Source organism: Ambystoma mexicanum, chromosome 13, assembly GCF_040938575.1.
Source record: "Ambystoma mexicanum isolate Mex_15411 chromosome 13, UKY_AmexF1_1, whole genome shotgun sequence".
NCBI lineage: Eukaryota > Metazoa > Chordata > Amphibia > Caudata > Ambystomatidae > Ambystoma > Ambystoma mexicanum.
The window spans coordinates 350,836,515-350,908,603 of NC_090938.1; the positions used below are offsets into that span (position 1 = coordinate 350,836,515).

At 47.9% G+C, this 72,089-nt stretch overlaps 1 gene segment (V, D, J or C); it reads right to left on the bottom strand.

Annotated features, from left to right (window-relative positions):
- Positions 1-1,751: 1,751 nt before the first annotated feature.
- On the bottom strand, positions 1,752-30,958 carry LOC138520347 (Ig mu chain C region-like). The segment is given in 5 exon segments: positions 1,752-2,291; positions 4,138-4,458; positions 7,406-7,762; positions 10,494-10,796; positions 30,805-30,958. Coding segments are annotated over 5 exon segments (1,527 nt in total).
- Positions 30,959-72,089: the final 41,131 nt, after the last annotated feature.

The window sequence follows — 72,089 nt, forward strand, 5'->3', positions numbered from 1 at the left end:
CTGACATCTAATAGACCTTCTCGTGGTCCAAGTGAATGGTGGGGCGGGGGGTTGCATAGGAAAGTGGTTGGCCGTGATGTCATCTGAAGCTGGAATAGCCCCAATCATAGACATTTAGACCAGGAGCAGGGATAACTGGTTAGGATTTTTAAGAAAGCTGCTTACAATCAATGGACAGATGTCTGACCCCCCCTGTTAAAGTCTTTATGATGGTTATAGTTGGGGTTTTCAGAGTAAAAAGACAAAAGTACTTTTATTTAAGCGATCAAATGTAGAAGAATTGTATCTAGGAAGTTCTGGGACGAACACCAAGCCGCATGTGTAGACTTGATTGCATGTTTTTATCCCGAGAAGAGAATTTATCAGGACCAGGGGTGGGCATTTGTATTTATGGACATTTGGAGGGTAATGTTCAGCCCTATAGGCTATGATCCTGGGAACGTATGGACTCCTTTTGTAACACAGATTTTGTTGTACACTGTGCATGGCACTGGCCCACTGTGATCACTGCACCTCGCATTGCAGGTAATGAAGCCGCTGCAAAGATACTTTGAAGCATGGGACTCGGAGGCCAGATAGTAGGCTGAGTACCAGTGACTTGGGTGGTTATAATACCCATTAAAACATGCTATTGTGCGCAGTGTGAAATATCAGTGCTATTGCCAGGCAGGCACTTGTTCTAGGCTGGCATAGAGTGTGTGTGTGTGTCTTGACTCCCCTTTATTTTTTGAACCTGCAGTCTTTGTCTGCCATTGTGGACAGGTTTCTGCCGATAGACTGCCTGGTAACGCAGGGCTTCCTCGCACTTCAGGAACTTGGGAGCAGAGCAAGGAGGTGCGTTTGATGCACGGCTGCATCAGGGAAGTGTGAGAAAGGGGGAGAACTGAGAGTGGTATTTAAAAGCCCTTAGAGTTGTATCAGGAGCTCCAGAGGACATTGCTATATAAACAGGCAAACATTACTCGCGGGTGAATACGTTGGAGCAGTGCTCCCCACACCCATGCCAATGGCACTGATCCATACCGACTGCTCCTCGCGACACAGGGACTTTAAGAAACTCTTTTACCATAAAAGAGAATGCTACAGTATGAGAGAAAACCAGGGATTTGTCACACAAACGCGGATCTATGACGTTTGCTTGAATTTTTGTTGGCTGAATTATATTTTGATTATTTTCTTTTGCCAGTTTCACTGTTTTTACAGCAACATGTGGGTGGAAATCAGGGGTCAAGTCCTAAAAAATGAAAGTGGGGGACTGTTTAATATTCAATTGGATGTGGCGTCATCATAAATTAGCATATCAAGGTGCTGCAGAAAGAAGTGTGGGGACTCTGTCCACCCGCGTGTACCCTCGACGTGAGCCCCGGTGGAAATCCCCCCTTAACCCAGTTCACTTACCCTCTCACCCCCTCTTTCTATACACTCAACCAACACCACCATCTATCCGTTTTGCGGTTTTGAAAAAGCGCTAAACCTTCAGCAAAATGTCATTCAGCTAAATTGTAATTCGGCCAAACTGGGTAATAGCACAAACTTAACTATCAGTACTCGCTTCCAAGTGAAACAAACCCTTTATGCCAAAAGATGTGGTTCTATAGGAAGAAAAACCTTAAAGAAACAATACGTGAGAGGAAGAGTAACGGACAGGCACCGGGGAAGAAACAGGGGGAAGAGGCAATGAGGTAAGGAGGCTTTCAACAAGACACAGGAAGACCTGTGAAGAAGTGCCACAGGCAGCCCAAGGCTCAATATATGAATCAATGGGTTTTTATTGCTTCAATTGGTTTCAGAAAGCAAATGCATTCATAAACTGGGACCATGTTCTGTCCTGCTCAGGCTCACACAGGCAGAAAACAGTCTCTATACAACAGGAGCCATGGCGCCGCCCGCATGCCGCCATCAGTAGCAGGAGCTGGCGCTCTCGGACATGACAAGAGACACATTGATATTGGAGGGTTTACCAGAGGACTTGTCAATGCTCTTCTGGGCGAGGTTCATTGGCAGGGCCTCGTGGCCCACCACGCAGGTGAAGGCGTCCCCCTTGGTCCACTCAGCCGCCGGCACCTGCAAACTGCTGTAGCGATAATAGCTGCCACCTGTAAGGGACGGCAGGGGGCTTGTGGTGGCGTAGCTGCCAGAGTCCACCTCCTTGCCCTTGGCAAGCCACTTGACCAACGTGTCTGGGGGATTGAAACCTTTGATGTAGCAGAAGAGAGTGACCATCTCCTGGAGGGCAAGCTCCTCGGGGCTCGGGGGCAGCAGGTAGACTTGGGGGGCACGTGCCGAGCCATCTATTGGAGGAAACATAGACAGAAGTCTGCATCAGCAAGAGGAAATGGGGAGCTTGCAGTGACTTTACATAATCCTGGTAATGAGGGTGGAAGAAAAGTGACCAAACCCCACCTCCCCTCCCCAACCCCGGGCCCGGTTGAGTCTTCAAAATAAGACAACTTGCACTAAGGTTATGCTTCACACCCTTAAGAAGTGATTGCAAAGCAATGCTTGAAAGCAACATGGTAAGTGCACACAGATCTAGAGTTGTAAATACACTAATCAACTATTAGTATACTGCAGATGATGGCCTGAGGGAGCAAATTCTTACACGAGGAGTATCAACGTGCGCCAAGACGCCACTACATGTCTAAATACCCCGTCGCCACGAGCACATAACAGAACACGGATCCTTTTCCTGTACTGTTGACGGGAAGAAAAAACACTCTCCACTTTATTCATGCGGCATTAGTATGCCGTTGCTCCCAGTGTCCCCTCACTGTAGTGCCATTTGCCATTGTGTCACCCATCCAGAAATTAAATTACTTAATGGGCATTAAAATGAAACAACAAACGCTATGAGGTGTTCTTTGTAACTTGGTGGCTGTCTTCTTTGAGGCGCCAATGCACCTTGCATACAAGTTGGTGAGTTACAAAACACCAACAATAAATGTTTTTAAAGTTTCTATCATAGAACGGGAGTGTTCCAAGATGTTTAATCTCTACGTTTCTCTTCCTATTTTAAATATCTTGTGTGTTTCAAATACATGAATGCAACAGGAAGTGACATCGTTAGGGGTCGTAATGATTTCACGTCCTGCTTTTCTTATATAAAGTACACACACCTACAGCGCCCTAATGCTGCAGCCAGATTCGTAAGTGGCACTAGAGGACTGGACGGGAGCATTGATGCAAGGCCAAGGTTCGAGGCGCCTGGCTTACCTTTCAGAACTATCTGCTTCACTCTCCGCACTATGTGGCTCAAAGGTTGCCCTACTCTGGTGTGGAGAAATTGACTCGAGGGAGCACTACCCTGGCAGCCGAAACCCCAGATTTCAAGAAGAGGAAACAATTGAAACAATGTTTGCTCCAATTTGTAGACACGTCCTGCAATTCTTTGCGTACTTTTGGGGCTTCATTCTGGGCCTTAATAAGTCAAATTCATACTTTTCTTCGATTACACTTACTGAAACTATTTGATTGTGACTTTCCTCTTCAGAGAACTCTACACATTTCTAAAAACACTGACAAAGATTGGAGCATCTTTCTCTTAGTGCAACGTCACTTCCTCTTTTCCTTTGCATTTCATGGCCCCCGATGCACGTGGAGGCGCGAGGGTCTGACTGAACCTGCTACATCACCTAGTTTCGGGTAAAGGGAAGGCGTGGCCACAGGACCGACTCCTTGCTTTTCATGCTCATGTCCATCCAGTTTCCTTGGAAACCCTAGTGCCCCATGATACATGGCATGCCCTTCGCGATTGCCCCATAATTGCAGCCACTTTCTATTTGCATAAACCAATCACACACAAAGCCAACCTTCTAACTCCGCTTGATGTAGTATCATTTCTTGATTTTGCTTTGAAGACACGACTTCCGCTCAGAAACCAAATGCAAGCAAGCTTCTCGCTTTCACTGTTACACTGCATTCAGCTTCCTTTGCATGAGTTGCGTGCGCGCAGACACAAGCACCCTGTTTCTCTGCAGTGAATTCCCTCCTAGAAATGAACACATGGTACCCATAACAAGGATCTCACACACACTGCCACAATGCTCTCTCTATCTTGCGTTTAGTCTGCTTGCGTAGTGGTTTTATCGGGTTGTGTGTTCTACACAATAAGATTTGGTTTGATTGCGTTGTACGTACCCTTCCGCTTCATGATGTCCACCTTGACTGGTGAGGGCAGATCCTGGTGCTTGACGGTGCATGTGAACTTCTCCCCGCTTATCCACTCCTCAGCGCAAACAGCCAACCTGCTGGTGACGCTGTAGGTCCCGTTATCATTCAGTTGAGGGTCATCTGTCACCACGTTTAAAGGACCCGCTGTGTCCCTTGTCCAGACAATCTCGAAGCTCTGCGTCGTTTTGATGTTGGTGGCCAGGCAAGTGAGGTGGCCGCTGTGCGTTAGGTACAGCTCTTCAAAGGGCGGTGGCAGCAGGGAGACTGCAATGCTTAATGAGCATGGCTCTGGGACAGAAAAGCAAAAAATAAACCTCAAGAATGGGATGCGATATTCAGGCGTTCGGCTGTTTTTAACAAACATTGGCAATGTCAAGAGTTTTCTTTAGGCTTGGGAAAGGCACTTGCCAGGCACTGCCATAGTGGTATTAACTGGCTAATGATGGTAGCAGGTGCAAAATGGTGCGAGTACCTGGGCATCGAATATCAGTGCCTGGCAAATGCCTAATACTTACACACGCCAAAGCGGTTGGCTTTGCCAATGCTGGTTTTTAGCAGAACTTCAGTAAAGGACATGCATAGTGCTTATAAATAAAGTGGCTGAAGGCGTACCTGGTTAAGACATTTTTATTACTCCAGTAGCGTGTTTACAGCTCCAATTAGGTCATTAACTCTCAGAGGACTGCTTTGAAAAAAACATTGCCAGGCACTGCAAGTGCAAAGCTTGATGGTAAGGCTTGAGTAAATCGAGATTAAAGAGTTCCCATGAGGAGGTGATTTGGTTGGGCAGGGGAGCAACTGGGTGGGAATGGCCGTAGGAATTAGCATGGCCATTGCAGTCAATGGGTTGATAAATAACCAAACAACACCTATAAGCTTTGTGTTATGTTATGTGTTATTTTAGGTTATCTGTCATTTCTCCCTATCTGTACTCTAATGCAATAATATTGTCTTATAGGTGGCGTTAAAGCACCACCTAATAACCCAAACTAAAAATAGCGCTGTGTGCATATAAGGACTCGTTTGATAGTGGATGCTGTGGATATAGAGGTAAACCTGTGCTGGGAGAAGGTACATTTTGAGATTTTCCAATAGCCCAGTGGTTCAGCAAAGTTTGGCATGGTGGGTGAAATTTAATTTAGGACTTCGAAAATTACATTCAAGTCGTAATAAACATTTATTTAAATGATGCTCGCGTGAATAGAACAGAAACATGTGATTTTTATGAAAAGTACACAAATTAAAAATGCATTTTTTATCAGGTCTAGGATCACTTGACTCACACTACTGGTAGCACCAAAGCCAGCAGGTGGGTTTGGGCTGAGATGTGTGCATCAGGTTCAGTACTAGCCCGTTACTCCGTGTGGCATTGTCAGGGTGCGTTGTACCTCCATCTCTGTGTGTGGACCTCTCAGTCTGCTCGTCTGTACCCATTGCTTACCTCTGTGTCGGCCTTGCTGTATTTGTTTGTGTGTCGACGTGTGCGTCTGCATCTGACTGTGTGCTTATCAGAGCCTGTGCATAGGTCCTGCCAACGCGTCCATTAGGAGAGCCCCTGCCAGCTAGCCTGTGAGACATATGAGGCCATCACTGGGGCCCTTCAGACTGCGCTTGGCATATGATTCAAGCACTTCCACAGCTAAACCTTATATGTGGTGGCACTAACAGGTGCCAAAGAGCATCACTGGGGGTGGGGAGGGGGAGGGGGGGGTTGAAGTTACACTTGCCCAGAGATGGAAGTACCTGCCTAGGTTGGCATATACTGCACATACTGTGACCATATGCCCCGGAACTCACACGTGTCAGGGTTTGCCTAATTGGCCCGTTTACACCATTTGGAGCAGCGAGGTGCTGTAGCCCGCCGCGTCGCTCCGAGAGATCTCGAATGCTTCGAACATGATGATGCTGCCTGTCCAATGCTGAACCTCCTCGCTTTGCCAATGGTCGGGGTGTTAGCTCGTCAAAACGCGTGTATCAAAAAGGTAGGTGCATACGTCAAGAAGAAGAGCCACACTGGTTGTCCTGAAAGCAGGTCTGGTACACGGAGGCAGTTTCCTCCTGTCGGGCTGGGGGTGCTCCCCTCAAACTCCCCTATTAGATTGCCCTTAGACTGCCCCTCTTCCACCCTTTGCACATTGCCTTTTCTGGGGGGCACTTAGGAGGGTATCTGTAACTTTGACTCTCTAGATGTTTTGGACTACAGCTCCCATGACACCTTGACAGCATTGCCAAAGGTGAAGGATCATGGGAGTCAAAGTCCAAAACATATTCCAAATTCCAGAATAAAGTGCCTTTACCCTGCTCCGTGAGGTAACGTAGCCATCTTTCTCGTACCTGGTTTTAGACCCTTAAAGACTCTGCAGAGTGAGTAAAGCATGTTTGCGGTGTAACATGGGGTCCTTTGCTTATTGAGGTATGCAGGTAATTACATCTAGCTGTGTTACTTTGAATTGAACGTTGTGTGTTGGATTTGTGTTCAGTCTTGCCCAGTATCCCAAAAAGGACCCAAGAAATGTCCCTGCAGATACCAGTGTATAATCAAGTGCTACTGCAAAAGAAAGCGACAGTGGGGTTTACGTCAGAGGGCGACGTCTGGTGTTGAGGTGGAGAGTGAACTGTCAAGGGGTATTGAAGCACAACATTGGCTTGTCGGGATAACCAGTGACAAGGGATGGGAGATTATAGGGTACAGTGGGAGCGCTTACAAACCCAAGCACTAGATCCATGCACTTTCTATCTGTAGTTATTTTGATTTTCTTATTTAAAATGAAAAGTGCTACGCCAAAAAGCACAGTACAAAAGGGCCTAGTCTAGTGATGACTGGAGAAACCCCACTGCTGTGCGCTTTACACACATTCACAAAGTCATGATGCAGCAGTAACATCAAACCAGCTGTGGGCGGTGGGGGGGGGGCTGGAAAAGGTCAATGGGGACAGCACAAGGCAGACTGGCTTCAGATGCATCTTCAGTATTGCAACATGTTTACAAATCTGCATGCAGCGGGGGCATTCTGTGCATGCCCATGTGCCACACACTTAATAATGCTGGGTGAGACGTGTAGGCACTTACAATTACTTGTAAACATATTTGCAACAACAGGCCTCGTGCTTATGAGCACAAAGGACATTGGGACAGGTAGGACAATATGGGTGAACACAAGGAAACGACCTCTGACCTCGAGAATGGCCAGAGTCCCCTGTGCTGCCGTGGTGTCCTTATGAGCGACTTGCCTTACCTGCACATTTGCTGATGTTTGCCATGATGGAAGCATTGGTGGCAGTGTGGGTGACATCGCAGGAGTAGAGGGTGCCCTGGTTCCATTCACCCTGGAGCACGCTCAATCGGCTCGTGGCACTGAACAGGCCATTCTCTCCTTTCGAAGGCGATGGGACAGAGGCTGACAGAGACGACGGCTTCCCATTGGCCAACCACTGCACCTGTAGGTGGCTGGGATAGTAGTCTGATATCAGGCAAATGAGGTCCACAGCGGAGATGCGGGAATTCTTGGGGGCGCTGCGGTTTCTGCGCAGTTGGGGCGCATCACATGAGGAACTGAGGACAGCCTTCACCGACGGTGGGGTACAGGGTGTCACTGAGAAAAGGAAACCACAAAAGACTGATGTTAGGGGCAACTTCATAATACCGTCCTAATCGATCCATGGTCTTACTGGCCTCTAGGTGGAGTAACATAATAGCCCTACTTCCATTGGTCACATTCACACCCCTCTTGGAACAGGCAGCCAATCGGTTCAAAGCATACTTTCATTCACCTGGGAAACTATGGGGTTTGACGAATTAGCTCTCAGGTTGGAACTATAAAGTAGAGTTTTTGTTCCACGTCCAGGATGCCCTGATATCCCTAACACTAGCTTGCCCCAATATCCACCTCCACCTACTTTGGTCGTTGTGTGCCCACAAACATGGCTAACTCACTAGCACAGGGGCAAGAATCCCCTCATACCCCCCAAAAGAGCTGCCTAAAATCCTGTCTTGCTGTACCTCACTGTACCTCTGGCCAGGGCTAAGGCACTACCTTGGCAACAGCAGCGGGCAAACGTACTACCTGCAGAGCAAACTCCAAAACATGTACCTCCTTCAGGGACGTCATTTCACCAAAATGCCAGGGGTAGTGGAAGTGACATCACATGACCCTTGGCCTCTGGGTGACATCACAGGAAGTGATGTCATTTGACCCCGCCCTAAATGACGTCCCTGACCTCCTATTTCGCACCTGCCATTTTTTGCTGTAATAATGAGACTCTGCGTGCCAAGCTGCCACTGGGATAACCGGAATCTCTGCGTATGCCTCCTGTGCTCATGCACATTTTTTGAGATTGTGCTGGGTTTAATGGGGTGGGGCGTGTGGGGCTTTTTTGCAGGCATCCAGCCCCCCCAAAACAAATATACCAGCCGATGGCGGATTTCCTGTTAGTTCTGCCATCTACTTCGTTAGGTGCATATATATGTACATTTGTTGTTATTGTGCAATGGATTTTTATGAATATCTGTCATTTTAGTTTTTGCATCTAAATGCATTTGAAAAATGTATATTTAAATGCATTACGCTTTTATTGAGTGAACCTCCAAATAAAGTTGAATAATGATGGATGATAATGATATATAGACCAACATTTATTGCTGAATTGCTGTTTTAGTGTGGGCGCCTCTGGGTAGAATGCACACACAAGCACAGAGCCAAACCTATGCCCTGGATGCTTGCCTTGTACCCATCCTGGGACGGTGCCAGTCTCCGGCTTGCGAGGGGCTTAGACCCTACCACTTTGAGGAGGTTGCAAGGAGAAGGCAGCACTCTGCCATGATGCTCAGTCCGGGACTCAGATGGGAAAGGGGTGCTGCTGCAGGAGCCTGTGAAATCTCGCACCTGGGAGAGCAGATCATTTACCTTTAAACAATCATTCACGTGGCAGCAGCAAACATCCAGGGTTAGCGGACACGATCCTGCCCAGGTGACGTCACTGCACCCCCTATGATGAAGCCAAAGGCTTACCTGCTGGGCTCTGCTTTTAGATGGCCCACGTCGCCAATAATTAGCATCTCTTTGTGCAACTAAACCTCCTCTGAATTGGGGTGAAAGATGCATTTAATTGGGCCAAAGGCGGGTAGCATATCTATTCAGCCTCCTAAACTCGAGGAAGGTGGGAGCGTGGGGAAGTGGGGACCAATAGCACCATTCACGACCATCTTTCAAAACTGTCATCCAACACCCCCCCACCCCCCTTTCAAAAAATGTCGAGGCTGGCTCTGCCCCATATCACATCCTATACCAGCAGAGAAATATGTTGCGCGCCAACATACAGGTAAATACCCCCCCCACCCCCCGTTGTATTCATGGCGCGTTTACAAGGGGCCTCAGAGGTGCATACGCGTGGAAAGCTCTGTGCTGACATGCATCCAGGGTATGTTAATTTGTTTGCCATTCTTTATTCACAGAATTGCTGTACCTTGCTGGCTCAAGTGGGCACTCACACAATAGGTTCAACAGACACATGTTTGAATGCAGAGGTGTGTGTTTCACCAAAGAGGTCTGACCTGGGAGGGGCATGTCTTGTTGTACAGCCGGAAGCCTACACACGTTATAGGCCCCGGTGCTGGAAGAACAGCGTGGGCAGGTGGCTAGGACAAGGGTGCATTGATACAGCCAGGCGTAGGCCCCAGTACTGAGACAGGTCAGAACTGAGGCCCATCGGCAGCACGGAGGGCTTAAATGCAGGGGTGAGAAGGGGTTGTATTTCAGGAGCAAGGTGCATCAGTACTAGTATAGCTGGCGTTGGGTCCAATGCAAGCATTTTCAGGGGTCGGGCTAAGATGCTCTCTTGGAGCTATGCGAGGGTCCCAGTGGTGGGAAAGCAGAGGGTACTGTGGAATACGATTGCAGCCATTGGAAAAGGGTGTGTGGATCTCAATACTGAAATTAGAGGTACTGTAGATCTTTACTATTAAGGCTATTGCAAAATATGTCTGTTTGTCCAGATTCGGGATGACAAAAGCCAGGAGTGAGGTGCACTAAAAGAGCGGTGAGAAATGTCTAGTACTGAAATTGCAGGGCGTGTTGAGAGTCGGGATTGAGGTGCAGTAGCAGAGTTGAGGGGAGTGTTCAGGAATAGCAGAGGTAGATGCACACCAGGCTTGGGTGTATTTGCAGATCTGTGTGTTGGCAAGAGTGCTGTCATGCTTGGTGCATATTGGCTAGACCACCAGCTGTCAGCACTGGATCAGCTGTGGGGACAGTTGTCTGAGCTGATGGTGCATTGCTAGAGCTGTGCGCGAGTACCATTACTGGAACAGCAGGGAACATTACTTACCAGCCACCGTCTTCTCCTGCTTTAACCCGGTGTACTCGTGCTCCACGCTGCAGGTGTACTTGCCGGTGATCCAGCTGCCAGCGGGGACCGTGATTTGGCTACTGCGCATGTGCAGGCCACTGGCCGCGTTGTACGCCGATGATGGCGTCCGCACGCTGGATACGGTTGACCCGGAAGTCCATGTAACGTTCACGGGCTCTGGCAGGTAACCGGACATCAAGCAGCCCAGAGTCAACGGACTCGTAGACCCCCGGTCCACGCAGCAGGGGATCAGCGGGAACACCGTGGGGGCCGTTACGGGCTCTGCAAAGACAATGTATCACATATAACACCAGTATTAATGCTGCTGTTGCTAACTACTGGAGACATAATGGTACAGAACACAACTAAGAATAATGACAGTATGATTTTAGGCGGCATAATCTTCATCAAACACCCAGTCACATCATTTATTTGGCTTTTATTAGTTCACATTTGCTGTTTTTTTGCCACAATTGTAAATGATGGATTTGACCTCATTAACATTATTGACGTGCTAAAACGTGCAAAGTCTCCAATAGGTAGTAGAAACTCGAAAGCAATATATTTACATTTCATTTCTAATAATACAGTGATTCATGCCCGGCACCTCCAGCTTCTAAGTGCTGTGATAACAGGTGTTAAGGTGCGGAAGAAGCCTCCTAAATTCCTAGAGATATTTTAAAGTCACAGTCTTTGGCATTATAGTGTAGCTGTCACCAGACCCCCTCAAGGGCATTACATGTATGAAAAAGTACCCCCAATTGCATGTTATATGCGTGATAAAGTACCTGCTGCACCTGTTATATACTGCATAAAGTGACCTAACTGTATACGGACACCGCAAATTAGCAATGAGGTATGCAGCCATATAGAGGTGCATGTCCATAATCTAAATTTGAGGTGACTTGCAATACCCTTTTAGACACAGTTGGGTGTATTTTATTCCTTACAGCACAGGGGTATGGACATGGTTTCACTCTATTTCCCACTCCTTTTACATGTTCACCCCTTTATTCCTTTTCCCTCTTCCCCCTCTTTTTTCAAGCACTCGCGCCCTTTTGACAGTTTTCACCGCCTTCTGCCCTTTCCACATCTTTTATCTTTTTCCTCTTTCGTATTCTGCCATGCCCCTTCATCTCCCCATGTATAGACTCAGTTCAGTATGGCTGGATGGATTCTCTGGTTGAAATACCACCGGCAGTCATTGCCACCAATCTGCCCAAGTTCAGAAAAACCACCAGCCCGGGTTTCAGTTAGTGCTGTTTTTTAATCTATCCAGTTCTGCCTTCACTGCCCTCTTTCACACACTCTTCTGATGTCGCCATGATTAATGTTTTTTCCTGTATTGAAGGGACGTCCTTACGCTTCCATTGCGTACAGTAAAATAAGTGAAAGAAATTCTGGTGACATTTTACAATTTTTTTTTCACTTATGGTGCAGAGGTAACATTGGCAGATTTTCAGGGTGTAAATCCACCATGTAATCCAGAGATACTTCCTGTGGTGATATCGCCGCAGCTGTTTATACAACTTCAAAACTGTAATGGGTTGGCAGGTAAAACCGAGGGTGTTTCTTTAATTACTGGTTTTACCACTACTGTCCAGACTGTAATGACCCTGTTAACATTCCTCAGGTTCACCCCTTCCTGTTCTTCTTGCTTTGTCTGCCTTTTACTGCATGTCTCTTTTTTGCATATCCTTACCTTCACTTTGTCGTTTTCTTCATCTACCCTTTGTCATTATTTCTTGTGTCCCTTTATCTGCTCCTTCTCTTTTCGAGTTTTGATTGTGTGACCGTAACCTTCTTTAATTTTACCGATTTTGTTTTTCCTTTCTACCCTGTTTTCTTTCAAACAAAGCTTGTGTGCCCTACCTGATAATCTCCCCTCCCTGCTAACAAACCGCTTTCTCAGCCTAGATTGGTCTTGCACAATCATGGCTGGTGGGGAGTCTGGAGGCGTGGCATTTGAGCAGTGGCGCCACCATACATTTTTCATAGGGTGGCCTGGTGACTGGGGTGGCACACCAAAACAAACACATGACCGTCAGGTGGGCTGGTGGGAGGGACAGCGTTTTTATAAGGGTGGCCGTGGAGCCCCTTGGCCACCCCTTGGTGGTGCCTCTGCATTTGAGTGATAGGACTTCACTAGGTTCTGTAATAAGTTATTATAGGCACACAAGTGGGATAAAAGGCTGAGTCTAGATTGAAACAATTAACCTTCAGAGCTCTGAAGCAGGTGTATAAACTCACTGGGCTATTACTCGATTCATAGTGGCACCTATGGAGACATCCCTCCCCCCTTTATGGTGTGAAGGAATGTAGAATTTTGAATAATCCATACCAAAGGTTGGCTGAATTTTCAGGTCCAAAAGTAAGTTATAGTCCGGTAAAGAATTACCAGGAACACAGCTGCACTCTTAAAACACCAAAGGGATTTATTTATATATACATAGTTAAAAGGGTACAGTAACAGTAGTGCATGTAAAGTGAGGAAAAGGTTTAAAAGAAAACATACACACCCTGAAAGTACAACTCGTGCCTACATTAATATTTTGTAAACTTTAGTGCTGTTTTGATCTCTTTAAAAAGGTGATGTGAAACCTCAGTTGAAGTTCATTACTTTGATTTAAAAAAAAAAGACTGTGTCAGGTGGCCTGAACTCCAAAGGCACAGGGTTTCTTGCTATGAACGTCTTAATGTCACTGGGAGCTTTGAGAGAAGCCCCTTGAACTACCATGTAAAGTCTATTAGATTGAATTGTCTTGCCGGATAGGGTGGTATGCACATGATCGCCGCTGGAGGGCGACAACACTCCGTCTCTCTTTTTAGGTGCGGCCGATTTAGAAATGCTGCAAATATTAGCAGCTGTGCCCAAATCGCCCTTGTTCCCCATGAGCGGCGCCGAGTTGCTTTTCGTGCCACTGTGTCACTCCCAGTAGAAGCCACGCAATTCTAGTTATCAGGCTAACGAGCAGCTCTGCCAACACAATTACTCAAATACCCCCACCCCTTGCAAAAGCAACTCCCGGGTCACATAAGGAGCTCTGCCAATGTATCGCCAACCTGATCTATTGCAGGCCTCTTGTTCCACCAAGGGTGTTCCACAAAGAGCTCAGCTAACACATTTCTAATTTGCTCCTAGGAGCTACCATTGTAAAACTGGCATCTATTACACACTGCTCTGCTAGGTACGTATGTCAATAATGGACCGCAGTACACTGCGGTACTGCAGGGTATAGGTATTTATTTTTATTTATTTGTTTTTTTATAACGCGCATAACACTGTGGTTGCTACACCTGGATCCATAAAGACCCCTAGCACTGCTGCTGTTTCATCATCATGGGGACCCACGCGCAGCTCTGCTAATGTATTCCTATCATACTCTGGGGCAGCCTTACTCTTCCAGCACTGGGGCAAGAGCCGGCCCTAGGAATTGCAGAGCCATGGGGGGCAAAAGATGTGTGGGCCCCCTTAATTTGCATAAATAGTGACATTCGTGATATCATAGAATGAGTCTCTAATACACAAAGGGATCATGGCAAGTTAAATTAGAAACATGTTGCCATGCGTAAGGTAGTAGACGAATACACTGTGACATCCAGTATATGAATTGTCAATATTATTATGTACTTATGTGGCAATATCAGGAGTGAGGCATTTCTTTTGAAGTAGCAGAAAGCAGAATACTTTGCTTAGACTTCTAAAATTAGCAGATAAGGTGATAGTGTGATAAAAGTTGCAGGAGCACTACCTTTGTTTAATTGGCGAAGGCCGTAATTTGAGAGCAGTCTGCAATTCAGGAACTTGAACACATCTCTTTCCAGATGTAATTGATAGAAATACTGTTTGGAAAAGGTATTTTAAAACTTTGTTTTAAAAACACTATCTGCGGTAGCATTTCCGAAATATGGTTATTGTGTTCTGCTAACTGAAATAACGTCTGTTTTTGTAGAAGTTTCACAATTGTTTTTATTTTTATTGTGTGTATTGGGCATATTGTTCAAATTAGCAATATGCTTTTTTTTCAAAAGCTAAAGATAAGGATTATATTGATTGTCAAAAAAAATAATAGCAATAACTACGTGTATCAGGTGCTGCTCACTATAAAATGAGATGGGAGCCTCATTAATGCACCTCCTGAGCCTTGATTGGAGGGGGAGAGAGGGCCAAAACAGATTGCCGGGTGTAGAATAGCAGGGGATCCTATAGAAGAAAGTTGCAAAGGCAACCGAGCGGGTTGGGAGACTATTGCTGAGATGTTATACGTGTCCTGTAAATCATATGTCCTCTTTCCTATTCCTGTGGCAACAGCGCCTAGATGCTAATGGGTTTGTGCGCTTTCTACAAATGTAGAAATAAATAAACATGCTGTAAAATGTGGTGTTGTGACATGGGGATGAATACGCTCCTGCGCTTCACTCAGTGTGGGAAACTTTGCACCCATAGCGAAAATCAAAAGCTGGCACCCAAGGATATACGCACAGTAAGTGAACAGATCTTGAAGTGATAGATGTTAATTTAGTTCATTTGACCACTCCCCTTAGAAGAAAGTGCACCAAACAAAAGAGCGTTTGCCTTTCAACAATAGTAGCCAACAACAGACAAATAACCTGAGAGAGGACATCTGTCATTAAGTACGCTGGCCAAGTATAAAAGGTGCTCACCTTTTTATCCCAGGAATATATTGTGACATATTCCCATGAAAACAAAATCCCAATACGAGGGGCATGTGCTTTGATGATCATTTTATGTGTCTTGGGGTGTCTGCCCTGAAAACATGACAACCTGGGGGAAATCCTGTTAGCCAAATGCTTGAGCAAGCATGCCAACGTCAAAAACACCTTAGGGGGTTGCATCCACCCTCTGAAAAAAGTTACGCTGTCCACCCACATGTATCCTTTAATTGTACCCTGAAAAGCAGCACATGGTCACAATCAGGGAAACATAACTTCACCAGACTCGAGGATTGCAACCTCTCTTGCCACATCCTGGGCAAATTTTCAGGACTCGCTTGGCCACTCTTCATTCTCCCTCCTCAACCCAATGTCTGGCTTTCAACAATACTTTGCTTTATAAAGATGATTTGAAAAGTACACAAACCATAGTAAAGTACCCACTCAAATATATAAATCATTACAGAAATATGTTATGCAAAAAGTGTACAATTGTGGCATTATCCCCCCCCCCATCCTGACTGGGAGACTACAAATACCAGAATGCAATTCAACAAAGTTAAAAAAAAATGACCTTTGGGTTTTGAAAATGTATTTTCAAGTCATATGTCAACATGTAATGTGTGAAAATGTTGCCTCATTGTGTTTCAGTGTTTGACACATGAAGGGTTCACATATGATGTGATTAAAATATCGCAATCTACCCAAAAAAACAACTATTTTTTGTGCATTAAATATGAACATCTGAAAATAATGTAGCTAATTTAAAACTGTTTTGTGTGACATATTGTAATTGACATGGAGGAGAGTGTAGATGTAGGCAGCTAACTGGAGCTTCGTGCGTGCTTTCAGAATAAAAATCCCTATTTGCATTTCTTAACACAGAAACCTTACAAACATCTTTTCCAAAACAATGGTCTCTTAAAATGGCCATCATTTGTAAACCGCCCCCACTTTAATGCGCTGCTTGAAGAAAGAAAGTGATAACAGTCATTAAATCATCATCTGATGGGCCGCTGGGAACGGGTATCTCTCTAGAGAGCCACAGGATGATGGGAGGCGACAATGTAGCCTCAACACATACAGCAGTTGAGACAGACACTGGTGCCTTGTGGGGCCCCTCTGACAGCGGGCCCTGGGCCACTGCACAGATTGCCCATGCCTGGGCCGGCTCTGACTGTGCTTGACTGATACTCACACCAAGCTTTATCACAATGCTTTATCAGAGCATCACAATGAAGCACTGGGTCAACCATTAGCTGGAACAGACACACAGCTCTGCTACTGCGCCCCAATTCATTCTTGGGCCACCCCTTCTGCTCCAGTTATGGGCTCGCGCACGGCTCTGCCAATGCCCCTGGTCCGTACTCTTCCAGCACTTCGAACCACACACAGCTCTCCCACTGCACTGCACCCACATCCTACACTGGAGATACCCTGGTGTTTCAGAACTCGAGCCCTGCACACAGTGCTGCGCGTCCAGTGCACCCCAGTCCTGCCCTGGAGCACCAACTACCTGCTGGCACTGGGATCCACATGCAGCCTTGCTCTGCCAGCAGTGACCTCGTGAAAAGGAACACCCCTGCTATGCCGACATTAGGACATAGCTCTCCCAGGCACCACGTTGCTGCCCTGGAGCAGCCCTGCTGTGCCAGCCATTGGACGCACACACATCTCTGGCAGTGCAACCCAAACCACTCCTGTATCAACCCCACACCTATGGCACTGTGACCTACCTACACACGGGCCCTCTATCGCATCCCATTCGGCCCCTAAAGCAGGCCACACTTTCAAAACTGGGACACAGTTTCAGCTCGGCCACTGCTCGGCACTCCAGCCCTGGAGCACATCTTCGCTCCTATAACTCGGCTCCACACAGTGCTCCTAGAAACCCACCCGCTGTTCTAGCGCCGGCAATCAAACATACCTCTACCGGTGCATCCATCGTACTTCCTGGGGTACCGTTGCTGTTCCAGTACCGGGACATACAATGAGCTCTACTTGTGTGCCAAAGTGCAGCCAGGAAGCACCACCAAATGCTGCCAGTCACCCGATAATGTCTCAGCAGCACCCTTGCTGTTCAAGCACTATGACCACCGAACAGCTATGCCAATCCACCACGCACATGACCAGACGTGCTATTCCAGCACCTCACGCAACACAGCTCTACCCGTGCATCCAGTTCTGCCCTGCATCGCGCGTTCTATTCCAGCACTGGCACCCGCAGCCAGCTCTGCCAGTGCATCCCAACTCTACTCTCCAGCACCCTTACTATTCCAGCACTAGAACCCACATAGAGCTCTGCCAGTGTCCCCAACTCTACTCTCCAGCACCCACACTGTTCCAGCATTCGCACCCACAGCCAACTCTGCCAATGCATCCCTATTCTACCCAGCAGCACCCCTACACTTCAAGCACTGGAGCCACAACTAGTTCTGCCAGTGCATTCCAATTCTGCCCTGTATTACCCCTCCCAGTTCAGCACTGGAATTCACAGCCAGCTCTGCCAGTGCATCCCAACACTACCCTGCAGCACCCCTACTGTTCCAGCACTGGAACCTACAGCCAGCTCTGCCAGTGTCCCCAACTCTATCCTCCAGCACCCACACTGGTACAGTACTGGGCCCACAGCCAGCTCTGCCAGTGCATTCCAATTCTGCCCTGTATTACCCCTCCCAGTTCAGCACTGGAATTCACAGCCAGCTCTGCCAGTGCATCCCAACACTACCCTGCAGCACCCCTACTGTTCCAGCACTGGAACCTACAGCCAGCTCTGCCAGTGTCCCCAACTCTAACCTCCAGCACCCACACTGGTACAGTACTGGGCCCACAGCCAGCTCTGCCAGTGCATCCCATTTCTACACCCCAGCACCCTTACTGTTCCAGCACTGGAACCCACATAGAGCTCTGCCAGTGTCCCCAACTCTAACCTCCAGCACCCACACTGTTACAGTACTGGGCCCACAGCCAGCTCTGCCAGTGCATCCCAATTCTACACCCCAGCACCCTTACTGTTCCAGCACTGGAACCCACATAGAGCTCTGCCAGTGTCCCCAACTCTAACCTCCAGCACTCATACTGTTCCAGCACTCGCACCCGCAGCCAGCTCTGCCAGTGCATCCCAACTCTACTCTCCAGCACCCTTACTATTCCAGCACTAGAACCCACATAGAGCTCTGCCAGTGTCCCCAACTCTACTCTCCAGCACCCACACTGTTCCAGCATTCGCACCCACAGCCAACTCTGCCAATGCATCCCTATTCTACCCAGCAGCACCCCTACACTTCAAGCACTGGAGCCACAACTAGTTCTGCCAGTGCATTCCAATTCTGCCCTGTATTACCCCTCCCAGTTCAGCACTGGAATTCACAGCCAGCTCTGCCTGTGCACCCAAACACTACCCTGCCGCACCCCCGCTGTTCCAGCACTGGAACCTACAGCCAGCTCTGCCAATGCAACCTAACTCTACACCCCAGCACCCTTACATTTCCAGCACTGGGCCCACAGCCAGCTCTGCCAAGGCAACCTAACTCTAACCTCCAGCACCCATACTGTTCCAGCATTCGCACCCACAGCCAACTCTGCCAATGCATCCCTATTCTACCCAGCAGCACCCCTACACTTCAAGCACTGGGACCACAGCCAACTCTGCCAGTGCATCCCAACTCTAACCTCCAGCACCCATACTGTTCCAGCATTCGCACCCACAGCCAACTCTGCCAATGCATCCCTATTCTACCCAGCAGCACCCCTACACTTCAAGCACTGGAGCCACAACTAGTTCTGCCAGTGCATTCCAATTCTGCCCTGTATTACCCCTTCCAGTTCAGCACTGGAATTCACAGCCAGCTCTGCCAGTGCATCCCAACACTACCCTGTAGCACCCCTACTGTTCCAGCACTGGAACCTACAGCCAGCTCTGCCAGTGTCCCCAACTCTTTCCTCCAGCACCCACACTGGTACAGTACTGGGCACACAGCCAGCTCTGCCAGTGCATCCCAATTCTACACCCCAGCACTCTTACTGTTCCAGCACTGGAACCCACATAGAGCTCTGCCAGTGTCCCCAACTCTAACCTCCAGCACTCATACTGTTCCAGCACTCGCACCCATTGCCAGCAGTGCCAGTGCATTCCAATTCTACCCTGTATTACCCCTCCCAGTTCAGCACTGGAATTCACAGCCAGCTCTGCCAGTGCACCCCAACTCTACCCTGCAGCACCCCCGCTGTTCCAGCACTGGAACCCACAGCCAGCTCTGCCAATGCAACCCAACTCTACCCTGCAGCACCCTTACATTTCCAGCACTGGGCCCACAGCCAACTCTGCCAATGCAACCTAACTCTACACCCCAGCACCCTTACTATTCCAGCACTGGAATCCACATAGAGCTCTGCCAGTGTCCCCAACTCTAACCTCCAGCACCCATACTGTTCCAGCACTCGCACCCATTACCAGCAGTGCCAGGGCATTCCAATTCTACCCTGTATTACCCCTCCCAGTTCAGCACTGAAATTCACAGCCAGCTCTGCCAGTGCACCCCAACACTACCCTGCAGCACCCCCGCTGTTCCAGCACTGGAACCCACAGCCAGCTCTGCCAATGCAACCTAAATCTACCTTCCAGCACCCTTACATTTCCAGCACTGGGGCCCACAGCCAGTTCTGCTGATGCATCCCAATTCTACTCTCCAGGACCCTTAATATTCCAGCACTGGAACCCACAGAGAGGTCTGCAAGTGTCACCAACTCCACCCTCCAGCACCAAAACTGTTACAGTACTGGAATCCACAGCCAACTCTGCCAATGCATCCCTATTCTACTCAGCAGCACCCCTACACTTCCAGCACTGGATCCACAACTAGTTTTGCCAGTGCATTCCAATTCTGCCCTGTATTACCCCTCCCAGTTCAGCACTGGAATTTACAGCCAGCTCTGTCAGTGCACCCCAACACTACCCTGCAGCACCTCTACTGTTCCAGCACTGGAACCAACAGCCAGCTCTGCCAATGCAACCCAACACTAACCTGCAGCACCCTTACATTTCCAGCACTGGGCCCACAGCCAGTTCTGCCGGTGCATCCCAATTCTACTCTCCAGCACCCTTACTATTCCAGCACTGGAACCCACAGAGAGCTCTGCAAGTGTCACCAACTCTACCCTCCAGCACCCACACTGGTACAGTACTGGAACCCACAGCCAACTCTGCCAATGCATCCCTATTCTACTCAGCACCACCCCTACACTTCCAGCACGGGATCCACAACTAGTTTTGCCAGTGCATTCCAATTCTACCCTGTATTACCCTTCCCTGTTCAGTACCGGAATTCACAGCCAGCTCTGTAATCGCACCCCAAAACTACTCTGCAGCACCCCTACTGTTCTAGCACTGGAACCTACAGCCAGCTCTGCCAATGCAACCCAACTGTACCCTTTAGCACCCTTACATTTCCAGCACTGGGCCCACAGCCAGCTCTGCATGTGCATCCTAATTCTACTCTCCAGCACCCTTACTATTCCAGCACTGGAACCCACAGAGAGCTCTGCCAGTGTCAGCAACTCCACCCTCCAGCACCCACACTGTTACAGTACTGGAATCCACAGCCAACTCTGCCAATGCATCCCTATTCTACCCAGCAGCACCCCTACACTTCCAGCACTGGAGCCACAACTAGTTATGCCAGTGCATTCCAATTCTTCCCTGTATTACCCCTACCAGTTCAGCACTGGAATTCACAGCCAGCACTGCCAGTGCATCCCAACACCACCCTGCAGCACCCCTACTGTTCCAGCACTGGAACCTACAGCCAGCTCCGCCAATGCAACCCAACTCTACCCTCCAGCACCCTTACATATCCAGCACTGGTGCCCACAGCCAGCTCTGCCAGTGCATCCCAACTCTACTCTCCAGAACCCTTACTATTCCAGCACTGGAAACGACAGCCCGCTCTCTCACTGCATTTCAAGTCTGCCCTGCACCCCCGACCCTATTCCAGGTCACGAACCCACAGCCGGCTCTGATAGTGCATCCTAATTCTACCCTGCAGTGCCCCTACGGTTCCAGCACCGGGACCCGGACTCAAGCCTGCCAGTGCATCCCAATTCTGCCCTGTAGAACCCGCACTGTTCCTGAATTGGGATCCACAACCAGCTCTGCCAATGCAAATCAATTCAATCATGAGGCACCCCTGGCAGTTCATGCACTGGAACCCACAGCCAGCCCTGCCAGTGCATCCCAATTTTTCCCTGCAGCATCCCTATTATTCCAGCACTGGAACCCACAGCCAGCTCTGCCAGTGCACCCCAGTTCTTCCCTGCAGCATCCCTACTATTCCAGCACTGGAACCGACAGCCAGCTCTGCCAGTGCATCTCTATTGTGTCCAGCATCACCCCTTTTTGTTTCAGCACTGGAACCTACCACCAGCTCCCTCACAGCATCTCATGTCTGCCCTGCAGCCCCACCCCCCCACCCTATTCCAGGACAGGAACCCACAGCCGGCTCTGATAGTGCATCCCAATTCTACTGTGCAGTGCCCCTACTGTTCCAGCACCAGGACCCGCACACAGGCCTTCCACTGCATCCCAATTCTACTGTGCAGCACCCTTACTGTTCCAGCACTGAAACCCACAGCCAGCTCTGCCCATGCATCCCAATTCTGCCCTGCAGCACCCTTACTGTTCCAGCACTGGAACCCACAGCCAGCTCTGCCAGTGCATCCCAATTCTGCCCTGCAGCACCCTTACTTTTCCAGCACTGGAACCCACAGCCAGCTCTCTAACTGCATCTCAAGTCTGCCCTGCACCCCCGACCCTGCTCCAGGTCACGAACCCACAGCCAATTCTGATAGTGCATCCCAATTCTACCGTGCAGTGCCCCTACTGTTCCAGCATCAGGAACCGCACACAGGCCTGCCACTGCATCCCAATTCTGCCCTGCAGCACCCTTACTGTTCCAGCACTGGAATCCACAACCAGCTCTGCCAATGCAACTCAATTCAATCCTGCAGCACCCTGCAGTTCCTGCACTGGAACCCACAGCTAGCTCTGCCAGTGCATCCCAAGTCGCCCTGCAGAATCCCTACTATTCCAGCACTGCAACCCACTGCCAGCTCTGCCAGTGCATCCCAATTCTGCCCTGCTGCACCCTTACTGTTCCAGCACTGGAACCCACAGCCAGCTCTGCCAGTACATCCCAATTCAATCCTGCAGCACCCTTACTGTACCAGCACTGGAACCCACAGCCAGCTCTGCCAGTGCATCTCAAAGGTACCCTGCAGCACCCCTACTCTGCCAGCACTGGCACCCATAGCCAGCTCTGCCAGTACATCCCAATTCAATCCTGCAGCACCCTTACTGTCCCAGCACTGGAACCCACAGCCAGCTCTGCCCGTGCATCCCAATTCTGCTCTGCAGCACCCTTACTGTTCCAGCACTGGAACCCACAGCCAGCTCTGCCCATGCATCCCAATGCTGCCCTGCAGCACCCTCACTGTTCCAGCACTGGAATCCACAACCAGCTCTGCCAATGCAACTCAATTCAATCCTGCAGCACCCTTACTGTTCCAGGAATGGAACCCACAGCCAGCTCTGCCCGTGCACCCCAATGGTGCCCTGCAGCACCCTTACTGTTCCAGCACTGGAACCCACAGCCAGCTCTGCCCGTGCATCCCAATTCTGCCCTGCAGCACCCTCACTGTTCCAGCACTGGAATCCACAACCAGCTATGCAACTCAATTCAATCCTGAAGCACCCTGCAGTTCCTGCACTGGAACCCACAGCCAGCTCTGCCAGTGCATCCCAATTCGTCCCTGCAGAATCCCTACTATTCCAGCACTGCAACCCACTGCCAGCTCTGCCAGTGCATCCCAATTCTGCCCTGCTGCACACTTACTATTCCAGCACTGGAACCCACAGCCAGCTCTGGCAGTGCATCACAAAGGTACCCTGCAGCACCCCTACTCTGCCAGCACTGGCACCCATAGCCAGCACTGCCAATGCAACCCAACTCTACCGTACAGCATCTTTACTCGTCCAGCACTGGGAGACACACACAAGTCTGCCCGTACATACCAATTCTGCCCTGCAGCACTCTTGCTGTTCCAGCACTGAAACCCACAGCCAGCTCTGCCCGTGCATCCCAATTCTGCCCTGCAGAACCCTTACTGTTCCAGCAATTGAATCCGCAGCCGGCTCTGCCCGTACATCCGAATTCTGCACCCTTACTGTTCCAGCACTGGAACCCACAGCCAGCTCTGCCCGTGCATCCCAATTCTGCCCTGCAGCACCCTTACTGTTCCAGCACTGGAACCCACAGCCAGCTCTGCCAGTACATCCCAATTCAATCCTGCAGCACCCTTACTGTTCCAGCACTGGAACCCACAGCCAGCTCTGCCAGTGCATCTCAAAGGTACCCTGCAGCACCCCTACTCTGCCAGCACTGGCACCCATAGCCAGCTCTGCAGTATATCCCGATTCAATCCTGCAGTACCCTTACTGTTCCAGCACTGGAACCCACAGCCAGCTCTGCCCATGTATCCCAATTTTGCCCTGCAGCACCCTTACTGTTCCAGCACTGGAACCCACAGCCAGCTCTGCGAGTGCATCTCAAAGGTACCCTGCAGCACCCCTACTCTGCCAGCACTGGCACCCATAGCCAGCTCTGCCAGTACATCCCGATTCAATCCTGCAGCACCCTTACTGTTCCAGCACTGGAACCCACAGCCAGCTCTGCCCGTGCATCCCTATTCTGCTCTGCAGCACCCTTACTGTTCCAGGACTGGAACCCACAGCCAGCTCTGCCAGTGCATCTCAAAGGTACCCTGCAGCACCCCTACTTTGCCAGCACTCGCACCCATAGCCAGCTCTGCCAGTACATCCCGATTCAATCCTGCAGCACGCTTACTGTTCCAGCACTGGAACCCACAGCCAGCTCTGCCCGTGCATCCCAATTCTGCCCTGCAGCACCCTTACTGTTCCAGCACTGGAACCCACAGCCAGCTCTGCCAGTACATCCCAATTCAATCCTGCAGCACCCTTACTGTTCCAGCACTGGAACCCACAGCCAGCTCTGCCCATGCATCCCAATTCTGCTCTGCAGCACCCTTACTGTTCCAGGACTGGAACCCACAGCCAGCTCTGCCAGTGCATCGCAAAGGTACCCTGCAGCACCCCTACTCTGCCAGCACTGGCACCCATAGCCAGCTCTGCCAGTAAATCCCAATTCAATCCTGCAGCACCCTTACTGTCCCAGCACTGGAACCCACAGCCAGCTCTGCCCGTGCATCCCAATTTTGCCCTGCAGCACCCTTACTGTTCCAGCACTGGAACCCACAGCCAGCTCTGCCAGTACATCCCAATTCAATCCTGCAGCACCCTTACTGTACCAGCACTGGAACCCACAGCCAGCTCTGCCAGTGCATCTCAAAGGTACCCTGCAGCACCCCTACTCTGCCAGCACTGGCACCCATAGCCAGCTCTGCCAGTACATCCCAATTCAATCCTGCAGCACCCTTACTGTCCCAGCACTGGAACCCACAGCCAGCTCTGCCCGTGCATCCCAATTCTGCTCTGCAGCACCCTTACTGTTCCAGCACTGGAACCCACAGCCAGCTCTGCCTGTGCATCCCAATGCTGCCCTGCAGCACCCTCACTGTTCCAGCACTGGAATCCACAACCAGCTCTGCCCGTGCATCCCAATTCTGCCCTGCAGCACCCTTACTGTTCCAGCACTGGAACCCACAGCCAGCTCTGCCAGTACCTCCCAATTCAATCCTGCAGCACCCTTACTGTTCCAGCACTGGAACCCACAACCAGCTCTGCCCGTGCATCTCAAAGGTACCCTGCAGCGCCCCTACTCTGCCAGCACTGGCACCCATAGCCAGCTCTGCCAGTACATCCCAATTCAATCCTGCAGCACCCTTACTGTCCCAGCACTGGAACCCACAGCCAGCTCTGCCAGGGCATCTCAAAGGTACCCTGCAGCATCCCTACTCTGCCAGCACTGGCACCCATAGCCAGTTCTGCCAGTACATCCCAATTCAATACTGCAGCACCCTTACTGTTCCAGCACTGGAACCCACAGCCAGCTCTGCCCGTGCATCCCAATTCTGCTCTGCAGCACCCTTACTGTTCCAGCACTGGAACCCACAGCCAGCTCTGCCCGTGCATCCCAATGCTGCCCTGCAGCACCCTCACTGTTCCAGCACTGGAATCCACAACCAGCTCTGCCCGTGCATCCCAATTCGTCCCTGCAGAATCCCTACTATTCCAGCACTGCAACCCACTGCCAGCTCTGCCCGTGCATCCCAATTCTGCCCTGCAGCACCCTTACTGTTCCAGCACTGGAACCCACAGCCAGCTCCAGTACCTCCCAATTCAATCCTGCAGCACCCTTACTGTTCCAGCACTGGAACCCACAGCCAGCTCTGCCCGTGCATCTCAAAGGTACCCTGCAGCGCCCCTACTCTGCCAGCACTGGCACCCATAGCCAGCTCTGCCAGTACATCCCAATTCAATCCTGCAGCACCCTTACTGTCCCAGCACTGGAACCCACAGCCAGCTCTGCCAGTGCATCTCAAAGGAACCCTGCAGCACCCCTACTCTGCCAGCACTGGCACCCATAGCCAGCTCTGCCAGTACATCTCAATTCAATCCTGCAGCACCCTTACTGTCCCAGCACTGGAACCCACAGCCAGCTCTGGCCGTGCATCCCAATTCTGCTCTGCAGCACCCTTACTGTTCCAGCACTGGAACCCACAGCCAGCTCTGCCCGTGCATCCCAATGCTGCCCTGCAGCACCCTCACTGTTCCAGCACTGGAATCCACAACCAGCTCTGCCCGTGCATCCCAATTCGTCCCTGCAGAATCCCTACTATTCCAGCACTGCAACCCACTGCCAGCTCGGCCAGTGCATCCCAATTCTGCCCTGCTGCACACTTACTATTCCAGCACTGGAACCCACAGCCAGCTCTGCCAGTGCATCACAAAGGTACCCTGCAGCACCCCTACTCTGCCAGCACTGGCACCCTTAGCCAGCACTGCCAATGCAACCCAACTCTACCGTACAGCATCTTTACTCTTCCAGCACTGGGAGACACACACAAGTCTGCCCGTACATCCCAATTCTGCCCTGCAGCACCCTTACTGTTCCAGCAATAGAATCCGCAGCCAGCTCTGCCCTACATCCGAATTCTGCACCCTTACTGTTCCAGCACTGGAACCCACAGCCAGCTTTGCCCGTGCATCCCAATTCTGCCCTGCAGCACCCTTACTGTCCCAGCACTGGGACCCGCACACGGGCAACCTCCATCTCCAGCATGGTGACCCGCATACTGCTTTTCTCTGACAGCGCACCCCGACCCTACTCTGGAGCACCAGTCCCCTTCTAGCACTTGGATTCACACACCTTTGCTCTTCCATTGCACCCCAATCGGTCCCCAGTACTGGGCTAGCAGGGGTGCTCCCTGATAGAATGTTTTCACAATCTGTGTTGGTCCCACTACCGGAGCACTGGTGCCAGTACAGAGATCTGCTCACGTACCATCATTATGGAGGGATAAACCCCTGCAAGTGCAGTGCTGGACCATACACACAGCTGTGCCAGTGCACCCCAATACTGACCCGCAGCACCCCCCTGTTCTGGTACAGTGCCCGGCAGGCAGCTCTATAGGTGCCCCTAAATGAAGGCCTCCCGCGTAATTCTGGCACTGCAATTGACACGGATCCCTGGCAGTGCACCCCAATCCATCCCCGTATCGCCCTCGCAATGACATCATTAGGGTCAAATCTGCAACCCAGCCAAACCCCAAAGCGTCCTGCAATTACAAAAATGGGACACACACACATAGCTCTGCCAGTGCACCGAAATCCTGGCACGGAGCACCAATGCACTTCTAGTGATGCGCCCACAACGCACCCATCGGCCAGTGCACCCAATGCTGACACTAGTGCAGCCCTGTTCTTCCACCCGAAACCTGCACGGTAACAACCAGGGTGTTCCAGCACTGGGATCAGCCCCACACCTCTGCAGATCACCCCAACCCTACTCTGTAGTGCCCTGCGGCTCTAGCAGTGGAACCCTCACACATCATGCCAGTGTACCCCAACCCTACCCTTCAGCACCCCTACCGTTCTAGCAGTGGGACCCACACACACCATGCCAGTGTAACCCGATCCTACCTGCAGCGCCCTATTGTTCTACCAGTGGAACCTGCACACATCCATGGCACTGTACCTACCTGCAGTGCCCTATTGTTCTAGCAGTGGAACCTGCACACATCCATGGCAGTGTACCCCGTTCCTACCTGCAGTGCCTATTGTTCTAGCAGTGGAACCTGCACACATCCATGGCAGTGTACCCCGATCCTACCTGCAGTGCCCTATTGTTCTAGCAGTGGAACCTGCACACATCCATGGCAGTGTACCCCGATCCTACCTGCAGTGCCCTATTGTTCTAGCAGTGGAAACTGCACACATCCATGGCAGTGTACCACGTTCCTACCTGCAGCGCTATAAAAATAAATAAAATAAAAGAACTAAATAAAAATAAATAAATAACGTGCCTATTGTTCTAGCAGTGGAACCTGCACACATCCATGGCACTGTACCCCGATCCTACCTGCAGTGCCCTATTGTTCTAGCAATGGAACCTGCACACATCTATGGCAGTGTACCCCGATCCTACCTGCAGTGCCCTATTGTTCTAGCAGTGGAACCCACACATATCCATGCCAGTGAACCCCGATCCGACCTGCAGTGCCCTATTGTTCTAGCAGTGGAACCTGCACACATCCATGGCAGTGTACCACGATCCTACCTGCAGTGCCCTATTGTTCTAGCAGTGAAACCTGCACACATCCATGGCAGTGTACCCCGTTCCTACCTGCAGTGCCTATTGTTCTAGCAATGGAACCTGCGCACCTCCATGGCAGTGTACCCCGTTCCTACCTGCAGTGCCTATTGTTCTAGCAGTGGAACCTGCACGCATCCATGGCATGGCACTGTACCCCGATCCTACCTGCAGAGCCCTATTGTTCTAGCAGTGGAACCTGCACACATCCATGGCACTGTACCCCGTTCTTACCTGCAGTGCCCTATTGTTCTAGCAGTGGAACCCACACATATCCATGCCAGTGTACCCCGATCCTACCTGCAGTGCCCTATTGTTCTAGCAGTGGAACCTGCACACATCCATGGCACTGTACCCCGTTCCTACCTGCAGTGCCTATTGTTCTAGCAATGGAACCTGCACACCTCCATGGCAGTGTACCCCGTTCCTACCTGCAGTGCCTATTGTTCTAGCAGTGGAACCTGCACACATCCATGGCACTGTACCCCGATCCTACCTGCAGCGCCCTATTGTTCTAGCAGTGGAACCTGCACACATCCATGGCACTATACCCCGATCCTACCTGCAGCGCCCTATTGTTCTCGCAGTGGAACCTGCACACATCCATGGCACTGTACCCCGATCCTACCTGCAACGCCCTATTGTTCTTGCAGTGGAACCTGCACACATCCATGGCACTTTACCCCGTTCCTACCTGCAGTGCCCTATTGTTCTAGCAGTGGAACCCACACATATCCATGCCAGTGTACCCCGATCCTACCTGCAGTGCCCTATTGTTCTAGCAGTGGAACCTGCACACATCCATGGCACTGTACCCGGTTCCTACCTGCAGTGCCATATTGTTCTAGCAGTGGAACCCACACATATCCATGCCAGTGTACCCCGATCCTACCTGCAGTGCCCTATGGTTCTAGCAGTGGAACGTGCACACATCCATGGCACTGTACCCCGTTCCTACCTGCAGTGCCCTATTGTTCTAGCAGTGGAACCCACACATATCCATGCCTGTGTACCCCGATTCTACCTGCAGTGCCCTATTGTTCTAGCAGTGGAACCCGCACACATCCATGCCAGTGTACCCCGATCCTACCTGCAGTGCCCTATTGTTCTAGCAGTAGAACCCGCACACATCCATGGCACTGTACCCCGATCCTACCTGCAGCGCCCTATTGTTCTAGCAGTGGAACCCGCACACATCCATGGCACTGTACCCCGATCCTACCTGCAGCGCCCTATTGTTCTAGCAGTGGAACCCGCACACATCCATGGCACTGTACCCCGATCCTACCTGCAGCGCCCTATTGTTCTCGGAGTGGAACCCGCACACATCCATGGCACTGTACCCCGATCCTACCTGCAGCGCCCTATTGTTCTCGCAGTGGAACCTGCACACATCCATGGCAGTGTAACCCGATCCTGCCTGCAGTGCCCTATTGTTCTAGCAATGGAACCTGCACACCTCCATGGCAGTGTACTCCGTTCCTACCTGCAGTACCTATTGTTCTAGCAGTGGAACACGCACACATCCATGCCAGTGTACCCCGATCCTACTTGCAGTGCCCTATTGTTCTAGCAGTGGAACCCTCACACATCCATGGCAGTGTACCACGATCCTACCTGCAGCGCCCTATTGTTCTAGCAGTGGAACCTGCACACATCCATGGCACTGTACCCCGATCCTACCTGCAGCGCCCTATTGTTCTCGCAGTGGAACCTGCACACATCCATGGCAGTGTAACCCGATCCTGCCTGCAGCGCCCTATTGTTCTAGCAGTGGAACCTGCACACCTCCATGGCAGTGTACCCCGTTCCTACCTGCAGTGCCTATTGTTCTAGCAGTGGAACCTGCACGCATCCATGGCACTGTACCCCGATACTACCTGCAGTGCCCTATTGTTCTAGCAGTGGAACCCACACACATCCATGGCACTATACCCCGTTCCTACCTGCAGTGCCCTATTGTTCTAGCAGTGGAACCCACACATATCCATGCCAGTGTACCCCGATCCTACCTGCAGTGCCCTATTGTTCTAGCAGTGGGACCCACACATATCCATGCCAGTGCACCCCAACCCTACCCATAACACCCCTACAGTTCTAGCAGGGGGCTCCCACGTACATCCCTGCCAGTGCACCACCGTCCTACCCCGCAGCACCCTTACTGTTCTAGCAGTGGGACCTACACAGATCCCTTCCAGTGCACCCCAATCCTACTCCGCAGCACCCCTACATTTGCAGCATTATGACCCACACAGATCCCTGCCAGTGCACCCCAAACCCACCCGCAGCACCCCCACTCTTCTAGCAGTGGGACCCACACACATCATTGCACTGCAATGCTTCCTTGGATAGGCCCCGCCGTTCCAGCACTGGATCCCACTCACAGCTGTGCAGTTAGACCCCAAATCCTGCCCTGGTGCACCAATGCACGTCTAGTACTGCAATGCTTTCCTGGCTAGACCCTGAAGTTGCAGCACCGGGACTCACTCACAGCTGTGCTGTGTCAGGTGACCCCAGTCTTCCCAGTCTTACCCTGGAGCTCCCCTGCACTTGCAGCACTGGGAGACACGCACTCAGCCATGCCAGCCCAGCCCACCCCAGTCCACACTTATAGCACCTCTGCTGTTCTGTCTCTGCCACTCACACAGAGCTCTTCTAGTGCACCCCAATTCTGCCCTACTGTACTCCTCACTTCTATTCTGTCCCTGCACCCCAGCCCCGCCCTGGAAACCCCTCCACTTCCATAACTGGAACCCACACACATTTCTCACCATTTTGGGTTGAACCTCCCTTGCAATCCCTTGTGATATTCGAGTGTTTAATTCGTGCTCCGAGCGGTGCTTTCTGCAAGGTCCCAGGCAGGCGATGTGCCGCCGCCGAGGTGCACTTTCCCTCTTGCGCGGATTTGCATACAGTGCAAGTCATCCGGCACGAAAGTTCACGAAAGTGCACTTTCGATAGCTAATGTGTGAACCGATTGCTTCCTCTGTGATGTTTTGTTTTGTGGTGAGAGGACCGTGAGAGGCTAAAACCAATGGCCCCTGGCCTGTAACATAGCTCTGTGGGTTAATGCTCTGCCGTGACAAAACGCTCTACTGTCTGGATTACAGCCTGCACCGCTGTGTTGGGTACCAGTGTCAGAATATTGAGCCACGAGCGGGTTAACCAAGGGAGAATTTTCCCAGGACACATTCAACCGTAGCTGCAGATCAAAGCCACCCTAGATCGAACAAAAAATAATTGTTTTTTTGACACTCGGATAAAACCTGCGTTTGGTTTAAAGATTTTAACACAGAATCAATTATCTGCTAGAATTATCATTTCAAAACAATGCCGACAAGCTAAAACTGTCAAGAAAAAAACGCAATCATAAAACATGCTTTTTTCAGAAAAGCTTAACGTGATCTTCACATAGCAAGCGACACACGCCTTTGGCCTAAAGAGATTATGTTGTAGTGAAATATAAAAATGTATTAAAGCAAAATAAAAAAGCTGACAGACGGGCTGACTCCTTTTCTCAGTAAATCAAGGTATGATGGTTAAAGCTGCACACAATTTAAATTCCACTGCCGTTATTGGCCGAAATGCACACATTTTCGCTACATGACATTGCAAAATTATGGGCGGTTTTTCGGTCAAATTACACAAATGGTAAAATGGAGGGGGGGGGGGGGGGGAAATCCCCAAAACGAATTTGCTGATTTTTATTATCAGCACTCTTAGTAGAAACCTCTACCTAAAAATCTTTACTTAGCTTGCTTTAGTGGAAACCTCTTCAAACGAATCTTCACGTAATTTGCTTTAGTGGAAACATACGAAGCTTTATTTAATTTGCTTTAGTGGAAACCTAAGACTCTTCATTTAATTTGCTTTAGTGGAAACCTCTACAAAATAATCTTCATTTAATGTGCTTTATTGGAACCCTAAGAATCTTCATTTAATTTGCTTTAGTGGAAACCTCTACAAAATATTCTTCATTTAATGTGCTTTATTGGAACCCTAAGAATCTTCATTTAATTTGCTTTAGTGGAAACCTCTACAAAATAATCTTCATTTAATGTGCTTTAGTGGAACCCTAAGAATCTTCATTTACTTTGCTATAGTGGAAACCTCTACCTAAGAATCTTCACTTAATGTGCTTTAGTGGAAACCTAAGAATCGTCATTTAAACCTCTATCTAAGAATCTTAACTTAATGTGCTTTACTGGAAACCTCTATCTAGGAATCTTAACTTAATTTGCTTTACTGGAAACCTCTATCTAGGAATCTTAACTTAACTTCCTTAAGTGGAAACCTCTACAAAACAATAGTCACTGAATGTGCTAAAAAAATCTGGAGCAAATATATAAGTTCATGTTTTTTCAGAAACGTTAATGCAAAACACTAGTAAATAGTTTTAAACTATTTATTTATTGTTCTGAACCTACTTTGCAACAAAAAAACTGCCGATAAACCTTTGTGGCAGTTTTCCAACAACAGTCCTTTTGCTGACTTTTTATAAAGCAATTTTGCAGATAAACAAAAAGCCCACTTTTGGACTCCTTTTGCCGTGAATGTACTGATCACACCTGTTTTTTTAATTTTGAAAAATTTCCATAATTTTAAGAAGATGGTGGACTTTACGGTGAAATGCCTGCATTTCCCAATGTCCTATTGATGACTCCATTGGTTCTAGTTCCTTGCCAAACCACAGCTAGCCTCTAATTGGACCGAAGAAGGCCCCCATGGAGCTTTTCATATTCAGTTATTCCCTTGTCATGAAAGTGTTAAAAGCAGGGAATGCAAGTGGGCAGATCTGCTCAAATGGTACATGATGGTGAATTTCCCGATGTGGGTGGTGTGGGTCTTGGTTCAAGCTTTGAGGGCAATAATTGAAGCTAAAAACCAAGCCTTCATTGTGGCATCAAGGCATTATTTTGCCAATTTATGGATTGGTTCAAGAAGTTCGGCTGAAGAGAAAAACATTGTTCCTGACAATTAGGCAGGATTCCACCCTGTTTCTTCTACAGTTGTGCATTCCTTAGCTTTCATCACTCTAGTTGAAGAACAAGTTTGCCCATCTGTATGCCCCTTTCGTAGACATTAAAAACCAAGCTATATGATGTTATGGGAAAAGATTTGCAAATCAGAATCCCAGGTGGCTTGATTCCAGGTGGTCTGGTCTTCAAGGTGCCTAAGGTAATTAACAGTAGCTGTATTGTTGGATGGGTCGCCCAATCATGCAGTGAAAACGGAGGTGAGCTGCATGGGCTTTCTCTGGAGGATTACATTTATTTTGGCACAACGGATATCAAATCTAGACAAATAACTGAAAAGATTAGAAACACAAATCAAGAATAATCATGTATATGTCCTTAGCCAAATAAAGAAATGGGGCCTAACTGGTCTTTAGGGCTCATCATCAGGCAAGAGGTCGGGTGCCTAGGGTGATTGGGAAAGGATGACAAGCCTACACGTTCTCTACCCCAGTCTTGGTTAGATGGCTCAACATGCCTCTCCATGTCGCAGAAGCTGAAGAGTCAGTCTGGGTGCCTTTTATGTGGTGAGCATTCTCAAAAAGGCTTGATCGGTGGGGACAACATTGACTGGCTCTTCAGGCATGTTCAAAAAGCGTAGCAGGGTTTTGGGTGCAGAAGAAGGTCAGCTGCATGCATCATTATGAAATTCTGAGCAACTGCACTGCCTGAGGTAATGTGACAAAATGGCATCTGCTCCACAATAGTATATGGATAAGTAGTGGCTAAACTGCTTACTTGGCCCCAAATCGTCTACAAACCAACAATGATCCCAATCTTTTTAAAAAAAAAACTTTCTTTATTAAAGCACTTGACATTACACAATACAATACAGTGGGATATCATGTACAGCTTCAGCGCCGATGAAAGGGCACGAGGGTACAGAAACAAGTGTTAATTAACTCCGCGGGGGAAACGGGTACACGCCAAGAGCGTGTTCCAACATATTCCCCATGTGTTCAGGGCATGGCCTCCAGGGGTTAACTTAAACAAACCACAGTGACTGAGTCACATCCCCATTTGTTCCAGAGTGCGAAAGGTACAGTCTGAGGGGGCTCCATATATCATTTGCCCTTGACTCAGGAGGCTGCATATGTGCCCAATGCGCCTCCACGTCACTCGCCCATGTCACATCCCTCAACCAATGATCTTTATTAGGAGCATGAGCACCACTCCAATGCAGGAGAAGGCAGCGCTTGGCCCAAAGAAGACAGAGCTGTAGAAGTTTGCTTGCTTCATGACCATCAGTCTGGCTTTAGAGCATCCAGAGGCATGGAAACTGCTCTTCCGAAACACCTGTGAAGACCTGCTCTCAAACTTTGACACTAACACTCCCTCTGTCCTCATTCCCCTTGAACTCTCCTCCGCCTTTGACACGGTTCGCCACAATCATCCTGATTGCACGTCATTGTAACACCCTGGTAATCACAGGTCAGGCGTGGTTAACCTCTTTTCTCTCCGACCGCCATCCCAGGTGGAACTTGGAGCCTTTCTCTCGACTATCACTTTCTTAATCTGCGGCGTTCCCCAGCGAGCAAACCTATCCCCCTGGTTCTTCAGCATCTATATGGCTACCTTGGCACGTCTGATCGCCACTTTCACCTCTAAATTCCAGTCTTATGTGGAGGACACACAACTATCTTTCAGGCTACCCTCAGCCGTTTCCTCCTCCTCACTCATATCTGACTGTCTGTTTGCTATCCAGTCATGGTGTGCCGCAAACAACCTCGGCCTTAACGCCAGTAAAACTGAGATTGTTCGCATTGGGAGCTCTGCTCCCACTTTCTCTTTTTCACTCTCGGCGGCCTACCTTGGAACCACCCCCACCTGTGAGGCTAAAAATCTTGGGGTCATCTTCGACTCCACTTTCTCCTTCTCCTCTCCCATTTCTGACATCTCCAAAAAATCTAACTATCAACTACAGCTCCTCAGAGGCACTCTACCTTTTCTCACTGCCCCCCAGCGCCTCACTGTCTCCAGAGCCCTTGTTCTCTCTAGGCTGGACTACTGCAACAGCCTCTTCCTCAACCTTTACAACTGATCCAGAACAAAACCTCAAGATTTATCCTTGGCCTCAAGCCCAGGGACCACATCTCTCTGGCACTGAAATCCCTTCACTGGCTCCCCGTGGCTGCAAGGATCAAATTCAAGATCCTCTGCATTGTCCACAAGGCTTTCTGGGGCCTGGGACCTATTTACTGCAACATTTCCTACCTAAATACTGTCTCTCTCGAGCCCTCAGCTAATCTACCTCCAACCTTCTGCAAGTGAGCCGGTTCTCCAAGCAGAGATTTGGAGGGAGATACTTATCCTCAGCAGGCGCCTCCCTCTGGAATAGCCTCCCTACCACCCTCCATCTTGAGCCTGATCTTCTTAAATTCCAGAAACTCCTCAAGACCTTCCTCTTCTCCTCCTCCTTCTCTCTCCCCCTACCCTGATAACCTTTCTCTCTGATCTCTCCATCTCTCCCTCGTCCTCCATACAGCTTTGCTGACTGGCTGCCTGGTGCACCTCAGAGTCTCACAGGTCCCTGGCATCCCTTCCAGTCCTCTTTACACTTGCCTCAGGGCCCTGCACCCCATCCCCCTCACTGCACTTCTGAATAAACTCATGAGAGCTTCTGTCTCTACATTTATCCCAGCCTCTAGCAACTGGGTGTACTTGGACCCCACCCCCTCCCTTTACCGTCTTGTACTTGCACAATCTGAATGCATCTCTGTCTGAAGGTCATTAGTCTGTTCTCCCCTCTCTTCACCCCTTAATGTGCACTTGATGAACTGCAGAATCCCTGTCAGGCCTATTTGCTGTATCTCAACTGTTAAATGTATCTTCTTTCACTTACTCTGCCTGTGCAGACCGTTATCGTTTCAGAATTTCAAGGGCTCTGAGCGACTGTTTTTTTCCCCCGTGTTCCCACCCTCCTTGAGTGCTTTGAAACACTGCCTGTTTATAGGCACATTATAAATAAACAATACCAATACCAACAGCACCAGAAGGCGAGTTTGGGATGTGGAATAGACAGAGCAATGGGGTCAAGGGGACATCTGTATTAGTCATTTCGGACAGCGCCATGCACACATCGGCCCAAAAGGCAGCAACATGCGGGCAGTCCCAAAACATATGAAAATATCCAGCATGCGCAAGATTACAGAGTGGGCAAGCCCCAGCTCCTTCATTTGAAAACAAGCGTATTCTATCTGGAGTGCCGTGGTACCGATGCAACACTTTGAGCTGTATCAGTTGAAAGCGGGAGGTGAATGACACACTCTGGGTCTGTGCGCACATATCAGCCCAGAGGTCATTGGTTAGATCCAGCTGGAGATCCCTCGCCCATTTAATACGTGTATTATGATGTGTCACACTCGGTCATGTTTGAATTGAGCGGTACAGGGACGACACCCGGTTGCGACTGTCGGCAACCATCAGAGCAAACCCCAGTAGTGTGCAGTTCTCAGGTTTAGTTGGGAAGCAACTCCACAGTTTCTTACATGCTTTGAGTAAGCCAGCATTCTGTAGCCACCGGAAGATGTGCCCTGTGTCAGCCCCGGGATGTCAGAGGCTTGAATGAAGTTATCTTCTGGGTATAGCGACCCCAGTGTGCAAAACCCCAGCCGTGTCCATGTCGTCCGCACACCAGGGTCAGCATGAGGCAGGGACAGGACACAATCCCATAAAGGAAAATCTTCGTGAAGTGGGGCATGTACATCAATCACCCTCCAAATATTGCGCCAGGCCAGCGCTGTGACACTAACAGGGTCGAAGCAACAATCGTAAGCAAATACCTCGGGGAAAACCAGTGAGTGCAGGTCTCTGCCTCCAACCAAATGTTCAAATCTCTCTAGCAGTACATGGGGGGTGACATCACTGAACCAAAGGGCTGCATATTGCGCCTGTGCTGCCATCCAGTATAACTAGAAGTCGGGAGCAGCAAACCCACCCATGTTAAATGGTTGTGTTAGTGTGCCCCATTTTAGTCGTACCGCCCCTGAATGCCATACAAATTTACTGATCTCACTCTCCAATTCCTGAAAAAAGGGTCGGCCAGGCCACAGAGGTATATTAAGAAAAAATATAGTAGTTTAGGAAGGACCGTCATTTTCAGAAGCGCAATTTTACCCACTATTGTGATGGGGAGGTAGGCCCAGCCTGAGTTTAGTTTGCAATTAGGTCATATATAGGTGTTGTAGTTGCGGTCATGTAACAAGGGGCCATGCATGGCTACCATCACGTCCAGGTACCGTATCGCCACGGGAGCCCTTTGGAATCCCTGTAAATCTGTGGGAGGGAGGAGTGCTATCTGTCAGTGGAAAGAGCTCAGATTTACTACAGTTCACTCGGAGACCCGACACCTCTCTCAACCTCAGGACATTCTGCATAATGGGCCTTAAGTGTTCTTGTGTATTCTGTATGTATATTAACGCATCATATTCATACAGGGAGATGATTTGCAGTTCGGCGGTCAGCTGGATCCCTCAATGTTTTTGTTTGAGTCTTATTAAGTCCGCCAGGGGCTCAATTATAATAGCAAATACTGGAGTCGATAAGGGGCAGCCCTGGCGGGTGCCAGGTCCTATCACGAATGGTGCGGAGAGTAGTCCATTCATATTAACCCTGGCTACTGGGTCAGCATAGAGGAGGCGTAGAGCCCCAAGGAACCACAGACCGAACCCACACTTCGACAGCTCTGTGTACATGAACTGCCAGGAGACCGAGTCGACCAAGTCGACCGACTTTTGAATATCTAAAGCAGCTGCCACCGCGTGAGCTTTGGGATCGATCTGAGCAAGTATATTAAAGAGGCGTTGAAGGTTGAATGCCGTGGATTTGCCGGGGATGAATCCCGATTGATCAGGATGGATAATATACAGCATAACTGGCATCAACCGAGTGGCCAATATCTTCACAAATATTTTGACGTCAGTATTAATTAAGGACAAAGGGCGGTTTGAGCAGCACTGATCTGTAGGTATACCCTGCTTCAGCAGGGCCGTAATGACTGCCTATCGCACAGTACCAGGAGGTAATTGGGACTTGAGAGATTCCAGCCAGACCTGAAGGAGATATGGGGCGAGGGTCTCCTTGTAAAGTTTATAAAATTCAGCAGTTCGGTCATCCGTAGCCAGTGCATTCCCAGAAGGGAGTTGTTCAATTGGCAGAGCAATATCAGCTATGGAAATTGGGAGATCGAGAAGGGCCCCGGCCTCCCGTGAAATCTGAATAAGTGGGAAGGCATTAAGAAACACCTAAAAAAAAGTGTACGTGGTCATCCATAGTGGATGCAAATGCAACATCTTGCCGGGCTGATGACTTAAAGAGCCAGTTGCTGCGAGGTCTGGAGAGTGTAGGCAGGGTCAGGGAGATACCGAACGCAGAGTGGTCAGAGTAGATGCGGGGGAGCATGGAGACATCAACAACCCCACCAAGTAGTATATGAGACATTACCTACGTGTCAATACGGGAAAGAGAATCATAGACAGAGGAATCATCAGAGGGATGTAGCGCACGCCTGGCATCCACGAGTTCTAGGGAATTCATACCCTCCTTAATGGTAGAGGCGGCTCGGGAAGGGGCTCTGTGGGTGCATGTGGACCTATCTAGTTCTAAATCTAAGATGGTGTTGAAGTTACCTCCCCATAAAACGGGAACCAGCAGGTACCGGGCAAGCTCCTGTAAAATATCCGTAAAGAATTGAGGATCATCCACATTTGGGCCGTATACATTCATCAACAGCATCTCCCTGCCCGCAAGGGACCCCTACTCCAGCACATATCTTCCCAGCGGTTCTGTAGGCATATGGTTGCATCGAAATGGAACAGACCGATGTATCAATATCATAACCCCCATGTGTTGTGAGGAGTAGGATTGTGAAAACAGAAATAAAATATCGAGGCTGATAACCCCAAAAGGAAATACACCGAACACGGGTTAGAAAGGAACATACAAAGTACTTTATTTTATAGTGAATCCAGTTACAAAAGCAGAGCTTAATCAGATAGCTATCGGCCCTCAGTACAACACAACGAACTCCAGCGTGGTTCAGTGTGTTCAGTGAGAGACGCTGTACATTAGAATGCATTCGCGTTTTATACACATTGTGGGCACTATGTCCAGCCCCACTTCGGGTTAATGTTCTACTTTATACATCACCAATTCTAGGGTTTGTGCCGAGTCTCAAATAACCGCATATAACTGGTTTGTCTTTAATACATGTAACAACAAGCGTATGCATTAACTGTGTATTCTAAAGTTTTCCATGCAGGCCTTCTTAAACATAAATACAGTGTAGTAAAACAGATGTTCTTTTTTCAGTATGTAAATTCATTGTCTCAACATATGCTCTTGTTTTAGTTTCATTGCACGAGTAATCCCTTTATACATAGGTCAACGAAGGACAAGGTCTCAGTTCATGACCTCAACAAGTGGCCTGCAGGAAAATTACACATTAGCTATGTACAGAGGTCAAGAGGGCCATGTTGTATTCTGCAATGACTTTTACACAACGAATCCTAAAATGGCGGTTTGACCTAAAATGGCGAACTACATAGATTTAAGGTCAGGACCTTGTAACACAGATTTCTTTCGCAAGCGACTTTCGAGCATTTTGGCGTAGGCCAATATTAATATATTTATTACAATAGGAGGCACGATATACTTTCTATTCCGACAAACCTCCTTTTGGCCTATGCCAAGTGCTAAAAACTACTTTGGGTCTCCTTGCAAATAACTCTGTGCATCACTATCCATGCACCACGAATCACTCTCTGAAATATCTATTGCCATTAGGTCTTTTGCTAAAATATCCTTTAACACATATTCTTTGGAAGTCTTATCTGGGGTATACAGTTTGTCCTATCGAATCTATCGCTTGTGCGCAACATCCCCCTAGCATCGAACACATACCAGGCAGACACTGAATACAGCAACAAAGAAACAACAGAATTCCCAAAATAATTAATAAGACCAAAACGACCTTCCAACCCCAAGATAGCAAGAAGTCACAGAACCAAGCGCTAAGATCCCAATTCCCCTCAGGAACATGCACTTAGGAACTAAGGACGTGCAGATTCTGTATTGCTTTGAAGATAGTTGGGGAGGAATCTGGTACGAAAACGCAGCAAGCGGACCCCACTAATTTACATACTCCACCACGTTCAGCCAGAATGACATCTAATGCCATCCGGTTCTGAAGTGCTACTAATCTTATTGCTTTCTGCTCTAATGTCATGTTGTAGAGTATATCCGTGGTCCGGTTGATGGTTCTCTCCAGTACTCTCGCTAGTCTCCTGATATCTTCTGAATTCACTATCTGCCCCCAAAATGGCACAACTGATTTTGCTATATCTCCCAAGTCTTGTGCTGGGGTGTCACCATTCTCGTCCCGCCATGGACGAGCCTTTGAAATTTCTATAGTACTTGCTATGAACACCCCAGGTAACAGGATCCCTAAATAACAAGTTCCCTGCCAATCTCTGGGCAACCATGGAAACGCTACATTACCGCAAATGAAATAGACAGGTTCGCCTACATACAAAGGTCTGTCTTCCCCAGTCAAATTTGCAACGTTGGCACAACCTTTAAAATCTCCCATTGACCGAGTGCCATTCCTCTGTATGCAGAAAGAAACTGAATCGGGGCTATGGATAACAGTGTAGGAAGGAGGCATGGCATCCTTATTGCCTATCGGAGCCATTTTAAAGGAAATCAAATATTGGAAAGGACGAGACAGTTTATCAGAAGGCCTAATAGAAGCAACATTCGGTTTACTCCTATTTGCAAAAAGCGAGCATCCCAGGGGGTTCAAAACACGTTTCTCAAAACTATTCAAATTGGTGCCATCAAAGTTCCCTGAGACGCTATCATTCCATCGGCCAAAGAACAGTGCTCTAAGAGAAGCATAGCAGGCAGTTGTCAACGGTAAAGGATGGTTATACCAACCTATCCCCTTATCCCCGTGTTGCGGTAAATGTGAACAGACCCAGCAGTTGGATTTATTAAAAATGGCATGTGTAGCCTTCATGATAAGTAGCAAGGTATTATTATGATATCTCTTCCTATGCTGGAAATCTCTAGGAGACAAAGTATGCGAATGTACAAAAGGTGTGGGGACAGTGGGTACATTTTCAGTTGGTAGCAAAAAAACTAAAGGATGAGTTTCTTCAAAATACCAAAGGCCTAAAACAGTGACTATTATAAAACCAAATATTATCATAAAAACACAGCAATACGTTTTCGGGGCCCACATTTTCTGTCCATTGTCCTGGCTGGTCACCCGATCATTTACAAGTCCAATATAAGCGGTGGCGGTAGCAGGCATTGTAGTCTTCGGATGGAAACCCCAATGTTCGTTGCTGGCGACCCCCCGGTCGCACGACTACTTTAGTCCTTCCACAACCCTAGCCAACAGAATCCCCCTCCTCAAATTCGGGCAAAAGCAAGCCCTCGATGATCCTTTCCTTCCTTGAATGCACAGCCGAAACGTGCCGTATGTCTATCAGATGCACAGCAGAACCGTGCCGTATGTCTATTTTCTCGAACGCAAATGGTACCTGGCTGTTCCTGGTACTGATTGATCCGGAAACAATATGTCATCACTTCCCGTTGGAAGCAACGTATCAGAGGTAAGTGAAGTTGGAACAGCAATTTCCGGGAGCAACATTTTTTGGAGAGTGCGGAGACAAAATGGCAGCTTCCCCAAGCCTCACGGGCTCAGAGATATTCTCCGACACACTCTCAGTGCTACTCACTGCTTTGGGATCATTGGTTGCAGCGTTAGCGAGGGGTTCTGTTTCTTCTGTAATGTGTGGCACCGGGTGAGGAAGTTTCTTGACATGCGACGGTGGATCCAATGCTTCCGGCCTGCGACGCGCACCGCTGTCTGGGTGGCCAGCAGGACCTGGAATGGGCCCCGCCACCGAGGTGCAAGGCAAGTGGAGCGCTCGAAAGACTTCATGAGCACCCACTCCCCAGGCCGTATCCTGTGACCCGGGCCCTTGTATCGTACAGGTAAAGCCTCTCGTGCCTGGTGATAAATCAAATACAGGTTTTTAGTCAACTGACTAAAATAGTCTGAAAGTAATACATTTTCAATGTTTTTTAAACTCCGACATTTTGGAAGGTTCCAGATATTAGCAGGTCTCCCCATTACCACCTCAAAGGGAGAGAGCCCAGCCTTAGTTTGAGGGGTCGTACGCATGGCTAGTAACACGATCAGTAAGGCGTCCGGCCATTTTAGTTTGGTGCCGGCACACGTCTTAGCGAGCTTGTTCTTGATAATGCCATTGTGTCTTTCCACTAGTCCGGCGCTCTGAGCATGTCTGGCCGAATAGAATCGTTTGTCAATTTGCAATGCCGTACATATCTGTAGGATTACAGCAGCGATAAAATGTGGACCATTATCCGAACAGATAACTCTCGGCAAACCGAACTGTGGAAAGAATTCCTTTAACATGGTCTTTGCAGTGGTCATGGCTGTAGCATCTTTGACAGGGAAAGACTCGACCCACTTACTGAAAGCACAAATGACCACAAGGACATATTTTAGATTGTTGCATCGTTCCATTTCAATAAAATCAAAGTGGATTACTTCGAATGGGACATAGGGTGGCCCAAAACTTCCCCTTGGAGTTGCTGTCCCCTTTCCCACATTATGTTGTTGGCAAATCATGCAGTTCTGGATGTAATGCTGAGCAAGTTTTGAAATTTTGTCGTTTACCCAAACTTTCTCTGACATTTTTGTTATCTGCTGGGCACAGACATGCGTAGGGCCGTGTGCCATGATAACCATCATCATCACATGTGCATCAAGAAGTAGCCATTTTCCATCAACTGTGTCCACCCAACACCCATCGTCATCGAGTTTCCCCAAGCCCTCAGCCCACCTCTTGGATTCTTCTAATGTGGCATTGGCTTGGATATCCCGTACAGACCCAACGCCCTCATCCATTACATAGGCATCTACAGTCTCCCTTGAAACATACATCTCCGTAAAGAGATCAGTGGCAGTTTGTCTAGCTATTTGATCAGCGAAAGCATTCCCTTTTTCAGTATTATCTACAATCTTTCGATGTGCTGAACAGTTTACAACTGCTAACTGAGTAGGGAGCGCAAGCGCTGAGAGTAGGTGTACTATCAGGGAGCCATGTTGAATCTTGGTGCCATGCGAAGTTAAAAACCCTCTTTCTGACCAAAGTCTCCCAAAGTTGTGAGCCACCCCAAAGGCATACTGACTATCAGTATATATATTTACTGTAAGCCCTTTGGAAAGTTCACAAGCTCGGGTCAATGCTATAATCTCTGCGGCCTGCGCGGAGTTATGCGTGATTCTCTTGGTTTCCACAATCGTGCTCAATGTAGTGATTGCATAAGCAGCTGTGGATGTACCATCCGGAAGTTTGAAACAGGAACCATCACAAAACAGCTCCCCTTGTGCATTAACCAAAGGAGTGTCCTTTAGATCAATTTTACCTTTTGTTTCTTGTTTGGTAGCATACAAACAGTCATGAGACTCTTCGTCACTGCAAACAGTATTTTGCGGGAAAGGTAGGAGTTCAGCCGGATTAAGAACACAACACCTCTTCATTTGAATGTGAGGGGCAAACAAGATCAATTCATATCTCATCAACCGTGTGGAAGTGAGGTGTTGCGTTTGAGTTCGGTTCAATAGAACATCTACAGAGTGAGGCACCATCAGGGTTAGATCATGGCCTAGGGCCTTTCCCTCACTCTGTTTAACAGACGCAGCAGCAGCAGCGACAACGCGCAAACATCTTGGCAAAGTGCATGCTACAGGATCGAGGGCAGAAGAATAGTAACCGCACGGCTACTCTTCCCTCCATGTTCCTGCGTTAATACAGCCAAAGCACATCCATCACATTCATGCACAAACAACACAAAGGCCTTTTCATAGTTTGGTGTGTCCATAACTGGTGCAGAGCATAATGCAGTCTTAAGCAAGTCAAACGATTGCTGGTGTTCCGAGGTCCATGGCAACGCCGAAGAAATGCCCTTGTTCGTCAAGGCCAGCATCGGTTTTATCACTAGTGAAAAATTTGGGATCCACAACCTGCAGTAAGAAGCCATACCTATCAAGGCTCTAACTTCCTTCTGCGTATTTGGGACAGACATGCCAGAAATGTGTTTTATTCTTTCAGGTGTCAATCTTCTTCCCTCCTTTGACAGGAGGTAGCCTAAATGGGCGACCTCCTGGCAACAATATTGAAACTTTTTAAGTGAAGCTTTGTGACCATGCTTAGCTAGATGGATAAGCAACAATACAGTGACCTCTTTACAAGAGCTCTCAGAATTTGCCGCTAAAAGCAAGTCGTCAACGTACTGGAGCAGCGTACAAGTAGAGGGTAATTCAAGAGTATCAAGCTGTTCTTTCAGAGCCCTACTATAAATGCTAGGACTCTCGGTGTAACCGTGAGGTGCACGGGTGAATGTGAACGAGCGTCCCCCTAAGGTGAACGCGAACAAATATCTACTATCCTTGTGTATAGGAATACTGAAGAAAGCATTCTTCAGGTCCACAACACTAAAGTAAGTAGCCGTGGCTGGAATCATAGTCAATATTGTCGTTACATCAGGCACAATGGGAAATTGCGGTGCCACAACTTTATTAATGGCACGTAAATCAATTATGAAACGGAATGGAATTGCATTATCGCCTTTCTTGTACACAGGTAAAATTGGACTATTGCACACACTACCTGCAATTTCCTCAATCACCCCGCAATGCACAAAATCGGAAACAATGCATTTCAAAGCTTGCTCGCCCTCAACTGAGATCTTATACTGTGGAATGCGTGGCAGCTTAATTCCATGTTTCAATACTATTTTAACAGGTTCAATCTGTAGAACACCGACATCATTGTCGTCAGTTGCCCATAAACACTCTGGTACATCAATGAATTCTGGCGGCAAAGGTCTAGTCAAGAATTGAGAGACAGAAAATTGCTGTGGTGAAATCGTCAAACGTACTCCATCAGAAGAACAATGAATTACCGCATTTAATTCCTTCAACGGATTCAACCCCAACAAATTCTCTCCACAATTCGAATTCAAAAGAAATGGACAGTGGTCCGTAAAGGGACCCAAAGAGATAGGTACTGGCGAAGAAACCGGACAAACAACTGGTGTGCCAGAAAACCCTACGGAAACATTGGTTTGCCCTGACAGTGGAATGTTTGGCACCCTAGAATGATCAATGGAACACTTCAGTGCTCCAGTGTCTATCAAAAACTGATGTTTCCTATTTCCCACTACCATTTCAACGTAGGGACCTTTCTGATTAACGGGAATAGGTGTAGGTTCCAAACCCTGCTTCGGGCAATCCAACGAAACAAAATATCATCAAAAGGAAGGTCCTCAGATAAATATGCAGCGGAAGGATGATCAAATATGTTCCTAGTGTCCACACTCGGAGTCTGATTGTCCTGTGAAAAAGGTTGCTGAGGGTCCTGTGTAAACTGACTTCTTCCAGGGCCCCCACGCCCGGGCGACCTCTGGATCGCCTACCCATATTACTAAATGTATTATTCGACCTCTGTCGAAGGGCGGGGCATTGTGCACGCCAATGACTCTCCTGGCGACAATAAGCACACTGGTTAATGTTCACAGGACCCAAGGGCACATTCCCCTGTGGGACATACTGCCCTCTAACCTGAGACCTACCCCCTCTGGGGCCTCTAACAATTTGTTGTAACAATACTTTAGACTTTAAATCACCTTTTCTCTTCTCTACTCTATCTTTTTCATTATTGACACGGTTCTCGTAGTACTGAGCCATATGCAGTACTTCTGATTGCGATTTCGCCTGCCAAGCGCTCTCCGAAGACATAATTTGTGACTGGATGTCAGGCAGCAATCCACGCACAAATTTGTCCGCAAATAATCTTTTCCCAGACTCTGTGCCTAAGTCCTGTCAACTGAAATCCGAGAATACCTGCTCGAACCGATTAAAGAACTCGGTAGCACCCTCAGACTTTCCTTGGACAGAGGCCGTAAACTTGTCCCAAATAATTCTCTTCTCAGGAATTATGGTTTTTAATTTAGCAATGATTCTATCAGGCAAAGTTAATATCACCTGAGGCGGTCTTTCGTCAGCTGGCCTTTCCCCATCAAGTCTAATTATATTCGCCAATGTATTCCCCAACCCGGGTACGTCGTCTACAGTTCTAACTTGTTTCCATAAATCTACGGGCAGGAGTACAGGAAATAATAAATCAATGTCGCGTAGGGTGAATACTGAGGACTGCAAGACGGACTCTATTTCTTTATAGAACCCTGTCGGATTTTTCCTAATATCAGAAATAGACTGTCTAATGGTGTTCACTTCCTGTCGTGAAAACGGGACGTGAACAAACTGTGATACATAATGTGTGGGAATGTCCACAGCAGGTGTACCTGCTGCAACATTAGCAGGAACCTTAACTTTCGGGACAAATGTCGGAGGTACCTCTCTCATAGGCAACTGAGAAGTAGGCAACTCCGAACGCTTACTAAGCAACAGAGCTAAATCGAGCGCTAAAGCAGTCAAAGAAGTGTCAAGCGAAAAAGCCCTCTTATAAATACCTAGTAACTCTGTGGGACAACTAATCTTTCTCTTTACACATTCATCCTGCAGGTAATCTACCATCACCTGTATCACTTTCCTCTGCATTTCTAACGTATATTGACTGTATGTGTCATATACCTCAACTGGAGTTATCGATACGTCTGAAATCCATCTAATCGCGTCTTTCTTACAAATTCGTATTTCCTCCGATATCGGTTTGCGACATGGAAGGAACCGTTTCTGTACATACATATTTTCCTCTTCATCATCCTCATTCTGTAACTTTTCTAACTCCTTTCTATACCCAAATAACCTCTCAACATGCTCATTTACCTTCTCCACAGTGTCTCTAGAAAGCGCTAGAGTGTTTAGATCCCTTAACCCTTGCAGAACATCCGCATTATTTAATCTTCCCCACATTATACATAACTGAATCCCTAAACCTTCAATAAAAACATTTTTCTCAGGAAAATTATCCGTATTAAAAAGTGTGGAAAAAGCGCTAGCTTGATCATCCTTCTCCATTCAAAGCTTAGCCCATGCAATCAACTCACGTTTCTTCTCCGGTGGTACAGTACTGCGAGTAACAACCTTTGACCCTGCACCTCAATCGATTACAAGTGGCTCAGGACCATTTGGAAGAGAGGGAGCAGGCAAATTCGATGAAGGTACTATAATTGGTGCGATAAAAAGAGGCAGAGGAGCAGGTGGAGGGACAAATACTGGAGGAATAGGAGCAACAGGTTGAGCAGGAAGAACAGGAATAACAGCAGGAAGAGGTACAGCAGTGGGAAGAGGAACATACAGAGGTGGTGCAGAGGCACCAGGCCTTCGTTCATTTAGCAATTTATCAATAAACTCATCAGAAACATGAAGATCTTTGGAAGGATAGATTTTCTGAATACCAAGTGAGAAAGCCCTATCCATATTTCTAACTGACTCAGACTGTTTATCCTGGTCATATAACAACGCTTTTTCGGCATTCGTTTTATGACGGCGCGCATGTTTCTCTCTACTCTTAAGCTGTTGTAACGCTTCTTTTTTCCAATTCTGCAAAACATCAAATGCTGCAGGTCTAGCCTTTTTCTTTAACAAGACTGACTCCAAATATTCAATACGAGGGATCTCAAAACTACCATTGATTGGCCACTGAAGTTCGGAGGCATGTCTGGTTTGTCTGTGCCAAATATCATTAAATACTATACTTCCAATGCCATGCTTACAGTACATAGTACATGCCGGCGATCCCTCCTGTGGTGCCGGATGGCCAAATTCCAAAGATTGTCTATCACTGCGGAATAATGCCCTAAAGCAGGTAGACAATTTCCCAGGCATATCTCAAATTCTTGGTGTTACCTGGTCAATAATTGTGTCTGCAGATACAATGCGCCAAAAATTCAAATTGTCAGGGTTGAATTAAGAATCGGGTCACGACTCACCTGACCAAACCTAAGGAGGACTGATCGGTACTTCTAAGAACCTTACCTAACTAATTTTACCTCGTGTATGGTGATTTCGGCAAATCTGCCCGCCTCGATAAGTGGACCTCGTCAAGATGCCGTCTCGGACCACAAGCTAATCGTCCAGGGATCGAGTCGTGCAGCGCTGCTGAGGTGTCACGTCTCATCCCGGGGCCCCTTTATTTTTGTCACACCGTCCGATCCCAGTCCGATAGCGTGTGTCAACCTTCAACAATCCGGCATCAATCTTGAGGGTCCCTATTCGGGCGCCAACTGTGAAACCAGAAATAAAATATCGAGGCTGAGAACCCCAAAAGGAAATACACCGAACACGGGTTAGAAAGGAACATACAAAGTACTTTATTTTATATTGAATCCAGTTACAAAAGCAGAGCTTAATCAGATAGCTATCGGCCCTCAGTACAACACAACGAACTCCAGCGTGGTTCAGTGTGTTCAGTGAGAGACGCTGCACATTAGAATGCATTCACTTTTTATACACATTGTGGGCACTATGTCCAGCCTCACTTCGGGTTAATGTTCTACTTTATACATCACCAATTCTAGGGTTCGTGCCGAGTCTCAAATAACTACATATGACTGGTTTGTCTTTATTACATGTAACAACAAGCGTATGCATTAACTGTGTATTCTAAAGTTTTCCATGTAGGCCTTCTTAAACATAAATACAATGTAGTAAGACAGATGTTCTTTGTTCAGTATGTAAATTCATTGTCTCAACATATGCTCGTGGATTAGTTTCATTGCACGAGTAATCCCTTTACACATAGGTCAACGAAGGACAAGGTCTCAGTTCATGACCTCAACAAGTGGCCTGCAGGCAAATTACACATTAGCTATGTACAGAGGTCAAGACGGCCATGTTGTATTCTGCAATGACATTGTCCACCATTTTAGCTCACAGGGTGACTTTTACACAACAAATCCTAAAATGGAGGTTTGACCTAAAATTGCAGCCTACATAGATTTAAGGTCAGGACCTTGCAACACAGATTTCTTTCGCAAGCGACTTTCGAGCAACTTGACGTAGGCCAATATTAATATATTTATTACAATAGGAGGCACGATATACTTTCTATTCCGACAGGATGTATAGAATCGATTTGTCCCCCAGTTTCTGACAAACTCTTCACAAATCGGTGAGAGGGCATGTGTCTCCTGCAGATGCAGGATTTAAGCTTTGTGCCTCTCCATGTACAGGTATATTTTCTGTCGTTTAATTGTATTACCCAAGGCCCGGATGTTCGAACTCAGGCAGGTTATGTCCCCCATCTAAACACGATAGGATTAGCATTGCTTGCTCGCACAGCATCGAAACCCGCTCCTTCCCAGACTATCAATTTGCCCCTTCCATCCATCTTACCCTTGTGTGTAAGCATCATGTGTGCCAAGTGTAGTTTTGTAAATTTTAACAACCCCAAACATTCCCCGCCACCCCCCTCCCTCAACATCCTAGGACATGGGGAATGTATTCACACAAACACCACTCCAAATTAACAATGCAACATTGCATAGGGGAAGCTGTCACATGGACCCGCCGGGTCGTTTAGGGACAGAAAGATAATTGTTCACATGCTATTCATGAAGGTGGCCCCATACAGGGTAACTTACATGTCGCCAGTTGAAGGCATGGACAAGCAGAACAATTTACATTTGGCCCATCTCCAACAGCACCAACATAAGAGGATGAGATATTTGACTATGCCACACTGGGTAGCCCTTAGAGTGCACCAGCTAAGAGGAAAGCCGGGTCCCCTCGCAAAGATCAGTCTATGTATTGCTCCCGGTGTTCAAGGAGTCGGTAAGGCCTCATCCAGGAATTTTATAGACTCGTCCGGCAGCATGAAAAAGTGTGTCTTATTGTTCGACTCAACGCGTAGTTTTGCTGGATAAAGCATCGCATATTTCAGATTGCCATCACAGAGTCGCTTATCGACCGCCAAAAAAGATTTCTGCTCCTGCTCGACGGCCACAGAGAAGTCGGGATCCTGTTCGAGCCCAGCCTCAAGTCTCCCTGCTCTCGGGCTGCACGAAAGAGTGTGTCGCGGTCACGATAATTAAAAATGCGAGCAATGATAAGCCGTGGAGGTGCACCCGGTCTGAGCATAGGTGCTAGAGATCTGTGGGCCCGCTCCACTGCGAAGTGTGGTGACAATGTCGGATTCCCCAGGAGTGGGAGTAGAGTAGACTCAATTGACTGTTCCAGCAATGTTTCTGTGCTGCTCTCAGGGACCCCGATGATACGTATGTTGTTGCGGCAGGAGCACGACTCAAGATCATAATTTTTCTTCTCCACCTGTAGCACCCGCCTGGTCAGAGCAGCAAGTTCACCCGCATAGCAGATATGTCCTCCTCCACAGATCCCACGTGGGTTTCAGCCTCCAAAAACAGAAGGTCAAGTTTGTCATATGCGTATTTATGGAGTCGATAGTGGTAGTTATGTCATCTATCTTGGAGTGCACCTTGGCGAATCCCTCCTGCATGTATGCCAACATGCGCTGGGAATCAGTGGTCTCCGCCGGGAGCGCTGCAACATCCATATCTGCGGACAATTTACCAGCTACTAATGGTTTGGGGGCAGATTTGGTGTAATCGTTTATAGAGCGTTGGTTTTTGGCTCCCCCTTTAGTCATGTTGTAACTGAAGGGGCTGTAGGACAGTAACCCCGAGGCTGGGAGCGCTCCCTGGATGGTGTACATTCCAGGCTGGTCACCGTCCACCCGCACCATGAGTTCAGTCCAAAGGGACACTACATCGCCCGGTAGCAGCTGTATGAAAAGGTCGTAACAGTTCAGGGCAGTTCTTGATCATCAACACAAGGGTGAGCAAAACAGGGGCGGGAGCGTGCCCCGGGCCTGGCCGCCAGCAATGAAGTGAATCACTGCACGCCTGTAGAGAAGTGGCGGTCTGACCCTCAGAGTCATAGGCAGGCTGTGAGGTTGTCGTGGTGCTGAAGCAGAAGAGCAGCGACAGTCCCAAGGACCCAGGCGTTCCTTAAGGGGCACCAAGGCGCTCCCCGGCACAAGGGGTTTCTGTACTTGTGTAGGCGGACCAGTATGTTGGGTGGGGGGCCCTGCAAAGCACAACGGACAGGGGCCCCAGGGTAGCTCAGGCGAATCCAGGCCCAGAGCAAACTGAAGCACCACAGTCCAAGTTCTGATTGTATATTATCAAGGTACCCAATGAACGCCCCCAGGACAAAGGTAAGTCTATGGTCAGCGTAGTGCGCAGTTCCTGACCAACAAGGACAGTCCCAGAGAACAAGAGTGCACTAGGGTAACGCAATGGGCCTCCCGAGGGGATAGGCGATCTGGACGGGGGACCACGGGTTCCACTTTGAAGCAGGGCGATATCTGGGGAAACCCAAATCAGTGCCTCAGGCAGTGGTAGGTTCAGGGCTAATCCGCGAGGTGGATAAGACCCAGCAGTGAGATGCGCTGAGATAATGCAGAGGAGCAGGGAGCTAAAGAGACGACTCCCAGTTAGTGAGTAGCCAGCACCACCTGGTCCACGTTGTAAAGCCCCCACCTCTGCAGGGCTCAAGGACTCAGTAGACCGCCTGCCTAGGTTCAGTGCAGCAGGGAGGAGGTATCTGTTACGCCAGCCCAGAAGGGTCCCTGTGTCCCTGTGATGCTGGAAATGCATCGGAGGGGCAGGGCCTCTGTATCCTTATCATTTACTGTTTTTTTATCGTGTGTTCTGTCATGTTTTACACACAGGAGTTAATGCGGGACTCCTTGCAGTGCAGCTCTGTCTTTTGGTTTGGTGTACAGAACCATGGGATACCCTTATGACACCCATGGGTGGGGGTACAACCCTGTGCCCCTAGTGTATATTTTTGGGCACCTGTGTGTGGCCCACAGAGCAGGGTATGGGCTGGTGGCAGCTCCATGCTGAATTTGATGGGGGCTCTGAGTATCCTCCATTTTGGGATGCCCAGACCCTGCCATTAGAATCAGTAGATTCCTGATGGAAACAAGATGGCTGCCATGGCCTCTTGACTTCCATCGCCTGTTACCTTGGTTTTCCTGAAGTCCCGGGAAGCCCTGACTCTGTCCCTTCCCCCTGACAGGCTGTTGGGTGGAAGTTCTATGTATGGTTGTATGGGGAAGTGCCAACCAGACTGGCTGGAGCCTTCCCAACAACCATATGTTGTTGGAGCACATGTGGGTGGGACCTGGGTGAATGGAGCTTGTGACGAATATGCATTCTATGTTGTGGATGTATATTATCTGGTATCTGGTCTAGTATCTGGTGTTCTACACAATGACTGAGACAGCCCTGCCCGTAACTGGTATGAATGCAGTGTGTAGTGTTGAATGGCGTGGTACTTTTCTGAATCCACATTCTGTGTTGTAAGTGTCTGGATGGAGAAGAATGGCCTGAAAACACTGTGCGCCTGATTGGCTGACTGACTGCCTGAATGCCCTCCTGAGTGATTGGTTGCTTGAGTGTGACCCAGCAGAGTGAATGAGAGATCAACTAGTATATCTGCTAGACATCGTTCAGAAGCTGGAGCTGACCGCATTAGCCCGCCGGCCAGGCTGTCGATGCACCGAGGAGCATCCGCCGGTGGGTTTCCCGCCACCCAAAGACCGTAGAGATGCCGGATAATTTGATGCCCTTACTGGGCCACAGTTCTTCACAAACTCTTTGCGGTCCTGAACTATTGACATCGAGGTGACACACACGCCTCATCCTTGCAGGACGTCTTCAACTCGTTGTCGTTGAGCACCGTCAGGACCGAAGCTGCTGCCTCAATGCCACCTAACCTTCCATCGACAATCATCGATGCCAAGTTCACCTTCTTTATTTATTTATTTATTTTGGATTTGTAAAGTGCACTGCAGCCCGCAGGCATTGAAGTGCTATAAGGTAGCTTAAGAAGGCTTGCTTGAGGGTTACAGGAAGCAGCCCACATATGGAACTTGAATACATAATGCTTGGTTACAGTATGATTAGTTACAGAGCAAGGATACAGTAGAGTCGGCAGGAATAGAGATAACATACTAAAAGTAAAGTCCATTCATGAGATCATAGTTAGGCCAGGGAGGAAGTTATATGCATGGTAGCTCGCACGATGTGGGAGGGGATATTAGACAAACTGTCTAGTTTTTATGGCTTTGCGGAAGGCTGCATGTGAATCGATGGTCCTGATGTGGGCTGGGAGAGTGTTCCAGTAGGAGGGGGCCATGGTTGGGAAACTCAACCCTTCGGCACGCACTATGTGGGTGTGGGGGACAGTAATCCGGTTGACATAGGCTGTCCTCGACGGTCTCGATGCAGTCTGTTTGGTGATTTTTGCGCAAGGTACAAGGGTGCCTGACCATGAAGGCATTTGTGTGTGAGGGCAAGTGTTTTAAAAACAATTCTTTCCTTCACGGGAAGCCAGTGTACCTGCCTTCTGATTGCAGAGATGTGATCCCTCCGTGGGAGGGCATTGCAATAGTCCAATCTGGACCCAATGATGGCCCTAGCTATGGTGATGCAGTTCTGTTGGGAAAGAAAAGGCCTAACTGCATTAATCAGCTTCGAGTGGTGTGCTGCTGAGGATGCAACGGCATTGATCTGCCTATCCATAGTAAGGCTAGGTTCAAGATACACACCCAGCGTCTTTATTACTTGTGACACTGTAATGGGAATGTTGTCGATGGTGAATGAACAATTCTCCTTGTTGAGTTTACAAAGTGTGGAAGGGGATCCAACCAGCAGAAGTTCTGTTTTATCGTTGTTTAGGCATAGCCAGTTTTCCACCATCCAGGCTTGAATAGTGGAGTAGATGCCATTGAGGGTGTTCAGGTCAGTTAGGTAGTCACCCGTGAGTTGGATAAGCACCTGTGTGTCATCTGCATAATTGGTATATGAGATGCCCAGAGCGTCCAGTATGCTGAACAGGGGTCTAGTGAATAAGTTGTAGAGGGTGGGGGCTATGCAAGATCCCTGTGGGACACCACATTTGATTGGGCTGGGGATGGCACTCGAGGAGTAAGAGATGACCTTCATGACTCTCTCCTGGAGGAATAACGTGATCCATTCACAAGCCTTTGGTGAGAAGTTGGCCGCCGATGAGAGATGGTGACAAAGGGTTTTATGGTTGACCAAGTCGAAGGCTGCCAAAAGGTCGAGGAGAAGGAGCAGCGCAGGTTTGCCTGTGTCTCTGAGGTCGTCAATTTGATTTTCTAGGTCAAGAAGTGCCGTTTCAGTACCATGCCATGGCCGGAAGCCAGATTGGTGTGATCCCAGGAGGTGATTGTCCTCGATGAATTTTTGAACTTGCAGGTAGGCTGCTTTGTCCAGGATTTTTAATAGAAATGGGACAGTGGTGATGGGTCTGTAGTTCCCAGGGACCGATGGGTCCAGGGAGGGTTTTTCAAGGAGGGGTCGAACCCAAGCTTCCTAAAGGGTAGTTGGGACGTGGGCAGACTGGAATGAAGAGTTGATGAAGGCAGTGATGAAGGGGGCAATAGCCGGGCCGCAGTCCTTGATGAGATTGCACTAGGCATGCGTCACCTTTACATTTGGACGGTTTAATAGATTTTATAAGGGCAATAACTTCAGATTCGCTCATGTCTGAGAATGCAAAGGTGGGACCCTGACTAGGGGTGGCAACCTCTGGTGGTGTCGTTGGGCTGGTGTGAGTAGAGAAGATAATGCTTTTTGGTGGGCTAAGATTTTGACATGCAAGGTGTCCAGTTTATCAAGCATGGCAGCTTGGATTTGGTTGCACCATGCTTCGTCCTTAACGATGGATGATGGAGGGGCCGAGGGAACCTCCAGCTCCCTAAAGATAGCGAAGATTTCCTTAATTCCTGAGTTAGCATTGTTGATCCTCGTATTAAAGGATGCTCCTTTGGCCTGGGTGATGGCTGATTTATAGTCTCTGGATATCATTTTGAAGGCTGTTTTAGTGGCTTCATTGGGGGTTCTTTTCCAAGTGGCAAACAAAGCCTTTTTTTTGGAGCGCAAGTCCAGGAGTTCTTGTGAGAACCACGCATTAGAATGCTTAGTTTTTTTCACCTTTTTGAAGGTGAGAGGAGCAATGTTATCTACTGCGAAGGTTATGGTCTGATTGAAGGCGTTGGCTAGGAGAACAGGATCATTGGGGAAGGGGGGATGGAGTGCTGGTGCAGCTAGGTGAGGTAGGAGGTTATCTTTAGTCAATTTCCGCGAGCTCCTTGCGAATGCTGCGGGTAGGACGGTGGTGGCAATAGTCAGTCCAGTGGCGGTGTCGATGTGTAAGTTGATGCAGAAGTGGTCAGACCAGGGGATAGGTGAGATGTCAGAGACGACCAGGGGGCAGTTGTGGTGTGCAACCCAATCCAAAGTACGTCCTTTATTGTTTGTGGGCTTGGTGACGACTTGGATGAATCCTAGCATGGTTAGTGCTTTTTGTAGGGCAGAGGGGTGGACATCATTGGTATCATTTAGCCCAAGGTTAAGATCCCCCAGAAGTACTACTTTGGAGCATTTTTTCAGGTTATCAGATAGCGACTGGATAAGGGCTTCATGGAAGTCAGTGGATGGGCCTGGTGGACGGTAGACACGATGGAAGGCAATAGTGGAGTTGGGGGAGACCTGCAGTTTAATTAGGAGGTATTCAGTGTTTTGTCCTATATTACCTTGTATTCTCCTGATGTTTAGTGTGTTTTTGGCAATGACGGCTACCCCTCCTCCCCTTTGGCCAACCCGATCTTGTCTAAAGATGGTGTATCCACATGGGATGGCAAGGGAGAGGGCAGGACCCGAGGTGTCTTGTCACCAGGTTTCACAGACGAACAGAAGGTCAAGCTTATCCTTGGTGATTAGGTCATGCACATCGAGTGTGTGTGCTGAGATTGAGCGGGCGTTAACCAGCGCACAGTTGAGTGAGGTGGTAGGGAGACCGGGTAGGGGGGCCACGGAGGCGGGTGATGTGGTTACCGAGTCAATGTTTGGGGAGGGTGTTTGAGTGGTGAGATTGGTATGATCTGTGGCTCCTGCTTTAAAGGGAGTCATTCAAGAAAGATCCATCGACGCCTCCTCGAGGAACTCTGCTATTCTAGGTACATTGGGGTGGTATAAACACTTTAGAAGGAAATAAGACTCATTGAACAATATCTGGACTGGGCTTGTGGTATATGTTTATATTACAGGTTTCCCAGGTGGCGGGATATCCACACAGAGCTGTGTCTAACGTTAGGGGCCCAGTATTCTGCCAATTGTTCTAACCAACTGCTTTCCTCCTATGCCTATTGTTGTTTACCTTTATTAATTGATTTGTGTGACATTTGACCAGAGTACAGTTGATTCACTTTAATGAAATCTGATAATAATTGTGGTACCACTTACAACTGTATCTATTTGCCATTGTAGATTATCTGAGCACAAAGTGAGTTATTGTGATTGTGTGTATAACCCTGAACCTTTATTATTATTATTATTATTATTATTATTATTATTATTATTATTATTATTATTATTTATTACTTGATTTAACCTAAAAGGTTTTTACAAGGATGTTTCATAAAACTGTCTCGTCGACCACATTTTCTTGTATTATTTGGTCTGTGGACTATGTCGTGGATGACGTTATATTAGAGTTTAGAATAAGATCTAAAATTTTTGTCACGGCAGTCACCCACGTAGTCTTCTCTCCTCCAATCAGCCAAGACCACCATAGTTCTTCTTTGTGTATATAAGATGAGGCGAGTATGTTTTCCAAATAAGGTTTTCTGATGTGGTCGACCGCTGGGCACGTGAGTAGAAGGTGCCGTATCATTTCCACCGCAGCCTGGTTATTGCAGAATCTGCACGTGTTGAATGCTGACTGGTTTCTGATCTTTCAAATTTCGTTCGTGGGTAAGAGGTTTAGTCGTGCTCTCAGAAATAAGTTTCTGAGCTTCCTGTTTGGATATTTTGCCAGGAAGGTTTGTGGCTCATGGAGCTTTCTTGCCTGGAATGGAAGATGGGCCACAAGTTTGTATTTTGCGGCTGTGTCTAAAGTAGTGATCCAGTCTTTCACGTGTAGTCTTTTTTGTGTTTTTATTGGGTACTCTGAAAGTTCCTTTTTTGTACTTTGAATCTCTTCCAGTTATCCAGTTGTTTAGGTGAGGACTTTGTGCACCTATATGTTCTTCAACTATGGCGTTCAAGAGTTTTGGACGATCGTCAAGAAGGATTTTTCTGTATAACATCAGGGCATTACGCTAAATAACTCCCTTCAGGGATAGTTGGCTTAGTTCTCGTCTTATAAGCACAATCAGAGTTGATTTTGGAAAGAAGAGGACCTTTCTCAAAAAGGAGCTTTCCAATTCTGTCCAGATCTGGGTTAGTAGGAATGGCATTGCTTCCGCTCCGTAGCAGATGGCGGGGACGACCTTTGCTTTGTAGAAGTTCAAGAGGGGAACAAGAGAAAACCGGCCAAATTTCTTGTCTACAGCCTGTGCCTGGGTAGTTAAACTCCTGATTTTTGTACATAGTGCAGTTTGCATTGCCTTTTCCTGATTTGAATTATCCAACATCACTCCCAGGTATTTAAATTCGGTTACTCTCTCTATTGGAGCATCCTCGATTTGCCATTCAAATTTTTTCGAGCTTCCTTCACGTTTGCCAAAGGTTAGTATTTTTGTCTTACTTTTATTGATTTCCAGATGGTTATTGGCAATGTATTTGGCAAAGTTTGACAGCTGTCTCTGCAGGCCGATGGCTGTTTGATCAAGTAGTATGATGTTGTCTGCGTAGAGCAGTCTTGAAATTTTACTTTTGCCAAGCTTGGAGGGAAGGATCACACCTCTTTTTCCGAGTCTTTAAAGTCTCCCATATAGGACAGAAAAAGGGCTGGGGCCAAGGGGCATCCCTGTTTGACTCCGCGGTTTGTCGGTATGGCTGCAGACAATAGGCCTTGGTTGTTCAGTCGAACCTGCATTCTGGTGTTTTTGTGTAACGATATTATTGGTTGCAGGAGCTCTTCTGGGCATCTCCACGTTCGTAGTTTTTTCCACAGGATATGCCTGTCGACTTGATCAAAGGCCTGGCTTAGATCTATAAAAGCCAAATAGAGTCGAGTTCCTTTGTCATAGCCTTTCCCTTTAGGGCACTTAGAATCAGGATGTTTGTAGTAGTGCCCATATTTTTCTTAAAGCCTGACTGGAAGGGATCTTCACATTCTGCTTTTCGTGACCAGTTTTGAAAATGGTGAAGTAGGAGAGAACCGTATACCTTGCCGATCACATCCAATAATGCGATCGGCCGAAAATTTGCTGGGTCTTCCCTGTTTCCTTTCTTATATATGGGAACCACCACAGACGATGTCCAGGAGTCTGGGAGCAGCTTTATTTCTGCACAGTGCTCGAAAACCAGGCTGATAAGGGCAGACCAGTCTTCTGGATGTTTTTTCAGTTCAATGTTTGAAAGGCCATCAGGTCCAGGAGCTCTGGAGTTTTTGAGTTTTCATATCACTTCCCCAATGTCCGACTTGTCATGGAGTTTTACCCATGGAGACTCGTCTATGTGAGTTTCATGGTCGCTCTCATCTCTCTGGAGGTCAGGATCTTTGCTTGCGTCTAGAAATAGGTTTTTGTAGTGGGCTATCCATCTTTCTTCAGGTATGGAAGTGGTCAATACGTTATTCGTGTGACGGTCCGTAGATCTGATTAGAGCCTAAAATTTCCGGGCGTTTTTCCCGCATAACTGCTTTAACATCTCTTCCAAGTCATTTTGATATAAGATGAGGCGGTGGTTTTTCAGCCAGGCTTTATAGTTTTTGGATGCCACCAGGAAAGCTTTTCTTTTTTCTGGAGTATTGTCTCGTGTTGCCGCTCTTTTTGCTGCTCTCACTAATCTTCTTTTGGCTACAAAGATGGTATTGTGTTTGTGAGCACAGGCTTCCGGTCTTGACCTGTTGGTTACTGTCGGGTTTTTGAATATAATGGAGAGTGGACAATAGTGCGGCTTGTTGTTTGTTTGGTTTAAGCACCCTATGAGAGAATAGTTATTTGCTAATTTTAGATGTGTTTAGCGCTTAGCGTAAGCTGTTTTCGATTAGTGGTTACTTCCAACTCAAAGTTTATTGATTGGTGTGGATTCTTGTGACCAATCCAAGTTGCAGCCAGAAGATTGTGGTCACTGGCTGCTGTTTGTATCACGTCGAAGGAAGTTTTTGTGGGGATTAAAGAGCGTGAGACAAAGATATAGTCAATCGTGGCTGTTGTTTTTTCTCCTTCGCAGGTTGGTAGGCGATTCTTTTTTGCATAGACACTGTCCAGATTAACCAGTTCTCATGAGTCAATTAAACTAAGCCATGCACGACCACGATCCTCTGCCAAGGTGGTTTTTGGTGAGGGGTGTTTCTTGGTGCAGACTGCATTGAGGTCGCTGCATATAATTAGATAGGAGACCTGGTACTTGGTGTAAGACCGATCTATCTCGTTTTCCAACAAGGTGATGAAGTTTTCATTCGAAGTTGCTTCTGGGTTCCAGTAGGTGTTAATGATAATGGCTAGTACTGTTTTGATCTTCCCATTTTCTGTGTTCAGTTGGTTCCATGTTACTAGCACCATTAGTAGGAATAGTGATGATGTAATGATTTCTTTCACTAAGATTCCTTTTCCAATCTGGATGGCTGTTATAAGGCCAGAGAACTGACGTCCTCTTATTCCTTTGTTTGCCGGTGCAAGTGCTAGTTCATATCCATCTAGCATTGGTTTTGTCATTAACCATGTTTCCTGGAGGCACAGAATGTCGAAGTTTGCCAGGTTTACGTCTCCAGGGACTGTCAAGTGTGAAAAACCCTGAGTGTTCCATGAGCCCAGTCGAAGTGTTGTCATATCTGGTTTTTGTTGGATAGTTTGGTCGGTCGTCAATGGAATCGTGGATTGCTATTTTCGATTTGCTGACAGGGCTTTCGGGATCCATGCCCACAGTTGTTTTAGGGAGGTCGAGTTGCTTTGGTCTTGTACATTTTTTTCTGTTGTGGCAGGGACCTGCACCAGTGTTCTTTTGATTGAGGTTAAAGGGCCCAAAGGCCATCTTTTGGATTTCTCCTCGACCGTTGGCAAGGAAGCTTCTTCGTCTGCCCCACTCCCTTGAGTTGTAATCGACATACTGTTGTGTGAGCTGGGGGTTTTATAAGCCTTTTCCCTTCCTAGTTGCTTCTGGTCAGAACTTGAAGTTGCTAAATAACCCTTTGGGTGGAGTTTCGGGCTGTAGAGGCTGCTCTTTGTGGATCGACCACTGATGTTCTCTTCTCTGTTTGGTGTCCTCCTGGTATGACGCTGCGGGGACTTTGAGGATCGCTGGGAGCTCTTGATTTCCGTTAGGTCATAACCCAGTTTGAGTAATTTGTCTGATGCCTCTCGCAGCTTTTTCGTAACTCTTCCAGACGTAATGTGCAAAAGGGTTGTTGCTTGCTTTCCTTCATGGGTTGGTTCAACTCATATCAGGTCTTCTGTTCTTATTGAGGAATGAGCGGATACGCTGTTGAACAGTTTCAGAACAGTTCTTCTGTTTAAAATCACGTATTCTCGACTGTCCCTCAGTTGCTCTATTTTAATAGCCGGTCGGGTTTTGCCCACCTTTTGTTGTAGGGCATCTTTGCCTCTATATCTTTTTTCTTCGACTTTAGGCCGCCAATTACCTGGAGTCGGCCGCTCTTCCGAGTATACGTAGTTACTGTGCCTCCGTGGGGGAGTAGGCGTCTGGTTTTTGGGGAATCTGTTCTGTCCAAGTGCTTGTGAGACGTTGAGGTAGCCACCTTGGATCGGTAGTGCCGTAGGGAGTCGCTAGAGGAGCCTTCCTGTAATTTAGGTGGATGCCCTGATTGACCCCACTCTTTGTTGTTGGTTGTCTTCTTGCATCTGTCTTCCAATGTAAGGAAGACTTGGTCATCATTTTCCTCTTCTGTCGGGCTTAGATCTTGCTGGCTTTTCCTAGCCAGAGCGGGGTTGGTACGTGGGGGAAAGGCTGGGCCCCCATTTTCTAAGGGAAGATCTTTGAGGTGTTGACTTAGGTTCATAAGTGCTTCTTCCTCCAGGAATTCCTCTGTCGTCTTCGGGGATCCAATGGAGCTAGCTGTCGTCGTTAGGTCAACATAGGTAGAGCTAGTCAAGTCATTAGACTTGTTTAGTTGGTTATTTTCCCTTGTTTTTTTCTCTGTGGTTGTTCTACTTGTGGCAACTGTTTTGCACTGGAATTTCTTTTCTGTAGGTGGCAAACAGAAAACAAATTGTTTTTTCCCTGTTGGATGGTCCTTGGTTGCTTTCCTCGGCTGGTCGAAGATAACAAAGTCCCTATTGGCCGTGGACTCTGTCTCTGGTGCAGTGTTTTTTTCTGGGGCCACTGTAGATAGGGACAGTACTTCTTCAGTGACACATTTGTTCTTTATTGGCCATGCTTTCTGAACTTCAGGCTTCCTCTTGTCGATCGGACAGCTAACCGGAGCTATATTCTTCATGAGGTCTATTGACTGGATGTTTGGTCTGAGGTCTGTGGCCGTCTCGGTTTGACATTTGTTCTTGACTCATAAGCCTTGGGGTTTTCTGCCGAGAACTTGGAAGTTTGACAGGCTACTGACTTAGTTGTTTTGGACCTTGTCGTTTGGTTGTGCGAAGAGTCTTCTTGTTGATAGGAACGTGGTTCCAATGTTACCTCTTTGGATTTTTCTCCTGACTTTGCTTCCATCGCCATGATATATCCCTCCAAGTATGATAGTTTGGTTGACATCATAGCTGATAGAGTGCTATGATCTTTGAGTGTGTCGTTCAGGGACTTGTACAGTTTCGTAAACAGTGTGAGTGCGATACTCACTGCAGACATGATGGCGAAGATATCCGGTTTCTTTTTGGGGAGTCTATGTTTGCAGCAGATGGGGGGTCGCTCAGCCTTTGAGATCGATATGATGGGTCTGGTGTTGACGATTGCGAATCCCTTCTTGGTGGCTGCATGTGAAATGATGTTTGCTCCCTTGAAGTTGTTTGGACTTTATAATTGGATTTATTTTGGAGGTCAACTTGTGATATATCCAGGTCTTTAGTGGTCTCTTGCCTTCCATTTTTGTCTTTTCCTGGCGTGTCAGGCTCTGGAGTCGTTTGGTCTGGGTCCTCGCTCGTGGGGACTGTCGTGCTCTCTGGGTCTGGTTGCAAGGCTGGACTAGTAGTGGGTTTGCCAGATGGTAGTTCAGAAATCGTTGGTGTAGGTTCATTTTGTCGCTCTTTCTGCAAACCACTATGTTCTAATTGTGTAGAATCTATAATGCGTGACTTTTGAGGTCCTTGGCACTCCTCCGGTAAGGCCAGCTGAAGATTTGACGGCGATTCTCTATATTCTGACAGAGCCGCATCGGGGACCGAGTATGTGCTGACCATCTCTAAGTCAGTGTCTTGATGTAAATTCGTGACTTTGGTAGTAAAAACTATCTCTAACATTTCATTGTCTGTAATTTCGTTTATTCTTTCGAATTTACGTTTGTGCTGTTTTCCAAAAAAGTCTTTTAGGGTGTGTAGGGAACTTGTTTTCCTAAGTTCTATGTTTGTACCTTTTTGTTGTTGAATGGTTTTCTTTTTTATGCAGACAGTTAATGAGTTTGAATTTATTGTATGCTGCCCCTGGGTTTGTCGCTTTTTAATTCCCTCACTTGGTTTTTCCGAGTGTCCAACAATTCGTGCTTTTGATGAACGTTGTGCTCTTTTCCATTTTTTCTTATTTGCGCCCTCCTCCATTGATAGTTTGTTTGTTTTTGAGTTCAGTGAGGGAGCGGCATCCGAACAGCTACTGTTATGATCAAGGTCCGGCCAAGCATTTTCTTGATCCAGTGTTGCCCCTTTGCTTAGCTTGGGGAGCTGAAAGGCTGGTGCTTGCAGCGGCCAGTTCCGGGGGGCAGCATGGACTTGGATTTATACGTCGAGGGTCACTCGGGGAAGTGTAGTTGGATCGTGCACTTCCCCTGTGTCCACAGGACTGTCAGTGGCAGCAACGTTGGGAAGGATTAGCATCCTCTACAACACTTTGAGGCGGAGCCTCAATGCTGCACTCGTTGACTCCGTCTTCAAGTTGTTTATCTCCTCGCGTCGGCGGCCCCCTCGAATCCTCGGGGGTGCTAGATAGCCGACGGTCCTCCCCGGAACCCCTCGTCTCTCCACACACCTCCTCCGCTTCCATGTTTGCCGCAGGCCCACCCTTGACGGTCAACACCCGCTGTCCTCCGACAGACTGGGCGGAGCCTTCGGTCTTGGGAGACCCGTCGCTCGCAGGATTCAGGGGAAGAGGGGGAGAACGAGGTAAGAAGTCTTTTTTAGCGGGCTTGTTTACTGGCTGCTGTCTTCCCAGTATGCTCACGGAGTCGTCCGGGGAGTCTAGCTCAGAGATTAGCTCCGGCAACGGAGATCCTGGGCCCTGGTCCAGTAGTGCATGTTGACAGACTTTGTCACGTTTGTCGTGGAGGCTGAAAAAGGTAATTGAAGACAGTGGGACGGTGTTTATCCTTGTTTTTTTGCAGTTTGCAGAGTTTGTAAGTTTGCTTTCACATTTCTATTCGGGGCGCTTGATGTCACAGCCGCCATTTCCTCGCTCAAAGGTCTCTGTAGGGGGACTCGTTTTTCTTCTGGCACAAAGTTTCCCTTGGCAGGTGGTGTTTTTTTCCTTATGTCCGCTTTGGGTTTGAAACTCTGCAGTTGACGACCTTCAGCTGCCGGGCTCAGCGGGGAAGCGTCTATGGCGTCCATGTCGGCCATAGACTGCCAAAGACTGCTTCTACTCTGCCGCCTACTCGGCTGCCGCTCCGCGGCTGGATGGGGTTTTTGAAAGTGCTCCTCCCCCAGCACTCGTAGTAAAAACAGTAAACAGACTGTCAGATCTGGATACAGAAGGGAGTGGCAGGGACTGCCAAAGACTGCTTCTATTCTGCCGCCTACTTTGCCGAATTAGCCGGGTATGTTGTAGTATCTGGCGGCAGCTGGCTAAAACAGGTTGTTTTCTCAGTGCCTCATTCCAGGGCAGGCATCAAGCTCGCGCGTAGGGTTGGGGAAATGGCACAAGGTGCACTTCGGTCCATCACTCGCGGTAGCATCAACCCTCCTCCCATAAATACTGTTTTAACTAATACAGTGTGTGGACATTCCTTTGTGGGTCCTTGGGAAATACACTGTACTTAAGAACCAGCCAGCATCACCTCCTGAGAAGCTAGGCCTTGATTGCTCGTCCATTGCTACCAACAATAGAGAATCTTGGCTGGGGTCCTCTGTGCCTCTCCTCTACCATATAGAGAGCAGGAGTACAGACACCCCCTCCAGTCTTTACAGTCCCTCGATCTGGCCGCAGTCACAGCCGTGGGGCAGCCGCAGCGTATTCGAATGTCCAGACACGGAAGGGGTGTCGTAGTGATCAGTGCAATCTGGCCCTGTGGTCCGACAGCCGGGAACCCATGATGATCAGCGGGGAGCCTTCCAGGGTGCAGTGCGGATGACAGCACTTTCCAGGAGGAAAAAATAAAGAGACCGTAGTATTTGAAAGATCAAGGACGCCGCAACACATATGCCAAACTGGTGCTCGATCTAGATGGTCAGCCGTCACAGTCTGCGTGCAGTGTGTGCCAATCCCAACTCTGCCAGGGTAAAGAGTCACAGGGAACCCCTCAAGGCACAGGGAACCATGCAGCGGGTGGTGCTCACCACAGAGAAGGGAGAAATCAGCAGTGTCACAGCGATGCAGGGTGCGCCGCACCTGTTATGTTGTTGGCGCCGGCCGATCCGCATTGTTGAACGGGAATATAGTATGCCCGGTCGTTATGTTGTCATGAGTCCATTTCAGAGGTTGCAGAGACAGATATATATCCATTACATCCACATTGCTATGTTGCATTTGAATGCCACATTTTGTATGCATTTTGCTAGAGAAATAGGCTTGTCACATGAAGGCCTTGTTTAGACATATTATGTTGTTATGTTGGCATTAGACATGCATGTATGCGCACTTAGAAATGTACATGAGTCCATTTTATGTAGCAATTGGTTTGAGAGAAATGGTGCTAGACACTATAGAATGAATGCATGAGGCCTGAGCACATTCTGATCCATTCTGAAGACACACAGGGAGCAGCGCCACTGTTCGCGAGAGATTGTTATGTGTAGACTGTGAAATGGTATGTAAACAGATTTTTGGCAGGAAGGCCGTAGCTTTTACCCGAGCAGGAGAGATAGGAATGCGGCTTGCTGGCTTCATCAGAATCCTTGAGGCTTGTTCGCAGACAGACAGAAAGGAGGGAGGCAATCTGCAGGGAGTGACTTGCTTTGCACACACAGAGATATTTCGATGGAAAGAAAGGATTTTAGCTGAGAGCTGGATGGGAGAATGTTTCGTAACACACAGACAGACAGAGAAGGCCACATGTGCGCAGGTAGTGAAGACATGAGACGCAGTTCTGATAGCAGTATGATCCAGTTTGAGAGATGTCACTGTGACAAGAACATAGTGAGCTTAGAGAGAACATTTGCATACGTAGGGAGACATTTTGGTGCTTGCTTGATTTAGAGAATGCTTAGCTATGAGTTACCATAGTAATGTATGTACGTCATTTGACACTATAACCAGGGGTGAGGGTTTGCCATAATTAGAAGCATTTTGGGATTCAGATGTAGAGCGGAGTTTGAGAGCAATCTGGGAGAGCACTTGGCAGGAGATCAGAAGAGCTTGGCAGAGGCTTGAGTCAGTTTGAGTGAGCAGTTCGAAGGGGAGACCAGATGGCTGAGGGGCCAAGAAAGAGGCATGGTGCGAGGCTCACAGGGAGACTGGCTGTCTGGCAGAGCTGAGCTTGGAGGAAGAGGCTGGGAAGATCAATCACATCATGCAATAAGCAGAGTATGGTTTCAGGCTTAACTGATTAGACTGGGTTGTTAGGACACATGGGAGATAGGCACACACACACTTTGACACACTGAGGGAAGGAGGGATTCATCAGGCAAGGGACTGTCTCTTTAGAGAGAGTGCCATTGTGTGTGTGTGATGAGATTGAAGAGAAATGCTGACGCTTGCCATGCTAGGTGATTGGCATTGTTTTATGTTGCTATGCATAGAAGCCAGTAGGGCTGGTAATGTTGTAGTAGATTGCTCCCATGCTAAAAGGGTTGCAAACGGGTTTCGCCAATAGTGCTTTATAATGCCCTGCTAAGCATGAATAAATGTGTTTCCTTGTTATAATTGCATCAACTTGTGTGTTTTCTTTTTGCGTCCATTCTTATCTCATTGAAGTGTCATTTCTTAGTGTTTGGTTTGGTTTGTCGAGTATGTCCTTTTTGCAGTAACACAGTAACAGAGTGCACCCCCTGAGTAATATTTGGCAGATTGACAAATTGTCGCAACAACGTGGGGCCAGATTTACTCCCCCCCCCACCCCCTGGTGTTACATTTTCGATTCACAGATATGGTCGCCCACGTGGGGCTAGGCCAAAGATAAATTTGATTGACAGCATGGCCAGTCAAGGCGGGTAAACCTCATAATACGCGCCGTCGCTCCAAGTTTCAGTTCGAACCACTCCGGGCACCGATCAGGAGCGGGAAAGTGCCGGAGCATCGACAGTGAAATCAGAAGCCGAGTATATGTATTTCAACTGCAGCAGGATAATTAGAAGCAGGAAAATCTCTGTCCCAAATGATCACGGACGCAGGAGCTCTAGGCTTGATCCACCATCTTGTCCTCAGTGCAACAGCGCCCCCGAGTGATCCCAATCTTAAAGGTAAACAGGCAAAGCTAAGAGATATACCACATTTTGTGGTAACGTGAGCTCAGGGAAGGCTATACTCTAAGAAGGGTTGTGAATGTGAGCCAAAAACAACCCAAACAGCAAAGTACAAAAGTGCAAAATAAAAGAATGTCCAATCAAGGTTGTCTAACAGGGCTCTCCATCTCCAGATGTTTTAAACAACAATGCCCACATGGATCATGAATGATACAGATCAGGCATGGCTTAACTAATAAGTTGCAAAACCTGCCTCCACCCCCAAACTTAGATGTGGCTTTGGTTAAAGATTATATTGCACCAGGATGGTCATTCCTTATAATTATGCGGTTTTGGAACAGGGTTGGATATTTTAAGTGCAGTAAGTGTGCTAAAATTACATTACTGTCACCCCAGCTGTCAAGAGAGCACCTATGAGCTCTGATCCTGCGCCAATGCAGAGCTCTGCTACATTAGGGCACAGGTGGACACTAAACATTTGGCATGGAGTTTGATTAAATGAGGTCCCGTTAGCAGACATCCCTTTTTGAGATAGGATTGCCTGCACCATTCGATTATCAATAAAAATGAAAAAAGCTAGGGCTTTTGCACCCTGGCAAGATGACAATCCTTCACAACAAGCACGAAAGGCGTAATATACACAGGCAATTAACTGAGTTCATAACTCTATAGGACAAAATTCGTCAATAATCAAGTGAACTGTCAAATGCATCTTAAACCCTCTTGAGAGGATAGCTCAGGGGCAACTCGCTTGCCTTGGAAGCAAGACGAAGCGGAGCAACAAAGGTTTGAGTCCAGAGTCTGTGCTTAAGTATTAAGCAAATTATAAATTACCAATTATAATAATAATAACAACCCTGTAGCAAAGTTCTCATCAAATGAATCTTAATCAGCCCAAAACTACGATAATTAATGCAGCTATAACACTTAGCATGACAATGAACAAGCTATCAGACAGCCATAAACAGTAGATATTAAAGATGCATTTGCATATTCTGCAAAAAAGGTAACATGCGCCCCTCTCTTGAAAGAACAGGGTATGCTAACCTGTTCTGTGTTTTTTTCCCACTTTGAGAGTCTGCAGCCATCGCTTTTAGCTTACTGTACTTTTCACAAAGGAGCAATATCCATTTTCATATCAATCTTTGTCCTGCCCACAAGGGCAGTCCAGCACCTAAATGCCAGGCAAACCTCCTCTGAACAAGAGTACCAACAGCAACCCCATACCCGTGTTTCAGCCTTGTTGGGCCTCATCAGTGAGGTGGAGCATATTCTGAAATGTAATACAGTGTGCATCGCATCACATTGAACGGAACCATGCTGTGCATGTACTAGAACATGAATATGAGACTGCTCAAGTCCGAATATGCCAGTAAACCTAAAATGATCAGTGATACAAAGATGATACAGCTCTCAAACTCACATGTATGAACTGTATGTGAATCACACAAATGATATGCGAACCACGAGAACGTATTGGATATATGAATTCCAGTGATGAAATGACTACATTAGCATATTGACCTTCCGTGAGCTTTTAGGTCAGAAGAAAGTAGCAGCATCTAGACGTAGACTATGTAATACTGCTACAATGAATCAACGACCAAACTAAAGCACATCTTCTAAGCGTCCAATTGTAATTTTGTCATGTTTGAGGTTTTGATGACATTGGTAAGAACATTGGGGTTGTCAAAATGAGCTTTCTAATTGTTTATGGTAACTTTAAACAGACGTTGGTGAAATAAGCAATGTTTGACAATCTACTGCCTAACCACTGGTCGGAAAGGCAAACATGTGTTGTATCTGGAGGATGCCTTTCTCTCCACATTTTGAGTGAGGTATACTGTTTCCACTCAGACTATCTGGCCTCTTTGAAAGTGCTCCAAGAAAACCATGGCCTTTGCTCAGGATTTGTATAGTGAAAGCATAGTGTGCATCTGTGCCCTACTAGATTACTGTCCTGATCTGCAGCGCTTGCCCTCCAGTGGCACAAGGCAGGTTCAGAGGTCACAGGGGCCTTCTTGATAGCTGTGGTGACACTAAAGTCACTTCAGCACAGAGGCTGCATTTAAAAAATTGACTTTTATTCCCAAACAGCGTCATTATAATAAACAACCATCTTGGTGGCAGCTTAATATTTGAACTTAAGCAATACCTGAGTTTGCGTTGCAGTGGCTGGTATTTCATATAATTGTTAAAGACACATTGATCTGTATCATACATGTGTTATCTCTGTTAGCCAGGCCAGCCATGGACAAGATGTGCGGATTCTCCCTGGACTGGCTGTCTCTACTGCACCCAGCAGGACCATAACCAGTGGGAGCTGCCTCTCTTTTCATCCTTTGTGACATCAGGTAACAGAAGCCTCTGCATCTCGCAACATAAACAGAAGACTAGAACGCAGGATGCACCTTATTCATAATTTATTCAAAAGTGGGTACTTAGCTTAGATAGGTAACTTTTGTATAATCTTTTGGTACGCAAAATCCTAAATTGTGTTTTTTTGCCATGCGTAAAGGCTGTCTAATGCTTGGGTAAACTGTGGCGGGAACAGACACCCATTACATGACTCTTCTTACCTTTATCCTATCCTATAAAGCCTTCTCAAGCTGGCCAGATGGTATGTAGAGTCTGCATCTGGGACCAAGGGAAGGGGGACAGAAGTTAGCCACCTGTTATTAATCACTGTTGTTATCTCACCCCTGCAGAATCATCTGACAAGATATCCCGACCTACGTTGCAGAGTAAGGCGCCCTTACCAGGAAGGAGAGTGGGGGACCTAGTAAATCTTTGACAGACCCTTCTATCTTTCAGGGTGGTGGTGTACTGACTTCAGGGTTTTCCGAGAACTGTTAAAGATCTGATAGGTAGGATTACACTATCTTGTGTCTCTTTGTACCTCTCTTTCCTTCCTGTCTTCTCCACTTCCTTTAGCATAATGCACTTAGGATAGGATGCAAGAAGGAGATCACCACGTGTAACAAGGACACGGATTGGACCCCATAAAGCAGGCTTGTTTTTGTCCAATCCGCTGTGGACATATGGCTTTAAAAGAGGAACTCCTTCTTTGATTCACGTTTGAACCACCCAGAACATAAGGAATCATTCATTTGCAACTTTTGTGGGAGAGATTGATCTTTCCAAAGCCTACAGTCTCTGATGTGAAGATGGAGTGTTCCAATGCAGTGGGAAGCTCTGCTCCGTATGCATGTCCAAGGCACATTGGGGGTGACTCTTGCTGAGGATACAGGACCTGCCACACTGCACCAACCCTCCTTAGGCTGGGAGAGCAGAACCCAAAATGGCTCACCTTGTTCTAGAGCTGCTGCACTGAGCCTCACACAATTTGGAGTGCCAGACCAGTGAAGATCCCTGCTCCACTGCATCAAGCTAGTCGAACTGCATTCGAACTGTGTTTACTGAACTCAAACCTGAGGAAACCACTGCCGCTGCTTTTGGCGCTCAATCGAATTTTGAATCACTGCTGCTTTGCATCTGTCAAACCGGCTCACGCAGCATCGTGCTAAGCAGAGCACACCATGGAACAACACACCAGCCACTACGGACAAACTCAAACTGAAGGTTCTTCGAACCCTGCATTGGATCAGCAAGACCACCCTATCAAACCAATGGTCCTCGACTCAAACCAATGGAGCATCACATCACTTGTTGACCTGAAACAGTGGTTATCAACATCTCAACATGACTCAATGTTCGACCCAACCTTTGAGAGCTATCCAAACTGGACAACCAGAATGCCACATTGGAGATGCATCGAGCTACCACGTTGAACCAATTTGAAGTCAGCTCTCTGTCTTGGATCAGCACAACTCGGTGCATGCAAACCTAGTTCGACCCATACTATAGTACAGTTTGATGCTTGATTTGATGTCTGATGCTGTCGAACTGCTGAGCATTGGAATAAGGTACTTTGAACATACCCTGTCCCCCTGGTCAACCTTCTGGGACCCTAGACACTGCCCAAGACACTTTGCATCTTATTCCAAAAAAGAGGAAATCCTTTTTAAATCCCTTGTTGCATTTCTTGCCTTCTCTCCCTTGAACAAAGTATCCAGAGTGCATCTACAATCTTGTTCTACATGCCTCTGTGTTCTGTTTCAGGGTGGGTTTTTATGGTGTTTTAACAGTCATTTGTGCCATTGATTTGTTTAGTTAAGTATTTATATGTTAATAGAACTTTGTTTAGACATTATTTTATTTTGTAATTGTGTTACCTAGCTGTTGGGGGTGCTGCTGGATCAAACTCACACCCCTTCTGAGAGTATAGTCTTCCCTCGGCCCACGTTACCACAACATGTGAAAGAGGCCTATCTTTTAGATGTGCATTTGTTACTGTTATGGGATCACTGTTGGTTGTTATAAATGTGGGAGGTGAGTAGGCAGTTAAGCCACTTCTCATCCTTATACTCCTGCAGAGCAAAAGTCACTTCATCACATTTGTATATTAATATAATATTTGGAATATTGTATCGGTGAACTTGTTTACAAATAAATTACTTTAAAAATGTTATCTGCTACATTTTTCCTATATGCTGTTGGAATCATGAAGGTAAAATGGTTGACATGGACCGCCACTCAGCTCACCAAGGCTTCTATAGAAGTATTCACAAGAATCACTATGGGTCTCATCATAAATTGGGTGGTGCCCTTACATCTACGTCTGGCGGTAGCGGAATTAGCGCAGCCAATACCTCTTATGAGTCGGCACAAATACCGCCGGACACAAAACGTTCTGGCCCAATGACAGCCAGCGCTATTACAGCTGGCGCCATCACAGCCGGTGCTAATAGCGCAGACAACACAAAGCGCAATTACAGCCATATCACAAATGCATGTATGGCGGTATTAGTCCAGTAAACCAGAGCTAATACAGCCGAGAATTACCTCCAGCCTGCAGCTGAAGGAAAATGAAAACAGGTGCCGGAAATGAAGCCCCAGGTGCACCCAATACACACAAGATGGCTACATAAGATACATAAGTCACACCCAAACCCCAAACACTGTTTCCAACACCATGCTGCCATTCATTGCTGCAAGCTGTGAAAGGCAGCTGCTTGTGCTGCGGCTGGGCCTTGCGATGCTGGACAACCAGACCAGTGCACAGGGAGTACAAAGGGTGGGGGGGTGAGGAGTAGGGGAACCGTCCAAGCAAGGCGAGCACATATCCCCAGGGGCAGGCCATCACCCTGGGCCCACAGCGACACCCAGTTGGTCACCCTTTACCGCCTCAACAAGGATACCATCACTGAGCTTCTTGTCACAATCCAGGAAGGCATAGGG